Raw genomic sequence first — 66,037 nt, forward strand, 5'->3', positions numbered from 1 at the left:
TGCCAGGCCCGCGAAGTCGGGGTATATGGGGGCGTATGGAGGTGGCGCAATATCGTCTTCGTACGCCTCCGTCATAGCAAGTATCGGGGCCTTCAGAGGCACCTTTTCGGGCAAACCCTGAACTTTCCCTCGGGTTTCCTTCGGGGGTTTCATTCTAGGAAGTGTGTTGGTAGTACGGGGCGTGGTCTCTGTCCTAGCAATAGTAGCACGGGGCGTGGTCTCTGTGGCTTCAATGCTAGGGGCTGTCGGCCTTATGGGGGCGGTCCCTGCAGCCTTCTGAACGGCAGCGGTTGCCGGGGTTTGGAGAGTGAAGGCATGGGTCTGCAGGGCTTTAAGTTTAGTTTTCCGGCCCTTTCTCTGGTTCACCACCATAAGGGCAGCTTTTTCTACTTTACGTTGGGCCCAGTCCGGCGGGTTCCGGACTACATTCACCACGCTTCTATATACGGTATGTCCTCAGGACAGCCTGGGTTCCCCTCAACTATAACGATGTCCATAACCGCTGCCACCTTCTCATACTCAAATGACCCATCCGGAGGCCATTCCGCAATCCCCAACCCTGGCCACATAAATTGACATCGCTGTATCATCCCGGCCCTACTACATTTATCTCGGTCGAACATTTCGCTAAAGTGTTCCGTCATTAAGTCTAGAGGTGTGGAACCACCCCCGCCCATCCTAACCTGAGTGCCAAAGGAGAGACCACAGACAAAGGGGGAAAGGGATGGTGGAGGAGTAAGGGGTCTCTTTCCACCGGACACAGAAGGGTCAACACTCGGCCTGACCGGAACACGGTCGCCCGGTCCGGAAATGCAAGCCCACTCACACACTTTCATACGCCACAAGAAACCCTCCCGTTCGGTTTCTTCGCCCAAGCCTAGTGAGTTTCGGGACCTAGTCCGTATTAGTCACTGGCTAAAAGAGGGTGATCACGCCTCTTCTTCGGTCCTTACTGGGCCGGTCACTACGCTGAGTATACTCGCCTGTCCGTCGTCGTCGTTGCAGGCTGCGCCGTCGGTGCGCTTCTCTCCGGAGTCAGAAAAGGTGCCTTGCCGGAACCACACAACCCCTTTCCAGTCAGGCGGAATTGATCGGCCCTCCTCCGGGAGATGGACGCTGAAATCAGCGGTGGCCACTCACCACCTTCTCGGGAGGGGATCGATGACCCGACCTGACCGCAATGGGGGAGGGGAAAGAATATAATCCGATTTCCCTTTTGTAAACACTCCTGGCTGGCTCGCCAATGAAACAGGCTAAGTGAATCAGAAGACAAAAGGCAAGTTGGTTCCAAAAACAATGCAACTTTATTGCTAGCAATGAACAGCACTGAGTTGTCTCAGGATACTGTGTGTCATAAATCATCTGACACTTACATTTATACTTCCCTGTTGGGCATGCGCACTAGGCCCCTTATACATCACAGTGGACATGCGCAGTGAACATTTGTAGTTCTTACAGTATACACTTGTAGTTCACAGTACACACACGTCATAATACTGAAATGATACTGGACTTATACTTATGCATACTACCTCTGCTTTTGCCTTTTTGGGCATACTTTATGAATGTACTGGACATTGTATTGTGCCTTACCCAGTTTGCTGTTTACTAATGTAAGACAGAATGCAGGGCCATTAGATATACAGCTTGTAACAGTAGTGGCAAGGCTTACACAAGACCAGCTTGCACGTAGGCGTCATATGAATAGATGACCTTGGAGGGTGTAGACACCCCCACCCTGCATCTCTGAGCCTAACGAATCTTATCTCCTGTGCTAGAAAGGAGAGCATTGTGTGTGTAGAAGAAGATGCTAAGTTTCGTTTTCCTTGCCAGTATCATTTCAGTATTATGACGTGTGTGTACTGTGAACTACAAGTGTATACTGTAAGAACTACAAATGTTCACTGCGCATGTCCACTGTGATGTATAAGGGGCCTAGTGCGCAGGCCCAACAGGGAAGTATAAATGTAAGTGTCAGATGATTTATGACACACAGAGGCATATTTTCAAAGCACTTAGCCTCCCAAAGTTCCATAGAAACCTATGGAACTTAGCCTCCCAAAGTGCTTTGAAAATATGGCGAACAGTATCCTGAGACAACTCAGTGCTGTTCATTGCTAGCATTGTTGCATTGTTTTTGGAACCAACTTGCCTTTTGTCTTCTGATTCACTTAGCCTGTTTCAATTTAATCTGCACTTGCTACGGTCCACACAGTTCCTTTTAGTGGTGACACTAGTTGAGCCTGACGGAAGAAGAATTTTAAACAGTTGGTCTCCTGGTGGTGTTACAGATTTTTTTTTTAAAGTCCTACTGCAATGGCTTCAGAAGCTCAGTGTTTCTCTTTTTTTAAACAAAATAGCTAACTAAGGGATCCTTTTACTAAGCCGCATAAGCGTCTACACTCACCCAACGCGTGCCAAAATGGAATTACCACATGGCTACTGCATGGCCCTTGCGGTAATTTCATTTTTGGCGCACGTCCGCTATGTGCACCAAGTGACATTTGGCGCGCATAGGTCATTACCTCCCGGTTACCGCGTGAGACTTTGCCGCTAGGTCAATGGCTGGCGGTAAGGTCTCAGACCCAAAATGGACACACGGCAATTTTTTTATTTTGCTGCACGTCCATTTTCGTCAAAAATTTTTAAAAGGCATTTTTTTTTGCAGGTGCGCTGAAAAATGATTCTGCGTGTGCCCAAAACATGCGTCTACACTACCGCAGGTCATTTTTCAGAGCACCTTAGTAAAAGGACCCCTAAAGAACTACATCGTGCATTACACCAATGGTCTCTAATTGTTCTCATACCTCACACTAACATTATTGGCTTTTGTCTCACCTAGAATGTAAACAGCACTGAACCCTGGAAAGGGGATATTAGCGGTATACAAGAATTGATTTGATTTGATCCAGTTCTCTTAGCTATGGGAGACCTAAGTGGTCAAGAGAACAAATCAGAAATATCTTAGAAGCTGTACAGATAAAACACAGAATGGAGGAAGGCTGGGTGTAATGGCTCTTAATGAGATCTAGAAGGAAGAGGGGAAGGCAACACAGCAAGGAAGGAGAAGTTATGATACTCACCGACTTTCCCTGTAATGGTGGCACAGACCTCACCAGGGTTACAGGTAATTGTGGTCTCGAGACACGGCATCCCCTGAAAGGTGCCTTCACAATGTACGCACCTCCTCTGCTGTCCTTCTCCTGCAAGAGGCAGAAACACAGTGGAGGATCAGGACAGGATGCTCAAAGAAATTCTAAAATATTCCTTGGTCCTGCCCTCTGTAATGGAGTTAAAAGCCGGGAGTCACCGAGTCAATCCTGCCAGGTCAGAGGCTCCTTCCTATGACTACAGGCAGCAAACTGACAGGGGGCCAACAAGAGGGGCATAATCGAAAGGGGCGCCCAAGTTTTCCTGAGGATGTCCTCGCAGGACGTCCCGGCGAAGGGGCGGGGAAACCTGTATTATCGAAACTAGATGGGTGTCCATCTTTCGTTTCGATAATTTTTTTTGTATTTGTTGCATTTGTATCTCACATTTTTCCACCTCTTTGCAGGCTCAATGTGGCTTACAATACATCATGAATTGTGGAAATATATAAGAAAATATACATTTAATATAACAGAAGGATTTTGGGTAACATGATAATGATAAAACATGATAGTAGTTTAACAAACACATATTGTAAGGCAGTTCTGGATATATGTATACCCTTCTCCACCACCGCCAACTCCAGGCTCCGCCCTTTCTGCCTCGCCTCTCCCTATGCTTGGAATAAACTCCCTGAGCCCATATGCCAAGCCCCCTCCCTACCCATCTTCAAATCCCTACTCAAAACCCACCTCTTCAATGTCGCATTCGGCACCTAACCATTATACCTCTATACAAGTAATCTAGACTGCCCCAACTTGACATTTCGTCCTTTAGATTGTAAGCTCCTTTGAGCAGGGACTATCCTTATTTGTAAAACTGTACAGCGCTGCGTAACCCGAGTAGCGCTTTAGAAATGTTAAGTAGTAGTAGTAATTCATATTTGTTGATCTTTGTTGTATGCCTTGTTAAAGAGATGGGTCTTCAGTAGTTTGCGGAAGTTAGTTAGATCATGGATCGTTCTTAAGTTGCGCGATAGCGCATTCCAGAATTGTGTGCTCAGGTAGGAAAAGGTTGAAGCATGTGTTAGTTTGTATTTTAGACCTTTACAGTTGGGGAAGTGAAGATTGAGGAATGTGCGGGATGATTTTTTAGCATTCCTGGGTGGTAAGTCTATCAGGTCTGACATGTAGGCTGGAGTGTCTCCATGAATGATTTTGTGAACTAGGGTGCATATTTTGAATGTGATACGTTCTTTAAGTGGGAGCCAGTGTAGCTTTTCTCGCAGGGGTTTAGCACTTTCATATTTTGTTTTACCGAATATGAGTCTTGCTGCTGTGTTCTGAGCTGTCTGAAGTTTTTTAATTATTTGCTCTTTGCAGCCAGCGTAGAGTGCATTGCAGTAATCTAGATGACTGAGTACCAATGATTGTACCAGGTTGCGGAAGACGGTCCTTGGGAAGAAAGATCTTACTCTTTTTAATTTCCACATTGATTGGAACATCTTCTTGGTTGTGTTTTTCGCATGACTCTCCAGTGTTAGGTGTCGATCAGTGGTTACTCCAAGAATTTTTAGGGTGTCCCAAATTGGAAGATTCAGTTTTGATGTGTTAATGGTGGTGAATTTGTTCATGTTATGTTGCGAGGTGAGTTAGGCATTGGGTTTTTTCTGCATTGAGTTTCAGCTGGAATGCGTCCGCCCATGTGAGCATGATATGTAGGCTTTGGTTGATGTCATTGGAAATTTCCTTTAAATCTTGTTTAAATGGGATGTAGATCGTTACGTCGTCTGCATATATGTATGGGTTAAGGTTTTGGTTTGATAGTAGTTTCGCCAAGGGTATCATCATTAAATTGAATAAGGTCGGCGATAGGAGGGATCCCTGTGGAACTCCGCATTCAGGTATCCATGTAGCTGATGTAGTCAAATTGGATGTCACTTGGTATGATCGTGTGGTTAGGAACCCCTTGAACCAATTGAGAACGTTGCCTCCAACTCCGAAGTACTCAAGGATATGTAGTAGTATTCCATGATCAACCATGTTGAAGGCGCTAGACATATCAAATTGTAGTAGTAGTATGTTCTTGCCAGTTGCAATCATTTGTTTAAATTTATTCATGAGAGTGACTAGTACCGTTTCTGTGCTGTGGTTAGACTGGAATCCTGACTGATAGTCGTGTAGTATTGAGAATTTGTTTAAATAGTTTGTGAGTTGTTTGGTTACCATTCCTTCCGTTAGTTTGGTTATTAAGGGAATGGATGCTACTGGCCTGTAGTTGGTGTTTAAATGCCCCCTCTTGTAGACCTCCTTCTGACTCTTTCCCACGGGGGACTAAAGGTACTTATTTCATATAACAGGTTCTGTATAGTTTCTCTGACCTCCATTGTCACCCAATCACAAGGGGGTCTGTTCTGGGGTGGCATTAGGAGCCGTAATTGAAAACTAATTCCCATAACTACTGCTTTCTGTCTTTCTGGATCTAGGTATACTCTGGGCCATTTATGTTCCCATATAAGACCTATTAAAAATCTGTCTAAGTTTCTCCAAAGACTGAGTGTCACTTGTATGTGATCTGCCTTGTAGGCTAAATAAATGTAAGGTAAAGAGAAGATAGAATCAATAAAATAGAGGCAGAGATAAGTTTAGATAGATAGGTACATTTTATTTCTTACCCAAAGACAAGTCTTCAAGTTGGTACAAATACAGACATCAAACAGATTCTGGGTTCATCTGCACAGGGCCCTGCCGTCTGAGAGAAGACTCCGACACTAAGGCAAAATCTCCCCTCTTTTATACACAAACCTCTCCATAGAAGTAAATGGTGAGATACCTTGCTCTCAATTTCTGAGATGATACTTTCCCACGCGGTCTTATCAGCATGTTTTGGGAACAAGTTCTTTTTCTCATCTCACGGTCGAGATGCCAGTTTCACATCTCCCTGTCGCAATACTTTTCACACCATCTTATGAACTCTGTATGACCTCTGTATTATTTTATACAAAAATTATAAGCTCCATTTTATTCATCTGATCCATCATTCTTTCATTACAAGTGCTGTATTTGATTTAAAAATTGTACCAATTTGTGGCAGGACTCATTGTTCAGACCTGCTTTTTTTCAGATTCTCAAATATTAAATCATTTACTTGTTGTTTGGCCTAGTCAGTACTTTTTCAGTTGTTTTAGGCTGCATAGCTTTGGCCATCACTATTCCAGTGGTAGCCTTAAAGCCAGGCCATATATTAACATTCCCCTCTTCACCCTATCCCATAGGGTGACACCAGGGTTAACGTACCTTGGTACCATCCGTTCCAGAAGGTGGCAAGCTATCAAACGAGAGGGGAAGTTTTGCTAGCAGATATTATGCCAGACGGAAAACTTCATTCGTAGGTGGTATATTTCTGGGCATATGGAATTCCCTTTATATTACCCAACCCCTTGGGCTTAACCCTCATGTCATCTCTCTTGAGACTTACTCAAACCTGTAGTGAGAAATGTTTTTATGAATGGGACTAATCCATGAGTTCATTTACAAAATCCCATGAAGTATAGGTATACGGGTAATAGCAATTTCAGGTGGATCATACTAATACTTTCAGGTTTTGCTATGACTTCTATTATATCTGTTGCATAGTACATGGGGAGATAATCCAATGTATCTATCTCAGTGGTCCTCGGAAGGAATAGTGGTTTTGATCAAGCATTGTTATGGTGGCTCAACAAATATATAGTTAGTACTCAGATTGCAGGCTGTTTTAGGTTGGAATGCCTGGACCTTACTATTACTCATCATTAGCATCCAATCATGAGCACTAAAAAGAGGATAGCAGGTATGAGGTTGTCTTATACAGCAAAAAGGGTCAATCCCAGAAAAATTCATATCACCAAAGGTCATGCATGGATCTTGACATATGCATAATGATCTGGAAGTATGGGAAGCAATTTATATATCCATTACCCCACTTGGAGCTTAGTCAAACCTACAGAAAGACATGCAACGTAAGTAAGCCTACACCAGAGTTAAACAATTGCATAGCTGGTTGATACTAACAGAGTTTATATCTACATTATGATATCTTAGCCAGTATTAGGGTTTGATGTTACCCTTGTATCTGAGCAATATCAACTTCAATTTTAAATTACCTAAACCGAAATAACAGGGAAACTCTTAGAAAAACAATTAGAACAATAAAGAACAATAAAGGAAATAATAGGAAAATAAAAATAAAACCTTTTCAATATCTAGACAGGATTACTGCTAAACTGAAAATAAAACAAAATATGAATCTATAATGTCCATAAACAGCAACAGTAATTCTCAAATTAAGTATCAGTTTTAAATTCTCTTTCATCGATCATGGTTGAGGCGGTGGAAGCGCAGAAGAATCTGGACGGGTTGGGTTTTCAGGCTGGCCTGCTGAAGGAAGTGGTCGGTCTTGAGATGGTTAGGCTGGTAACATCTGGTTCTGCGGCTGAGTATCTTTCACATGGACCCAAGACTTGTGGTCCAGCAGTTTGCAAGGTGTAAAGATTATTGCCTTGGGGGATCTAACATCATTTGGGCCTGGATAGATCTTGAAGACATACTTATGGTGTACAAACTTGGATCTTTCCATGTCTTTATTCTGGGCATGCAGCATCATAAACAGTTCATCAAGAGCCAGAGGCTGGCAAAGGAATAAGCAAAATAACTGTATGCCTGAATGACACATAGCTATATCTTAGTGGGCATAATCAGTGTGAATTGAATAGGCATGAAAGACAAGGTAAACATGGAGAAAACAGTGCTAATTAAGTGCAAAAGCAAAAAGGGAAACCAGAAGGGTTCAATAATGAAAAGCCAATTTACATAAACAACAATAGTATATATGAAATTATATCTCCTGATTGGTAGGGGTCAGAGCTTTAACTTCAACCCTCTTAATACTAGGAATTGGGATTTGCATAATATATCTACACTTCTGGCTTGCATAATGTGCAAGACAGATTGGTAATTATTACAAAGACATGATCAAATAACAATGGTAAAGTATATGGAACAAAAGAGAAGATTACAAAAAAAAAAACAATTAAAAATTTAGAGATGATGGTAAATGTTCAATTATTGATGTATGGAGGGCAATGCGTTGCAATCTATTGCCAATAGATATGGAATCTTCACCTACGATGACTACCATTCACCAAGGGTTGAGCCCTCAGCTGCAGGAGGCCAGCAGGACTTATGAGCTAGATGATTCAGAAGGAAGGGTAGAGCTCAAAGCTTTTTGTAACTCCAGTAAGTGGAGAGCCTATCTCTTTTGCTCATGGACCAATTGATGCATCTGTCGAAACTCACGCTGAATAAGGTCTCGTTTCTCACACCAGGTAATGTTGGGGTCTGTGCATCTGTCTTTTAATTTAGCGATTCTTTGCTGCAACATAGCCTTCAGATCAGATACATTATCGGGTAGCTCTTCTTTGCTAGCAGTCGTCTCCTCGGTGAGGGACGTCAACGGAATTCCTGTATCCATCTGGGGAAAGGCAAAACTTAAACAGACCAGTAGTGCAATTTATGTGGTTAATTTATTGAATGAAGTCATAATGCTAGGAGGTGGGTTGTGGGTATAAATGGGGGCCAGGAAAGAGGCTTGGTAAAAAAAACAAAGCATCGAGAATGAAAAAAATTAAAAAAATTAAAAAAAATTGAACAAATTAAAAAAGCACCCTGAAGGGTGTAAGATAGGCTTAATAAAAAATAAAAATAAAAATAAAAATAAAGATAAAACCAAATATGATACATCTGAATTGCATCAAGGCGTATTCAGACGGCAATGCAAGAAAAAGGTTCCTCGAAAAAGACAAATGGAAGAAAAAACATTAAAAAGTGCAGCCACTTGATTGACCTTCACATAGAGTTTAAGTAACCCTTTTCAATCAGTCAAAGAAGTAGGGAGAAGCATATCGCTTTAAGACAAAGCCACCACGTGGTAAGAGTTAGTTGAAGCCAGGTGTTAGTTAAATACACAAAGCATAAATTCCAGGACCGCTGCACACAAATAATGTACACCAGTTCTTCTCATAATCACTCACAGTGAAAGACAGAGAGATAAAAAGAGTAATAGTTGCTGTTTTGAATAGAAAGGAATCAGAAAGTGGAGTGTATAATTTTCCTAATTTATGTCTGAAAGCTTCACCAATTCCCAGTCCAAGAATACTATAAAATCTATGATCAGCGCAAAATGCTCCCCCAAATGGCCAGTTCAAGGGAACATTTCTCGCATTTATTCCATAGAATGGATAATGGCTATTAAATATTTCTTCTTTCTTAGACAAGGAAATAATGAAAAGCTCTCAGATGTCACACATATCATAGAGAGATTTCAAAAATGAAGGCTTTATATTCATGAAAAAACTAAAGAAGTGAATGTCACATCAATTTAAACAGCGTAACAGTTAAAGCAGAAAACATTTTAAAAATGTGCAATACACAGCTTTTATAAAGTAAAATGGCATAAATAAGTCAGTTAAGGTTTATATAAAAAAACATAAAATGAACATCCTCTGGGGATCGCTCATCCCTGCAGTTGATAAGAACTCCCCAGGGAAGGTATGTTTCGAAACAAATAATTACCTTGCTGACTCAGTTAGGTCATTTGTATGGTACCATAAATATACACATGCAATTAAACCAGGAGACATATAAAATAAAAACATGTTACCTGTAATAGAAACAGAAACATCACACCAATATATATACAGAGAAATGGTTTCTGGATACTAAAGGAGGAGCTGAGTATAATGTAGAGGGCAACAAAATCAAATCGGGTTCGGATTACGTCAGTCAGTATGGACGGGTGGGGTGGGCGATTTTGATTCCTGGGCTAGCGTTGAACGGGTAGTAGACACTGTGATGCAGAATGGTCGATGTGATTGGTGAATCTGTGTTTTTTTTTCTGTGTTTTCTAGGTACGTTTAGTCGTGGTCGTGGACAGACGGCTGCGTAACAGCCGCATTGCCCGAACTTGAGCTCGGGGCAGATGCCGTCGTGGTTGAGAACACTGAACGGCATAATGGCCATATTGCTGGCAGCGATAACACTGGACATTGGCATAGCAATCAGGACTAGGGCCAGAATGGTCTAGGTTGTCTATTAGCGATGGGTGGGCCTTTTTCAGGTTGAGATCGGCGGCCACGATGTGGGTTATCTAACGAGGGGAGGTTACTCGGTCGCCTGCGGTCTCTCTGTGGCTGTCGTATCTGTAACCGCGAGACATGTAGCGATGGGGAGTCTGAAGGAGGTTGACGGTTTTGACTATAAGCAAAGTGCCAGCATGGACATTCCATGGCGCAATGTCCCAATTGGAAACAAAGGTTGCACTGTACTTTAGCTCGGTAGCTGGGAGTAGGCTGAGAGCGACAGTCCCGGCACTGATTGTTAGCTCTAGGAGCATTGAATTTATGTGGAATGGGTGAATCGCCTCTTGCAGGGGGCCGTCTACTAGGTCGTGGATTAAGATTCACCTCACCAGGTATCAATAACGATGTCAGATCGACAGTGTCTGGGATCACGTAATCAGTAATAGTCGATAGCCATCTACTGAGGATCTGATAGTGGAGATGACGGGTGGAATCGGGTGTGTATGTGTAAATAAAGTTTAATAACCTTTGCAGAGTTTTGGTATTAAAGGTGCCCTTACGGGGCCACGAGAGTCCAGGCTGAAACTTATTCCAGGAATGCCATATTTGGCAAAACTTTATAAGATTTATGTGGTCTCCTGGGAAGTGATTTATCACTCTGTCAAGAGGCAGCATAATGAATTGGGTACCAGAACTTTGGTATGGTAGAACACTGATATCTGGGTTGTGTCAAATAATATTGGCAAATCTAGTCTTATAAAACACTTATATCACTACTATCTGTTACTATTATCTCCACAAAAAAAAATCCGAATATACAATTGCCAATAGAAATCCGACTATGAATACAACTAAAAATCACCAAATCCGTAGATTCTCACAACTAACGTGACAATGAACTACAGATGCACGGAGGAAATCCGAAAGGTCACTCCTACGTCTCGTTGGGTGATACCTTAACGGCACACCCCCACTACTGTGTTACCCTTGCGCTGGGTAGACAGATAGATATAAGGCGGGGGACACCGCACCGCGCAAAATCTATGCTAAAGGACTCAAATGTCTGTTTCGTCATTCCCTAACTACTCTAACCATGCTCGCTAAATTTCCTACATTATCTATGACGAAATCTGGGTTAGTACCTAAGCTATATCCAAGTTTACATGTCCCTAAAACTATGTTTGTGTTAGTACCCTAACTGTATCTAAACCTCAAATAATCCCTAACTAGGCACTGTCACCTACCAAACGGACAACACAAGAATTTGCCCCTCAGCAAGTGGAAGCCTCGCAGAGCATCAGTCCCTGAACTCAATCTAACTATTTCTACACTATATCAAACATCTTATGTATCTTCTGTAATAACTCCAAAAAAAAAAACCTCTTATGTATCTTCAGTAATAAATCCAGTAACTCTTACGTATCTTTCATAACTCAAATAACTTTTAATGTCTAGACCTTATGTAGTCTGTCCAAAGAGATAAGAACTCACTCCACCATCAAAGTACTTGTACAAGATTTAACTACTCACAAAAATGGATGGCAAAGGAATCCCCATAATTTGGAGAGACAGAGAACTAACATTTGCTCACAACCCAATATAAGCGTTGAAATTAATGAAAGTATTAAAGAAAAAAAGTCAGAAAAATAGGGATTATACATAGTCAAGAGCCCCATAAACGCATCATTGACCTATACACACCCCCAGTTAACGTTCCTAAGTGTCCTAGACTCAGAAATCCAGGATATACCCTGCCGGATTTAGGACAGGCACCCTCCCGACTAAACTCTAGATCAGTAATTAAACCCAAGCAACTGATCGACACCAGCTATAAGTATATCCAAGGGGGCCAAATATGCCAGTTACGCAAAATCAAACACCTCACTAGAGGACACCTTAAAACAGGTGTATATTCCAAAATCTATAATTTTAGTTACTGTCACCCCAACCAAGGTTAACCTGCTTATGGCAGATATTAGTCCCAATATGGGGTGTTTTACCGAAATCCCAGCCAGTACCAGTAATTGTCTAACTTATTGCAAGATAAAGATGTAGAAAGAGAAAAGGGATAGAGTATAGGGAATTGGAGTAAAAATTTCCCAATTTTAAATTACAAAATGTAAACAAGGACCTGGCAATAATCTCCAGCCTGGAACAGCCGAGCTTGGCATCAAGTCTGTATATTTACGTATATGAGGGACGAACTGCAGGGCACCTTAAGGGCGGCGTCTTTGGGTACAGGGGTGAGTAGAATGTTTCCTTTCTCCTTCGGGAAGAGTCCAATTTGTAACATAATATGGTCGGGGACGCCCAAATCGTGAAATTTAGGTCGACCTTAGTGATTGTCGTCCCAGATTTTCGGCGATATTGGAAACCGAGGACACCCATCTCAGAAACGACCAAATCCAAGCCCTTTGGTCATGGGAGGAGCCAGAATTCGTAGTGCACTGGTCCCCCGACATACCAGGACACCAACCGGGCACCCTACGGGGCACTGCAGTGGACTTCAGAAATTGCTCCCAGGTGTATAGCTCCCTTACCTTGTGTGCTGAGCCCCCCAAAACCTACTCCCCACAACTGTACACCACTACCATAGCCCTTAGGGGTGAAGGGGCCACTATCAGGATTGTGAGTTCTTGTACCAAGTGGAGCATAGATGGATGCGATGATACGTCTCCGGCCTCTGCTTGGCGGCCGAGCAACCCCGAGGTTCATCTGCGGTGACCGCCATTCCCTGGGGGTTGAGCCCCCAGGTGCAGACGGCCGACAGGACTTAAGTGGAAGGCCAATGAGAGGGGCGATGAGGAGACCCACTGGAGGAGAGCAGAAAGAAGTGGTCCAGGTGCAGGCAATGTCCAACAGACCGGCAACAGGCAGACAGGTAATTTAGGTACAAGCCAGGTCTTCAGGCAGGCAGCAGACGAGAGAGTAACTCAGGTACAAGCAAGGTCTTCAGGCAGGCAGCAGACAAGAGAGTAATCCAGGTACAGGCAAGGTCTTCAGGCAGGCAGCAGACGAGAGACAAGCAAAACACAGTGGTCAACTAGAAATCGAAGCAATGCAGCAGAGGAAGAGCTTCCCAGAAATAGTGCTGGCGTCTGATGTCAGCAGGGACCAGCTGGAGAGGAGAGCATGAGCCCGCCAGCGGGGGAAGGCCAATCCCTGCGGAGCAAGGAGGCGGGGCCACGGCCCGAGCAGTCCACGAGACAGGGCTCTGGAGACCTACAGCATGGGTGGAAACGGCGGACAGCGCCAGAGAGGGAGTGTCGGGCCAACTACGGAGGTGAGGAACGTCGACCCAGCACAATGCCGCCGAAGGAGTGTCGGCCCCGCTACAGAGGTGAGGGATGTGACAGGCACCTACTTGTGGGTATAGTGGGTTTCTGGTGGGTTTTGAAGGGCTCACATTTGCCACCACAAGTGTAACAGGTAGGGGGGTGGGCGGGCCTGGGTCCGCCTGCCTGAAGTGCACTACACCCACTAAAACTGCTCCAGGGACCTGCATACTGCTGCGATGGGCCTGAGTATGACATTTGAGGCTGGCATAGAGGCTGAAAAAAATATTTTTTTACAGTTTTTTTTAGGTTGGGAGGGGGTTAGTGACCACTGGGGTTGTAAGGGGAGGTCATCCCCGATTCCCTCCGGTGGTCATCTGGTCATTTAGGGCACATTTTTGTGGCTTGGTCATAAGAAAAAAAGGACCAGGTAAAGTCGTCCAAGTGTTCGTCAGGGACGCCCTTCTTTTTTCCATTATCGGTCGAGGACGCCCATGTGTTAGGCACACCCCAGTCCTACCTTTGCTATGCCTCCGACACTCCCCCGTGAGCTTCGGTCGTCCCCGCGATGGAAAGCAGCCGAGGACGCCCAAAATCGGCTTTCAATTATACCGATTTGGGCGACCCTGGGAGACGGACGCCCATCTCCCGATTTGTGTTGAAAGATAGGCGCCCTTCTCTTTCGAAAATGAGCCCAATAGCCACATTACCCTTCCCTGTCACCAAAGGCCAAGTCAGGAACAGGTAAAAGTGTTTGATTTTGTGCAGCCAATCCATTCTGTGACCATGTTTTAGAGGAGCTGCTGAATATGGATGGAGGATAGGGACACTGAGAGGGCAGATGTTGAACATGGGGGGAGGATAGGGACAGGGACACACACGGGATACACTGGACAGGATACATAAGGAGCACAGAGGGAAGATGGATGGTGGACATTGAGAGAGAAGAAATGTCAAAAGGACAGGAGACCCTGGAAAAAGAGTTAAGAAAAAACAGAGAAAAGCAGAACAGGGACACTGAGACCAAAGCAATGCTCAGACAACAAAGGTAGAAAAATGTAATTTTTTTTCAGAATTTATTAATTGTAATATCTAAGCTTTGGGAAATGTGCATCTCTGATATCTTGCATTTCAATTTCTATTTGTATTACTGTGACAGATTATATATATATATATATATATATATATATATATATATATATATATATATATATATATATATATATATATATATATATATATATATATGTCTGTAATGTGTTTTGGAGCTCTGAAGGGTTTCCTCTTCTCCCCCTCCCTCTCCATCTCCACTACCTTGGGAGAGATGATGTTACATGGTGCCCTATCTTAATTTGTTCTTCCGAGGCCCATTCACTCCTAGTTTTGCCACTTCATAGCAGCCTTTGGATAAGGTTGTAGTGAACGACCCCAAAGATTTTTGCAAAATAAACAGAGAAATCTTGAAAACAGGAATTTTCAGCCCAGTCAGATATGAGGAGAAAGAGTAGGAGGTTGACCACAGAAACCAAAGACTGGAACAGTGTACTTGGAAAAAAGGTTTATTCTCCTCATGTCTTTGTGGTTTCTCGTGGGACGTTCGAATTCTCTGTTCTGGCGGATTCTCCTGTTTTCATCCCAGTCTTCAGGACACACCAAGCCAGTCTGGGTTTCAGGATATCCATAATGGATATCCTGTACTGGAAGGCCCCGTGCCAACACAGAGCATCTTTGACTTGGCGCTGGAGGAGGTAGGCTACCAGCGGCTGCATGGGGAAGGGAAGGGGAAGATGATGGGGTTTGCGTTAAAAGACGCATGAGAAGACCTGAATACATATACCCTACAGGTTTCTTGGTCAGTTCCCAACTGGACAGTTCCCACCCACCAATTCCCACCTAGGACAATTCCCACCCATAACCCAAAAAATACAAAACGCACAAGGCAAGTAATTTCCCTCCCTTTTCTCTCCCAGATCGTCTGGGGGGGGGGGGGGGGGGCAATGCCCCCCCAAACCCCCCAAACTAGGTTTGAACTTAATTCAGTCCCTCAAAATGACGCACTGATTATGATTTATAACAAATTAGTACGCTACCTATGAAAAGTTATTTTGTTATTATATGTCTTCTGTGTACATCCGTCTGCTGCTCTAACTTCCTTGTTCTAGATGCCATTAAAAAAAAAAAAAAGCACTGCCAGGACTTATGGGACCCCATACAAGAAAGAAGCTACGGTTGGTTAAAAAAATAAATAAATAAAAGGCTAGGGAGGGTGGGAAGCGTCTCCCTTAAGTGTGAATTGTTCCAGGGGGAATTGGGACTTGATATACTGCCTTTCTGAGGTTTTTGCAACTACATTCAAAGCGGTTTACATATATTCAGGTACTTATTTTGTACTAGGGGCAATGGAGGGTTAAGTGACTTGCCCAGAGTCACAAGGAGCTGTAGTGGGAATTGAACTTAGTTTCCCAGGATTAAAGTCCACTGCACTAACCACTAGGCTGCTCCTCCACTCAAAATCTGCCCAGCACTGTTCTTGTACTAAAGGTTCTGAAGGTTCCGGAATCCCAATTAGTAGCAACATTCCATGTAGAACCCCAAAGAGTAACATAGTAAATGACGGCAGATAAAGACCCATACAGTCCATCCAGTCTGCCCAACAAGATGACAGCAGATAAAGACCTGTACAGTCCATCCAGTCTGCCCAACAAGATAAACTCCTTTTACATGGTATGTGATACTTTATATGTATACCTGAGTTTGATTTGATCTTTTTCAGGGCACAGACCCTAGAAAGGGAATGGGACTTGATATACCACCTTTCTGAGGTTTTTGCAACTACATTCAAAGCGGTTTACATATATTCAGGTACTTATTTTGTACCAGGGCCAATGGAGGGTTAAGTGACTTGCCCAGAGTCACAAGGAGCTGCAGTGGGAATTAAACTCAGTTCCCCGGGATCAAAATTCACTGCACTAACCACTAAGCTACTCCTCCACTAGCAACATTCTATGTAGAAGCCTGCCCTTGCAGATCAGCAATGCGGCCGCGCAGGCTTCTGTTTCTGTGAGGACAGACTCACAGAAACAGAAGCCTGTGCGGCTGCGTTGCTGATCTGCAAGGGCAGGCTTCTACATGGAATGTTGCTAGTGGAATAGCAACATTCCATGTAGAATCTCAAACAGTAGCAACAGAATCTCAAATAGTAGCAACATTCCATCTAAAATCTCCAATAGTAGCAACATTCCATGTAGAATCTCAAATAGGGAAAGGGAAATGGGACTTGATATACCGCCTTTCTGAGGTTTTTGCATCTACATTCAAAGCGGTTTACATATATCCAGGTACTTATTTTGTACCAGGGGCAATGGAGGGTTAAGTGACTTGCCCAGAGTCACAAGGAGCTGCAGTGGGAATTGAACTTAGTTCCCCAGGATCAAAGTCCACTGCACTAACCACTAGGCTACTCCTCCACTCCACAATTGGTGGGTGGGAGCTTGTCTGATACCCCCAAAATGAAAGAAGAGACAGGGGAGATATGATACAGACATTTAAATACTTGAAAGGTATTAATATAGAAACAAATCTTTTCTAGAGAAAAGGAAATGGTAAAACTAGAAGACATGAGTTGGGGTTGCAGGGTGGTAGACTTAGGAGTAATGTCAGGAAATTCTTTTTCACAGTGGGTGATCAAAGCCTGGGATGCCCTCCGGAGAGAGGTGATAGATACAAAAATGGTGATGGAATTCAAAACGGTGTGAGATGAACACAGAGGATCTTTAATTAGAAAATGGATGGTATTTAAAAAAAAAAACCCTTAAATGGCTACATGTGTTTGGATGCTTAGATGGTGACTCCGGCTGTGATGAAATAGGGCTGGTGCTGGGCAGACTTGTATGGTCTGTGTCCTGCAAATGACAAGATGGCTAGGCTGGAGTGGGCTTCCACAGCATATCCAGTAGTTGGAATGTAAGGAAAGAAAGAACATGATCATGTATTTTACACTAGTAAAAGAAGCCCATTTCAGAGCAAATGAAACGGGCGCTAGCAAGGTTTTCGTCCCACAGTGGTCACTAACCCACTTCCACCACCCAAAAATGTGATGAAAAACATTACTTGCCAGCCTTAGATGTTATACTCAGGTCCATTAGAACAGCATGCAGGTCCCTGGAGTAGTCTAGTGGTGGGTGCAGTGCACTGCAGACAGGTGGACCCAGGCTCCTACCTCCCCCTACTTGTAGACAAAACTATGAGCCCTCCAAAACTCACCAGAAACCCACTGTACCCACATATAGGTGCCCACTTCATACAACATAAGGGGGTAACGGTGAGATGTGTACTTGGGAACTCTTATGTTGTCCAATGCAGCACCCCCTAGGGTGCCCCACTGCTCTGCTGGGATGTCTGTGTGGCCAGTCTACTAAGGGGGGGTCTTTCACTAAGGCACGCTGGCTTTTTTAGTGCACGTTAAAAATAGGCGTGTGTTAAACACTAAAGAAAATGGTCACAAAAGAAAAATGCACTGAGCACAAAACATCTATGAAATGACCATGTTCGAAACCAAAAGACTGACGTTTTTCTGGATCAAAGATTGCTACGGGGTTCTTTTACTAAGGTGCGCTGAAAATGGGCTGCGGTAGGCACGTGTTGTGGACACGCGCAGAGTTTTTCAGCGCACCTGTAAAAAAGGCCTTTACTACTACTACTACTATTTAGCATTTCTATAGCACTACAAGGCGTACGCAGCGCTGCACAAACATAGAAGAAAGACAGTCCCTGCTCAAAGAGCTTACAATCTAATAGACAAAAAATAAATAAAGTAAGCAAATCAAATCAATTAATGCGAACGGGAAGGAAGAGAGGAGGGTAGGTGGAGGCGAGTGGTTACAAGTGGTTACGAGTCAAAAGCAATGTTAAAGAGGTGGGCTTTCAGTCTAGATTTAAAGGTGGCCAAGGATGGGGCAAGACGTAGGGGCTCAGGAAGTTTATTCCAGGCGTAGGGTGCAGCGAGACAGAAGGCGCGAAGTCTGGAGTTGGCAGTAGTGGAGAAGGGAACAGATAAGAAGGATTTATCCATGGAGCGGAGTGCACGGGAAGGGTGTAGGGAAGGATGAGTGTGGAGAGATATTGGGAGCAGCAGAGTGAGTACATTTATAGGTTAGTAGAAGAAGTTTGAACAGGATGCGAAAACGGATAGGGAGCCAGTGAAGGGTCTTGAGGAGAGGGGTAGTATGAGTAAAGCGACCCTGGCGGAAGACAAGACGGGCAGCAGAGTTTTGAACCGACTGGAGAGGGGAGAGGTGACTAAGTGGGAGGCCAGCAAGAAGCAGATTGCAGTAGTCTAAACGAGAGGTGACAAGGGTGTGGATGAGGGTTTTGGTAGAGTGCTCGGAAAGAATGGGGCGGATTTGACGGATGTTGTAAAGAAAGAAACGACAAGTCTTGGCAATCTGCTGGATATGAGCAGAGAAGGAGAGAGAAGAGTCAAAGATGACCCCAAGGTTTCGAGCTGAGGAGACAGGGAGAATGAGAGAGCCATCAACAGAAATAGAAAACGGGGGGAGCAGGGAGGTGGGTTTGGGGGGGAAAATGAGAAGCTCGGTTTTGGTCATATTTAATTTCAGGTGGCGTTGAGACATCCAGACAGCAATGTCAGACAAGCACACTGAAACTTTGGTTTGGATGCAAGGTGAGATATCAGGGGTAGAAAGGTAGATTTGGGAGTCATCAGCATAGAGATGGTAGGAAAAGCCATGGGATGAGATTAATGAACCAAGGGAAGAGGTGTAGATAGAAAAGAGGAGGGGACCAAGAACAGAACCCTGAGGTACGCCGACAGGCAGAGGGATAGAAGTAGAGGAGGATCCACCAGAGTGAACACTAAAGGTGCGGAGGGTGAGGTAGGAAGAGAACCAGGAAAGGACAGAGCCCTGGAATCCAAGTGAGGACAGGGTATCGAGAAGTATGCTGTGATCGACAGTGTCAAAAGCAGCAGAAAGATCAAGAAGAATGAGGATGGAATATTGACCTCTGGATTTAGCCAGTAATAGGTCATTGGAGACTTTAGTAAGCGCAGTTTCGGTTGAGTGGAGAGGGTGAAAACCAGATTGTAGTGGGTCAAGAATAGCATGTGAGGAGAGAAAATCAAGGCAGCGGCGGTGAACAGCACGCTCAAGTAATTTGGAGAGAAAAGGAAGGAGGGAGATGGGTCGGTAATTAGAGGGACAAGTAGGGTCGAGTGAAGGCTTCTTAAGGAGAGGTGTGACCACAGCATGTTTAAAGGCAGCAGGGACAGTCGCAGTGGAAAGTGAGAGGTTGAGAATGTGACAGATAAAAGGAATAAGAGCAGGTGAGATGGCATTAAGAAGGTGGGTGGGAATGGGATCAGAGGAACAGGTGGTACATTTTGAGGAAGAAATGAGAAGTGTAGTTTCCTCAATAGTAACTTCAGGAAAGGAGGAAAGGGAATGAGGGGAAGGAGAGAGAGGGGAATGGACTAGTGGAGGGAGAGGTGGTGAGGTAGAGAAAGCAAGGTTTATCTTTTGAACCTTGTTGTGAAAGGCCTTTAAAAAAATTGTGTCAAAAATGGACAACAGAAAAAGACCTGCACGGTCCATCCAGTCTGCCCAACAAGATAAACTCATATGGCTACTTTATATGTATACCTGACCTTGATTTGTATCTACCATTTTCAGGGCACAGACCGTAGAAGTCTGCCCAGTACTAGCCCTGCCTCCCAACCACCAGCCCCGCCTCCCACCACGGGCTCTGCCTCCCAAACTCTGCTAAGCTTCTGAGGATCCATTCCTTCTGAACAGGATTCCTTTATGTTTATCCCATGCATTTTTGAACTCCGTTACCTTTTTCATCTCCACCACCTCCCGCGGGAGGGCATTCCAAGTATCCACCACTCTCTCCGTGAAAAAATACTTCCTGACATTTTTCTTTAGTCTGCCCCCCTTCAACCTCATTTCATGTCCTCTACTTCTACCGCCTTCCCATCTCTGGAGCAGGCTCGTTTGCGGATTAATACCTTTCAAATATTTGAACGTCTGTATCATATCACCCCTGTTTCTCCTTTCCTCCAGGGTATACATGTTCAGGTCAGCAAGTCTCTCCTCATATGTCTTGTAACGCAAATCCCATACCATTTTTGTAGCTTTTCTTTGCACTGCTTCAATTCTTTTTACATCCTTAGCAAGATACGGCCTCCAAAACTGAACACAATACTCCAGGTGGGGCCTCACCAACGACTTGTAGGGGCATCAACACCTCCTATGCATGTCAAGTCGGAGTTACTGCCCGATTTTCACCACACGCCAGAAAAGAAAATATATTTTCTGGCATGCAGAGCAGACATGCATCAAAAATGAATTTGCCATATGGTAGCTGGGTGGTAACTCCAAATTGATGCACGTTGGGTGCACGTAGGCACCTACACGGCTTAGTAAAAGGGCTCCCAAGTTTGCCATTTGATTTTTGGCAAAACGTCCAAAATTAGATTTAGACATATCGACCGTTCCCTTTCACACATGTCTCCTACTTCTCGAGTCATTGTTAAGAACAAATGATCTCCCTATTTTAAATTGGTATGTGGAGCGCGGCAGGGATTCCCATGGTCACCTCTGCTTTTTAATTTGGCTTTGGATCCAGTCCTGTTGCACTAAGACAAAATGACTTTATTCATGAAATAAGTCTAAAACCTTATTATGCTCCAGTCGTACCATAAAAAACAAACAAAAGAAAGGAAGAACAGGCCTTTGCACATAAAAACAGCAAAGGTGGCACAAAAGTCCAGCAAACATTGGGGTCCTTTCACTAAGCCACATAAGCGTGTACGCACGCCCAACACACGCCAAAATTATTTTCTGGCACGTCTCAATGAAATTACCGCCTGGCGCACACGGTAGCCAGGCAGTAACTCAGAATTGGCTAACGCAGCTTATTAAAAGGACCCCTTAGGCCATTTTTACTGCATGGACAAAATGGCTGAATATCTGAGTTTTTCTATTAATGGCCATGCTCTAATCTCCCTCTTTGCATGTGAACTCCCTACAGCTACCCATTATATAGGCAGTAAGGGCTCACATCAATGTTTCTTCTCAGGGCCGGTCCAAGGCAAGATGCTTCCTGAGGCGGAGCTTGCATGCTGCCCCCCCTCCCCTCCACCGGGCATTTTACCTGGTCACGGTGACTTTCCAAACCCAGCAGTGGCAGCGATTCCCATACGCTGCCGCTGCCACTGTCGGCACCCGCCTGTTCCCTTTACTGCGGCTGCCTGAGCGAAACAGGAAGTTACTTCAGATGGCCGCAGTAAAGGGAAGAAGTGGGTGCCGCTGGCGGCAAGGCAGTGTATGGGAATTGCTGCCGCTACCGGGTTTGGAAAGGCACTGTGACCAGATAAAACGCCACAAAACCGCCACCCGAGATGCTGCCCCTAAAGAGTGCTGCCTCAGGCCGCCGTCTCAGGTGGGCTAATGGTCGAACCGCCCCTGTTACCTCTAAGGAGTGACCTGGTGTATGTAAATGTTTTTTTCGTGTGAGCAACAGGTGTTTTAAAAAACAACCATTTTTACGCCAGTATTAGCAACGTATTTCTGTATGCAGCAAAATCTGTGAGCGACACTCCTAAAATGTATGAGCAATCGCTCATGCGCTCTGCTTAAAGGGAACATCGGCTCATATTCTAACCACGCGCTAATCGGTTAGTGTGTAGTGATGTAGCTGCACTAAGGGGCCCTTTTATTAAGACACGGTAGGGCTAACACGCTTTTTCCCACAGCAGCTCAATGGGTGGCGGTAAGGACTCAAGCAGTAAATAGCCACGTGATACTTTTAAGTAGTATACCATGCCATATTTTGTATTATTAGTTGAATATTTTTACTGCTGTAGCTGCCTATTGCTCATGTTTGATCTATTCTTACTGTACACCGCCTTGAGTGAATTCCTTCAAAAAGGCAGTAAATAAATCCTAAAAAATAAATAATAAAATAAATAAATGACTCAAGCTGTCATATTCCAAGAGGGAGATTTGACACAGTTCTGTGTTTTTGATAAACCCATCCTGATGCATTATGGGACTGATTTCAATGGCTAGAATCAGAGACTACAAATCTCACACTGCTTTGGGATATGAGTTCTAAATTAAGTCTGGTTAAAATGTCTCCCTCCTGGAACTAGGTAACCAGGCTGGGGGGGGGGGGGCACCCCCCCCCCCGAAACTCTCCCAGAGCTGCCAAGGGGACCCGATCTTTGAAAGGGAGATGTTAAGCCATGCCCCATCTACACCCTACCTTGTCCAGTCACGCTTCCAGACCCGCCCACTTTCTCTCCAGGCTCCACCCCTGACAGATCTTGGCCATAGCACCAATAAGCCACCTCCTCCTCAGGCAGCAGGAGAGACATCTTAACAAAACATCATCTCCTTCTGCCACGGCCCAGCTGTGAGGTTTTGCAGCTCTAATCACAAGGCTGGTCCTACGGCAGCGGGAAATGTTGTCTTATTAATGCATCTGCTGAAGATGGAGGGGGAAGCAGCTCAGCAGAAGATCTTCACTCCCCAGCAAGAGTGCGGGAAATGAGCCACGAAAGCGGGAGTCTCTCCCACAGATTGAGGGAGACCGTGCGGGTCTGATCTCAAGGAGCTCCCTTGCTGAAGCTCTTCCTGAGTCACAGCCAACCCTCACTGTGAAAGAAGAAAAGAAAAATATTCTCCCCTTGCTTGAGCACAGGTACCTTGAGAGGCCTTTCGTAAAGAGGAAACAGTTTGAAAAGTGATCTTTATTCTGTAAATTCATATGCAATTCCAAGCCAAACAAGGTTGAGAACGTGACTCTGGAAATGTTCCCTGCATGATCACTAGAATTTAAAGCTGTGGATTAATGTTTACAAGTCCCGACCTAGTACATCAGCCAGACCTCACTTGAGTTGCTGAAGTAGACCCAACCAGATGAGAAACAGCTAGCATCTGCTACTACTATTAACTTTTCATTTCTATAGTGCTATTGTATGTACGCAGCTCTGTACAAAACATGTATGAGACAATCCCTTGCTCGACAGAGCTTACAATCTATTCAAGGCAGACAAACAGGACAAATAAGGGATGAGGGAGTTAAATTTATTATGGGGATGATTAAATGATACAGATAAAAATCATAGAGCTTCCTTTTAGCAAAAAGACATTGTCTCAAAACCAGCAACTTAAAAATGCTAAAACTCAGCCTTCCTGATGTCGATGGAAGCCATTTTGTTTAGCGGAACAGGATGTCTACTCCCAACACCCACATCAAGGATTGCCTTATTTTGAAGTAAATGCATAGATGTGTGTGTGTTGGTGGAGGGAGGATGGGTGAGAGGACACTACAGGATCTTTGTCAGAAAGAAACACAGGAGTGCAGTAAGGCCTGCAAGCAAGGAGAACCTGATGACCCCCACTCCCGACTCAGACTGATGGGGTTCCGATTTCGAGTTGCAGAGGTCTTCCTCACAGCAGACGGTGGAGGTGGTATAGGTGAGATGCCCCCAGGATGTAGTGTCATTTACACCGCACCTGCTACGTTCCACACAGTCCTTCTTAGTTATGAAATTTGCCGAGCCTGGTGGAAGAAGAATTTTAAAAGAGTTAGTCTCCCCTTGGTGGTGTTGTAGAGTTTTTTTGAAGTGTTACTGCAGAGTTACAGTGGCTTCAGAAGCTTGGGATGCGGTGGCCAGCGTTTTTTTTTTTTTTATTAATATCAAATTGAAGAACTATATACTGTTCTCTTAGCTACAGGCGACCCCAGTGGTCATGAGAACACCAGAAACATATTAGAAGTTGTACACAGCAGTTCCCAAATAAAAGCCAAGATGGAGGAAAGCCATGTGTGATGGCTCTTAATGAGATCTAGATGGGAGAAGGGAAGGCCATGCAGCGAGGAAGTAGAGGTTATGCTACTCACCAGCTTTCCCTTTAATGGATGCGCAGACCTCACCAGTGTTACATGTCACTGTGCTCTGGATACACGGGATGTCCCCCAAGGTGAATTCGCATTTTATGCACCTTTTCTGTTGTCCTGCTCCTGAAAGAGACAGAAACATGGTGGAGAATCAGATTAGGTCACTGGGAAAGCCCCTCCCCACCAAAAAAATTTCTAGAACATTCCTCGGTCCTGTGCTCTGTAACCGAGTCAGAATCCAAGAGTTGCTCAGGGGCCCTTATACTAAGTTGCGTAGGCACGTAGGCGTGTCCTAGGTGCGTCAATTGTGAACTACCGCTCGGCTTCCGCATGGCCTGCGCAGTAATTTCATTTTTTACTTCCGTCCACTAAGAGGGTGGTAATCAGCCTTGTACGCGCGTGGACCATTACTGCCCGGTTAACGCGTGAGACTTTATTGCTAGGTCAATGGTTGGCGGTAAGGTCTCAGGCCCACAATGGGCGCGGGCCAATTTTTATTTCGCCACAAGTCCATTTTCGCCCCCCTCCTCAAAAGGCCTTTTTTGTAGGTGCGCTGAAAAATGGACCTGCGCGCATCCAATACACATGCCTACACCAGCTCAGGCCATTTTTTGGCGCACCTTAGTAAAAGGATCCCTTAGTCCCTTCCTGCGGCTACAGGCAGCAAGCTGACAGGGGCCACCAAGGGCACCACATGGTAAAATTATGTATCATACCTGATAATTTTCTTTCCGTTAATCATAGCAGATCAATCCATAGACTGGTGGGTTGTGTCCATCTACCAGCAGGTGGAGATAGAGAGCAATCCTTTTGCCTCCCTATATGTGGTCATGTGCTACCGGAAACTCATCAGTATGTCGATATCAAAGCTCCATCCGCAGGACTCAGCACTTAGAGAATTACACCCTCAAAGGGACACTCTGCCCAGCTCACCACCACCGAAGCGGGGGAGGGGAATCAACCCAGCTCACTACCGCCGAAACGGGGGAGCGGAACCCACACCCGCTGACGCGGAGGGGACTGGCTTATCCTGCTACCGCAACCGCGGGAGGAGCTGGCTTACCCTAACACCGCCGAAGCGGGAGGGATACAAAGCTACCTTACTGCCGGACGAAGCGGGAGGGAGCGCCGGCAGAATTTAGTTATCAATCCAGCCACCGTCGAAACGGGGGGAGAGGAATGCAGCAGCTCACTGTAACACAAAATCGTCTCAACTTGAGAAAACTTCAATTGGAGAACTTGAACACGACGTTCTCCAGAACAGGAACTGAAGACTAAACTTGAACCTGAAATACAACCAGAACACAAACAATATAGAGATCTGGGAGGGGCTATGGATTGATCTGCTATGATTAATGGAAAGAAAATTATCAGGTATGATACATAATTTTAACTTCCATATCATCAAGCAGATCAATCCATAGACTGGTGGAATGTACCGAAGCAGTACTCACCCAGGGCGGGACATGGAAATCCCTGAACACAACACTGAAGCTCCAAACTGGGCCTCGGCCCGAGCAGCCACATCCAAGCAGTAATGTCGTGAGAAGATATGGGCAGATGCCCAAGTTGCCGCTCTACAAATCTCTTCCAAGGGGACGGATCTGGACTCTGCCATCGAGGCCGCCTGCGCTCTAGTAGAGTGCGCCTTCAGCTGAATAGGCGGAATCTTCCCTGCGGCCACATAAGCTGCCGCAATCGTCTCCTTGACCCAGCGTGCCACAGTAGGCTTAGATGCCTGCAGACCCCTACGAGGGCCTGCGAACAGCACGAACAGGTGATCTGATTTCCTGAAATCATTGGTCACTTCCAAGTATCCGATGATGACCCATCTAACATCCAGACATTTGAGAGCAGGGTACTCCTCTGGGTAATCCTCCCTAAGAAAGGAGGGTAGACAAAGCTGCTGATTCACATGGAAGCAAGAAACAATCTTGGGCAAGAAGGAAGGCACTGGGCAAATCGACACTCCTGCCTCAGTGAACCGCAGGAATGGCTCTCTGCACGAGAGCGCCTGGAGCTCGGAAACTCTTCTGGCTGAAGTGATAGCCACCAAAAAGACCGCTTTCAACGTCAGCGATGCCCTCAACAAGGGCTCAAAGGGTGGCTTCTGCAAGGCCCGTAGCACCAGATTGAGATTCCACGTAGGCACTATCAAGTGCAGAGGAGGGCGCAGGTGATTAACTCCTTTGAGAAAGTGCACCACATCTGGCTGCAAAGCCAGGGAAGCCCCCTTCAGACGACTCCTGAAGCAAGCTAGAGCTGCCACCTGGACTTTCAGCGAACTGAGCGACAGGCCTTTCTCCAGACCCTCTTGCAGGAACGCCAACACTGAAGAGATTGGAGCAGTGAAGGGCGATAGAGAGCCTGCCTCGCACTACAATGCAAAGGTACGCAAAACCCTGACGTAAGTGGTAGAAGTAGAGCGCTTCCTCGCTCTCAGCATAGTGGCGATGACCTTGTCCGAGAAGCCCTTCTTCCTCAGCCGCTTCCACTCAAGAGCCAGGCCATAAGACCAAAGGGGGAGGGATCCTCCATCACTACGGGACACTGATGCAAGAGGCCCCGCTCCGCTGGCAGCCGCAGAGGGCCATCCACTGAGAGTCTGATTAAGTCCGCATACCAGGGACGTCTGGGCCAATCCGGACCCACCAGGATCACCCGGCCTAGAACTCTGCCCATCATGGGCCAGGGCGGGAACACATAGAGAAGCTCCTGTGCCAACCACTGCTGGAGAAGAGCATCGACTCCCATAGATCGAGGGTCCCGTCCTCTGCTGAAAAAACGCGGCACTTGGCAATCATAATGGCCGAGCCCGCCGAGGCTGAGAGAGGGCCTTCCTCAGGAGAGACAATTTTCAAAATGCTCATGGCCTGCGCTAACAGGTTGGGCAAATCCTCTGAGCGAAAAAGCCGCACTGCAGAGGGGTCATCCGCTCCATCAGAGCGAGGATCAGTCTCCTCCAAAGAATCCCCTAAGGACCTTTGGGAGAACTCGATACACTGCCCTCATCCACATCAGAGGAGACAGAGTCCCCTAGGGTCTGGAGATCCACCGGAGGGCGTTTCATCATAGAAGCCTCGTCACCCTTGTCAGACAGGGGAGCAGGGGCAGCGTCTTGCATAAGAAAAGCCTAATGCAGCAGCAAAATAAACTCAGGGGAAAAAACCCCCAGTCTGTGCACTTCTGCAGCCTGGGCCACAGCCCTAGAGGCACTCTCAACCTGCACTCCCAAGAGCGGGGGAGAGGCACACTGCGCATCCAAAATGGCATCTGTCGTGACACTCCGTGAAGGAGCCGTGCGGGAAGAATGGCGCTTTAATTTCGCCGACTTTTTACTGTCGCCCGAGTCAAGGGCGACCATATCATTAATGTCTCCCACCTCAAGGGCGGCCCAAGAAGAAGCCGTCCGAGCAGTGTGGCCGGCCACAACCGGGAGGGCGGCCAGTGGGAGATGGGTGCCTAAGGCGGGAAAAACCACCGCACCGAAGGAAAACCCGGGGAACTCTCCTGACTCTGAAAAGGCGTTTCTGCCTTTGAGCCCCCCGCTTCCCCGCTAGACGCGCGCACGCGGTCCGGGGAGCGTCTTGTCTCGCCCTTGCCATCCGACGCCATAGCCACGTGGAGACCGTTCGGGAAACCCCCTGCCCGCTAGAAAAAGGTAAAATTACCTGCTTCTTGCTCCGAGCTGCAACGATTTGGAGTCCCAGTGAGCAGCTGCAAACAAAAGACATTTTTCTTTTCCTGTTTTTTGTTTTTTTTTTAAACGGAGCCAGCGGGAGGGGGGAGAAAAGGAGGGACCTGGAATCACCAGGTTTCACTTGCTCAAGAAGAGCCCTCAACCCCAGGTACTCAACAAAACCTAAACAATTGGGCTTGGAGACCTAGCCAGAGCTGCTGCTGTGTGACCACCACCTGCAAGAGAACATACTGGGGAGTTCCGGCAGCACATAACCACATATAGGGAGGCAAATGGATTGCTCTCTATCTTCACCTGCTGGTAGATGGACACAACCCACCAGTTTATGGATTGATCTGCTTGATGATATGGAAATTGTTTTAAACTGAGATTTCGGGGTAGATATTATTAGGCTGGCAGTGGTCAGCTTTATGTCCAGATATTCAATGCAAGGCGCCAGGCAATGTCCAGGCACTGGCACTGGATCTCCGGGCAGATGTGACTGGATAAAACCAGGACTTTTTTGAGGGGGTACTGAGTACTGGTACCTTTTCCATTGTCTGCTAAAATTGACCCACAGACCCCAAATTTTTAATGAAAGAGCTCAGGCTCTACACATCAATTCTGGCTATTGTGGGGTGGGTCCCTCAGTGATCACTCCACCCTTGATGGGTGGCCTAGCATTTGAGTACCAGCACCTTTTTTGCTAGAAAAAATGCACTGGATAGAACTTATGCAGTTAAGTGCAATGTTCATTACTTAACTAAATTGTTTATTGTGTATTACTTTTACTATACCATCTCTCTTGTGAGGCAAATCAGAATGATTTACAATCACCAATGGGCCATTTTACTAAGGTGTGCTGAAAAATGGCCTGGAGACTAGTGTGGACGTGTGTTTTGGATGCACACAGAATCATTTTTCAGCGCACCTGTAAAATATGTCTTTTTTGGGGTTTTTTGACCAAAAATGGACGTGTGACAAAATGAAAATTGACATGCATCCATTTTGGGACTGAGACCTTACTGCCAGCCATTGACTTAGCGGTAAGGTTTCACGCACTAACCAGGCGGTAATCGTCCACAAGCATACTATGACAATTACCACCTGTGCGCTGGAAAATAAAATATATATTTCTAGTGTGTGTAGTGGACGCGCGTAAAAAATAAAATGACCGCATGGGCCATGCCGGAGCCAGGTGATAGTTCAAAATTGACACGTGTTGGATGCACATCGGCGCTTATGCGGTGTGTGGGGCTGCCCGATTACCGCCGGGTAAGCCCCCAGCGCTAAAAAAATAAATAATATTTTGGCGCCGGAAGTGCATTGTGGGAGTCAGCGCTACAGCCAGGCTCCCGCTATAGCCTGGTAGTAGTGCCAAATCGCCATGTGTCAAGCCTGCAGTAGCCCTACCATGGCTTGGTAATCACATAAGTGCCAACTTTGCCTCCCGACCACCCACAAAATAGCTAGTTTTGGCGTGGGTGCTAACCCGGCATTTTCAGAAGCACTATCTAGTTAAGTACCATTTAATATACCTGGTTAGTACTGGACATGCAGTTTAAAGGGCCGGGAGCCTCACCATTAAAAATATTTTTTTGATTTATTTTAAATGATACAAACACTTGTAGACAAAGCTAATAAAATAATAATAATAATAATAATAAAAACAACAACAACAATTTAAAGAAAAAAACGAGGTTAGGACTGTTCAGTTTGGAAAAGAGACAGCTGAGGGGGGGTATGATTGAAATCTGCAAGATCCTGAGTGGTGTAGAACGGGTACAACTGAATCAGTTTTGCACTCTTTCAAAAAGTACAAAGACCAGGGGATACTCAATGAAATTACATGGAAATATTTTTAATGAATAGTTAAGTTCAGCAACTCATTGCTAGAGGATGTGGCATCAGCAGTTAGTATATTTGGGTTTTAAAAAGGTTTGGACAGGTTCCTGTGTAAAGTCTATAGTCTTCTATTGAGATAGACTTTGGAAAAGCCACTGCTTGCCCTGGGATTGGTAGCATGGAATCTTGCTACTCTTTGGGGTTCTACATGGAATCTTGTTACTCTTTGAGATTCTACGTAGAATCTTGCTATTCTTTGGGGATCTACATGGAATTTTGTTACTCTTTGAAAATACAGCACAGCCAACTGATGAGCAGATTCTCAGTAGTGCCCCCTGCAGGTATCACTCTGTTACAGCTGGAAAGAGAACTTAGGGTGGATTTATAGACTTGGGTGTGGCTATAAACACTGAAGGATCCATAATCCAAAGTCTTGAAGATAAATATGTTTTTTAAAAAAGTAAGAAAACTACAGAAGAAGACTAATAGTGCCTAGATTAGAATTAGGAACAGGGCAAGCTGATAGTTTTGAAACTAACTTTAATACAAGCAGCTGTCTAGGGTACTGCTTTAGAATGATGACATATATAAGAGAGTTAATTAATTGGCGATATTCTGGAGCAAAGAAAAATCTGAAAACAGTTTTTCATACTCTTTAAATCCAGAGCCCAGAGAGATCACGTGATGGAGTGAGAGGAGAGGACGTGTTTCTCTGTCTCTCGAGGAACCCTACCCCAGCAGCTTTAAAATAGCAGCAAAACAAGCCAGGAAGTGGAGATTTTCAACTCTAAATGCATAGGTATATGGACCAATACCTACTCCGAGTGGAAAAAGATATGCCCGGAAAGGCGGTAAAGGAAAGAAGCAGAGAAGCAGTGCGGGGCCGGCGAATCCAACATGGCGGCCAGCCCGGTGCTGACGCCTTCGTCGCTGTTCACCCCTTCGCAACTTACCCAGCTGACGGAAGCAGTAAAGTCGGCCATGGCCCCGCAGCTCAACCAGCTCTCAGAACAACTCGCCGCGATGGAAACTTTGCTGAAAGACACGACGGACGGGGGACCTGGAAGGGCGGATAGTGGAGGGTGGAGGACGTGGAACGCTCCCTACAAGCGCAAGTGCAGAAACTACAGAAGCTGGTAACAACGCAGTCCCAACAACTAGATGACCTCGAAAATCGTTCGAGGAGATCAAACCTACGCCTTGTAGGGATCCGTGAATTGGTCCCTGACAGCCTGCTTCAGACGCAGTTGGAGAAGTGGTTTAAAGAAGAATTTACGCTGTCCGACAGTGTCGGACCCCTGTGTCTGGAGCGGGCACACAGACTGGGCCAAAATGTAGAAGGCGGAGGGCGGCCACATGTTGTCATTGTAAAGGTTCACAAGTTTATACACAAGACGGAGATACTGCGGGGATCGCGGCAGAAATGGGACTCACTTGCCTTTGATGGAACTAAGATAAAAATTTTCCAGGACTATTCAATCGCGCTACAAGAGCGCCAACGTGCCTTTGGACCGATTTGCAAAAACCTTGCGGCGCAAAAATGATGATTTATGCTTAATTACCCAGTGCAACTAAAGGTCCTACAAAATGGAGCTTGGCAACTTTTTCACTCGCCACAAGAAGCACAAGATGGCCTCAAAGACTTCTTAGAAGCAGCTGACAAAGTCCCCTAAGCCCACACCACCGAATGTAAGAGACATAGACTGTATGAACAAGGGAGAGAGGTATGCATGTGACTAATAGGCACCCACTGAAATGCTAAGAATAACCGGGTTAAAGGGGGAGCACATGGGGGCTATTTAATACAGATGGGTAAGGACACACTGAGTACAGGCTAACTAGGCCAAGCTGGGGGGGGGGGGGACCCGACATCCACGATCTCACACCACAGGGTAGATGGGGTTTGTAAGGGGATGAGGACGAAGGGGTAGAGGGTGGAAGGGGGGGTGGGAGAGGCGAGGGTAGGGGGGGCGGGAAGGAGAGGAGGAAGAGCCTTAGGCCTGAAGGGTACGAATGGGGAGAGGGACAGGTAGAGACAGCAGGAAGGCACATCTCAGATTAATGTGGGATTATACACACAGTAAACCCCAGCAGGTGCTGAAGGCTAGCAGTCACTGGAGAGGGGAGCAGTGGTTGATCTACATTGCAAACAGAAGGCTAACAGGGGATCGGGCAAGCCTGGGCGGCTGATCCCCAGAGGTGGAAGCGAGAATGATATGCAAGTTATCACAGGAACCTTGCACGGATGGTTAAGGTGACCCGTATTGTTTCTTGGAATGTGGGTGGCATAGCATCGCCAGTGAAAAGGTCGAAAATCTTGCAGGCTTTGCAGAGGCATAAGGCAGACGTGGCCTGTCTTCAGGAGACACGTCTTACAGAGGAGGAACATAACAAATTGAAAAGAGCATGGGTAGGGGAAGTATTTTCCTCTTCGGCAGAAGGCAGAAAGCAGGGGGTAGCCATACTAATAAGAAAAGGGTTAGCAGCAAAGGCAGAGCTCCTTAAAACAGACGCCCAAGGGAGATACGTCATAATACGACTCTGGCTTCAGAATAGGGAATCCCTGGTAGTCTCTCTGTATGGACCGAACACCTACACACCATCTTTCTTTCAGTCCATAATAAAGCAATGCTCCCCTCCCCAGCGGTGAAATTGCTGGTCTGTGGAGATTTCAACCTAATAGCAGACCCAGGGATGGATACCATGAATCCCAGAGAAGCACCACAGGGAGTGAGGAAACAGAGGGCGCTCCCAACATTTATAAGTACCTTGAATCTAGTAGATGCATGGTGGGCCCTACATCCAGAAACAAAAGATTACACACATTTATCAAAGGCGCATGGCACCAGCACGAGAATAGATTATATACTAATAGACAGACGAGCTTTCCCATGAGTGTGTGCCACTGGAATCGGCCCCACAGAGATCTCGGATCATGCACTTATATGGATGGAGATTGAGGCCCCAGAACATTACCAATCCCAAGGGGGATGGAGGTACCCAGGGTACCTACATGAAGACAGGGAATTCACGCAATACTTACATGCTAAATGGGGGGAATATGAGAGGTTTAACAGACAACACGAGATTAACCCCAAGCTATATTGGATGGCGTCCAAAGCGGTATTACGGGGCGACATTATAGCATTTGTACAAGCGGGTAAGAAACGGCAGGCAAGGGTGATTTTACACTTAGAAACTCAACTCCGGAAGGCCAAACGAAAATACGTGAACTCCCCGAATGCAATTACTAAAGAGCAGTATTTAGTGGCCCAGGTAATACTTAACACCTTAATTCATAAGCAAACTGTGCGATCTCTGACCTATTATAAGTGCAGACTACAGAGGTTTGGGAATAAGGCGGGTACCTTACTGGCGAGGTTGGTGGCAGTGGGAAGCTCAAGGAAAGTAATAACGGCAATCCAAGATTGTAGTGGGGCGACAAAGCACAAAAGTGAAGACATAGGGAAGATCTTTCACAGTTACTTTAGCACGCTCTATGAAGGCATACCAACCAAGGACATGGGACGATTAGCAAATTATTTAGAACAGGTAGGACTTCCCAAATTCTAGCCACAGCACATAGACCTGTTAAACAACCCCATAACAGGGCGGGAACTACAGGAAGCCATAAAAGCTCTGGCCTTGAGCTTGGCTCCAGGACCTGATGGCTTCATGGGAGAATACTATAAGACTTTGCCAAAGCCAGGGCTGGAAGCGTTGGGGAAATATTTGGAACACTCTATTGAGGACAGGGAATTCCCCCCGTACGCGAATGAAGCCCTGATAACGCTGACACTTAAGCCTGGGAAAGATGGGATGAAGCCGGGCTCTTATAGGCCCATTTCCCTGATTAACGTTGATGTAAAATTCCTGGCCCGAATTCTCGCAACACGCCTAGGACACTTACTCCCTGACCTCCTAGGAGAGAAGCAAGTGGGCTTTGTGAGGAATAGACAAGCGGGAAGTAATGTTAGGCGGTTGTTGCTAGCGATGGCAAAATGCCAGCAGGAACAGGAATCCGCATTAATACTCAGCCTGGATGCTGAACAGGCGTTTGATAGAGTGGATTGGGGATACCTGTTCGGATTATTAACATACATGGGAGTCCAGGGGTGGTTTGGAGACGCTCTGAAGGCATTGTACACTCACCCCCAGGCAGCAGTCTTGATAAACGGAGTGAAAGGAACATCATTTGAAATCAGGCAGGGGACGCGACAGGGTTGTCCGCTCTCGCCCCTCCTCTTTGTCCTGGCAATAGAACCTTTGCTTTGCGCCTTAAGGGCAGATGGAGGGGTGAGGGGGGTGACACTAGCAGGAGGTACAATCAAAGCTCTGGCATTCGCCGATGACCTATTGGTGATCACCCAAGACCCCGAACAGTCAATATCCAGGATTTTACGGGTGATCCAGGAATATGGGACCTTCTCAGGTTACAAACTGAACATACAAAAGTCTAAGGCCTTAGAAGTGCTACAGAGCGATATTGTAAGACAAAGATTGACCTTGCCCATAGAGTGGGAGGAGGAAGCAATAAAGTACCTGGGAGTAAGAATACCTCGAGACCTCCCACTAGTGTATGTCTGGAACGTAAGAAAGTTGATGATGATACAAGAGTAAGCCTGCAACTGTGGCAGGGACTTCCCTTGTCACTTCTAGGATGGATAGCCTTGTATAACATGGTGATAGTACCCCGATGGCTGTACGTATTCCAGACATTGCCCTTATACTTGACCAGGGCGGACGAAATGAGGCTTAATAAGGTTCTAAAGGCATTTTTGTGGACCAAGAAGTTATCAATAGAAATCAAACAAAATAAAACATGGAAAAGAAAATAAGATGATACCTTTTTTATTGGACATAACTTAATGCATTTCTTGATTAGCTTTCGAAGGTTGCCCTTCTTCGTCAGATTGGAAATAAGCAAATGTGTTAGCAGATAGTATATATAAGAGAAACATCAAAGCATTACTTTGACAGTCTGACAGAGTGGGAGGGTGGGGGTATGCATGGGGACATCAAAGCATTCATTGATATTCTAACAGGATGGGTGTTGGTAGGTGAGAGGAGGGTAATAAACAGAGAAATAAACAGAGAAATACAACTTTATGGTTTATAATGGGTTAGAAAACCCAGATCCTTATTAAGTCCTGTCTGTTGGGTGTTAAAATATTCAATCATTCTTATTTCAAAGGTCTTACATTCCTGTATTGTTTTAAAATTACCTTTCAGTATTCTTACTGTGAAATCACTGGTGTAGTGTTCTGGTCTTGTAAAGTGTTGGTCCACAGGGGTGGGGGCTTGACTGTGGACCAAGAAAAAAACCAAGAATACCGCTGGCTACACTCCACTTGCCAGTGGAATATGGAGGCATGGGACTGTTAAACTTACGTTACATGACAGTTGCGAGCGGGATGAGACATTTGAATGATTGGCTAAGGCAAACACAATACTTCACGCCCACGCACCTGGAATTGCAAGAGACTGGGCAGAGGCATATCAGCTACCTGTTACACAGGGGAAGCAGGGGAGAGTCAAGTCTGTTGGTTGGGGCGCAGCTTTTGCTGGCTGCGCAGGTGGCATGGGCGTTAGCTGTGTCGACACCACGGATTTGCGTACCGTGTAACTCCCTACCTCCCAATATGCGGCAACCCGGATTTCTTGCCTGGCCAGCTTCATACAGCTTTTGTGCGATGGAGGACCAAAGGCCTTTAGTATCTATCACAGGTGATAGATGCAGAAGGACAGATTAGACCCTGGGCAGCACTCCAGACCCAGTTCTCTTTAAGCCCAGTGGATTGGTTTCACTATATCTCTAGTCTTCCACAGGAGGCACTGGCAGAGGATGTACAGGAAGAGCTGGGATCAGCACTCTCGTTGGGGGCCCAACAGAAAGTCCCACTGACGTATCACCACCGGCACTTAAAAGGACATGACAAAGGAGCCAGATTTTGAGACTTTATCGAACCGGTGGAGTGCAGAACTAGGGACTGAGATCTCGGCAGCAATGGTGCGGGAACATCTACTTGGCTACCGTAAGAATACAGACCAAACATACTATTGGGAACTACAATTTAAGTTCATATTGAGAGCTCAGATCCCCCCAAGATGAGCATTTCATATGGGACTATCGCCGGACGGAGCATGCCCTAAGTGCAAAGCGGCAGGGGGCATCCTTGGGCCATATGTTTTGGGGCTGCCCCCCAAGTCAGCAAGTTTTGGAGAGCGTTGACACAGCAGATTGCTGCTACCTGGGATATACATATGGAAAGTTGAGGCAAAACTGCTGTTTGGCCACCCACAGTTAATGGGCTGCCTGCCCAGAGGGTGTCGCTCATTTCGTTTCCAGAGCTATAATGGTGGCAAAGAAGACAATTTTGTTGGCCTGGCTGTCGACGGAAGGCCCCACAACATCTCAATGGAGAGGGCAGATGATCCAACTGCTAAGAACTGAGAGAACGCGTATAAGAGATCGAAAGCCACTGACCACTGATTACTAACACATTTTGGAACTGCTGGACACCATTTTGGCTGACACTGACACCCCATGCGAGGGGACAAATAATGAACATGTGATATGGGCGTTAAAACCAGTTAGAAGGTGCTCATGCACTACGGAATGTACCTGTGATAGAGAGAGAGGGGAGGGGTGGCCTGGGGGGGGGGGGGGGGTAAGAGGAAGAGGCGGGAAGGAGGGGGAGAAAATGTAAAAAGTTACAGGAGCCATTATCATTTGCTGTGACATATGTTTATGGATCCAGTCAGTTGAATGTGTTGATACCATGCTTGATGGAAATGTTATTGTGAAACGTCTCTTTAATAAAAATCATTGAACATAAATCCAGAGCCCCATGTTGTGGGTATGAGGATCACCTCCAGACCCCTCAAATGTCTGCAGTTGTCGTTCATTCCTTCAGGAACCAACTCCAACCACAGGAGAGTGACCAGAATCAATAGAAGAAGCTTGTTCATGGTTTTTCTTTCAGCTGATCTCTTCCCAAACAGAAAAGCTTAAAGTCCCCAAATTGGACAATCCAGTACTTTCCAGCTGTGCTTTCAGCGCCTCAATGCCTCTTAATCCAAAGGATGCTTTGAGGTCTTCTCTAAAATAACCGCAGCCCTTTCCTCAAACCTTACACAGCAATTTACCTCGGATCCTGGGAGGCTTGTCTGTTCTCTACTGGCTTTCTAAAGAGCCTTCCAAAATCAACTCCACCTTGGTTTTGGAGAAAATCATGAGGGTGGGTGCTGGTCATATACCTGCTGAACCAGTGCTAGGCAGACTTCTTAACTGAATAGATATGGATGGGCTGGAGTGTAAATTTAAGGGGCTTCGATGTTAGAACGTTTAGTACAAGAAGAGTGCTGGGCAGACTTCTACGGTCTGTGCCTTGAGAATGGCAAGGACAAATTAAACTCGGGTATAAAGTATCACATCCCATGTAAATGGGTTTATCTTGCTGGGCAGACTGGATGGACCGTACAGGTCTTTATCTGCTGTCATTTACTATGTTACTATGAACCAGAGAATAAGCCCCTCACTTCTATTCATTTCTCTGATGCAAACACTAGAAGAAAATTAAAGCAAGCTTAAGATATCAATTGGTCTCTTTTTGCTCTGCAATAAAAGGCAGAGAGGAGCCCAGGGTGCACAAAAAACAGGTTTTTGTAAAGGGGTTTTGTCTTCTGAAAACACTGGATCAGTTTTCTGCTCCAGCTAGTGTGTGTGAGGTGGGGGGTGCATATAAGAGAGGGAGAACAGGTGAAGGATGGGGGGAAAAAAGAAAGAAAGAAAGAAAGAAAGAAAGAAAGAAAGAAAGAAAGAAAGAAAGAAAGAAAGAAAGATAAAAAGAGAGATAAAGAAAGAAAGACTGGATGGGGGGGGGGGAAGAAAGAGAGAGAGAGAGCGAGGGACAGGCTAATAGTGAATAGGAGATGGGGGAGAGAGACAGGCAATGATGAATGGGCTGGAGAGACAGCAGGGAGTGGAAATACTACATAGGAGGAGGGAGAGAAAGAGAGAAATGGGGGCAATGCTGCATGGGAGGGGGGGGGGGGGGAAGAGAAAAAAAACATGGTCATGGCAAACGGTGCGGGAGGGGGGGAAAAGAGAGAGAGAGAGAGAGAGAGAGACAGGGCTAACCACAATTAGGAAAAATTAATTGGCCAAATGTAGAAAAAATAATTTTATTTTTAATTTAGAATAAAGTAATGTAGAAAGCTATGTTATCCATGAATAAAAGATAAAATGGAAAATAGGTGACAACTTTTTTTGCACAATACAGTTTTTGATGAGCTGTCGGAGGCCAAAACCACCTCCTTCAGGTCTGGACAGTATAGTGTTGTTATCGTATGCTTGACCTGACTTAAGGAAGGAGGTTTTTTTTTTGTTTTGTTACATTTGTACCTCGCGCTTTCCCACTCATGGCAGGCTCAATGAGGCTTACATGGGGCAATGGAGGGTTAAGTGACTTGCCCAGAGTCACAAGGAGCTGCCTGTGCCTGAAGTGGCCTCTGAAAACTAGTTAAAAATGTAGCAAGTAAGTCCAATTAAAAGGCATCACCTTATTTTCCATTTTATTTGTTAACTAGTAAAAAAGGCCCGTTTCTGAAAGCAATGAAACGGGCGCTAGCAAGGTTGTCCTCTAATGGTAATTATGTTTTTAAGGGAACTCTTGGGAGAGAGTATGTGTGAGAGAGTGAGAGAGAGAGAGAGAGAGAGTGTGTGTGATTGAGAGACAGAATGTGTGTCTGTGTGAGTGAGAGGAATGTAGTGTGTGTCCCCGTGTGCACCAATTATGCTCCCTCCCCTGCATTCATTCATATGCAGCAAAGGTCCTCTGTGCTGCATCTCTCCCCTGCCCCCTCCATCCATCCTGGTGCAGTGGCATAAAGCAGCATGTGGACGTTTTTACTACTACTACTACTACTACTATTAGCATTTTTATAGCGATACAAAGCTTACGCAGCGCTGCACAAACATAGAAGAAAGACAATCCCTGCTCAAAGAGCTTACAATCTAATAGACAAAAATAAAACAAGCAAATCAATTAATGTGTAGAGGAAAGAGGCGAGGAGGGTAGGTGGAAGCGAGTGGTTACAAGAGGTTACAAGTCAAAAGCAATGTTAAAGAGGTGGGCTTTCAATCTAGATTAAAGATGGTCAAGGATGGGGCAAGACGTAGGGGCTCAGAAAGTCTTTTCCAGGTGTAGGGTGCAGCGAGACAGAAGGCGCAAAGTCTGGAGTTGGCAGTAGTGGAGAAGGGAACAGATAAGAAGGATTTATCCATGGAGCGGAGTGCACGGGAAGGGGTGTAGGGAAGGACGAGTGTGGAGAGATACTGGGGAGCAGCAGAGTGAGTACATTTATAGGTTAGTAGAAGAAGTTTGAACAGGATGCGAAAACGGATAGGGAGCCAGTGAAGCGACCTGAGAGGGGTAGTATGAGTAAAGCGACTCTGGCGGAAGACGAGACGGGCAGCAGAGTTTTGAACCGACTGGAGAAGGGAGAGGTGACTAAGTGGGAGGCCAGCAAGAAGCAGATTGCAGTAGTCTAAACGAGAGGTGACAAGGGTGTGGATGAGGGTTCTGGTAGAGTGCTCGGAAAGAAAAGGGCGGATTTACGGATGTTGTAAAGAAAGAAACGACAGGTCTTGGCGATCTGCTGGATATGAGTAGAGAAAGAGAGAGAGGAGTCAAAGATGACCCCAAGTTTATGAGCTGAAGAGACAGGGAGAATGAGAGAGCCATCAACAGAAATAGAAAACGGGGGGAGCAGGAGGTGGGTTTGGGGTGAAAAATGAGAAGCTCGGTTTGGTCATGTTTAATTTCAGGTTTAATTTTCACACAAAAACATCCAAATCCGTATTTTCAAAACCTATTTTTAGACGTTTTTCTATGAAGTCCGTCAGAAGTGTGTCTAAATCTCAAGGGGGTGTGTCACGGGCGTGTTCAGACCGGGACTTGGGCGTTCCTAAGACTTAGATGTTTTTCAGCCATAATGGAACAAAACAAAAAACGCCCAGGACTAAAACTTAGACGTTTTGAGCTAGACCTGTTTTTATAACGAATAAGGCACAAAAGGTACCCTGAATACCCAGATGACCACTGGATGACCTCCCCTTATTCCCACAGTGGTCACTAACCCACTTCCACCACCCAAAAATGTGATGAAAAACATTACTTGCCAGCCTTAGATGTTATACTCAGGTCCATTGGAACAGCATGCAGGTCCCTGGAGTAGTCTAGTGGTGGGTGCAGTGCACTGCAGACAGGTGGACCCAGGCTCCCACCTCCCCCTACTTGTAGACAAAACTGTGAGCCCTCCAACACTCACCAGAAACCCATTGTACCCACATTTAGGTGCCCCCTTCACCTGTAAGGGCTATGATAGTGGTGTACAGTTGGGGTACTACTACTACTACTACTACTTGACATTTCTAAGCGCTACTAGGGTTACGCAGCGCTGTACAATTTAACATAGAAGGACAGTCCCTGCTCAAAGGAGCTTACAATCTAAAGGACAAATGTACAGTCAGTCAAATAGGGGGCTGTCTAGATTTCCTGAAATGTATAAAGGTTGGTGCCGAAAGCAACATTGAAGAGGTGGGCTTTGAGCAAGGATTTGAAGATGGGTAGGGAGGGGGCTTGGCCTAAGGGCTTCAGGAAGTTTATTCCAAGCATAGGTTGAGGCGAGGCAGAATGAGCGGAGCCTGGAGTTGGCCGTGGTGGAGAAGGGTACTGAAAGGAGGGATTTGTCCTGTGAGCGGAGGTTACGAGCGGGAACGTAAGGGGAATGAGGGTAGAGAGGTAATGAGGGGCTGCAGACTGAGTGCATTTATAGGTAAAAAGGAGAAGCTTGAACTGTATGCGGTATCTGATTGGAAGCCAGTGAAGTGACCTGAGAAGAGGGGTGATATGAGTATATTGGTTCAGGCGGAATATAAGACGTGCAGCAGAGTTCTGAACAGATTGAAGGGGGGGATAGATGGCTAAATGGGAGGCCAGTAAGGAGTAGGTTGCAGTAGTCAAGGTGAGAGGTAATGAGAGAGTGGACGAGAGTTCGGGTGGTGTGCTCATAGAGGAAAGGGCGAATTTGCTGATGTTACAAGAGAAAGAAGCGACAGGTCTTGGCTATTCTGCTGGATATGTGCAGAGAAGGAGAGGGAGGAGTCGAAGATGACTCCGAGGTTGCGGGCAGATGAAACGGGGAGGATGAGGGTGCCATCAACTGAAATAGAGAGTGGAGGAAGAGGAGAAGTGGGTTTTGGTGGAAAACAATAAGCTCGGTCTTGGACATGTTCAGTAGTGGATTTTGGGGGCTCAGCAGATAAGATAAGGGAGCAACAGTGAGATGTGTACCTGGGAGTATTTTATGAAGTCCACTGCAGCACCCCCTAGGGTGACCTATTGCTTTCCTGGGATGTCAGGGGGACCAGTCTACTAAAAATTCTGGCTCCTTCTACATCCCAATGGCTTGATTTTGTGCGTTTTGCACTTGGATGTTTTTTTTCTCAAAAATGGACCAAGAAAAACAAAATGTCCAAATGAGAAAACATTGTTTTTTCGAAAACAAAAAATACACGTTTTTCTTTTTTGAAAATGACATCTTTCCTATTCAGATTTTGGATGTTTTTTTGCAAAACGTCCAAAGTCGGACTTAGACGTCATATCGAAAATGTCCCTCTATGATGATAGCCGCAGGACCAGAGAAGCAAAATGGAGATGAGGCGCTGGACCCCGTGGAGGGGGGGGGGGGGGAAATAGGGAGGGGAAGAGGAGATGCTGGGCCATGTGACCGGGGGATGGAAAAGGAAAGAGATGCTCTCCTGCCAAGCCACCACCCTTGAATCCAACTTCTACAGGTCATCACGTTTTCTCACTACTTAAGGGTGAAAGTTAGGAGTGCGAGTATCTATGGGAAATCGCACACTGTTATTGATTTTCTGAAAGAGACTTGATAAGAGTAAACAGTTGGTTTAGAACAACAGCCTTTAAGTTGACTGGCTTATTGAGATACATTTCGTATAAATATTTGCTCTGAAGTATATATCCCATTTTGCCTGATACCCAAATTAAGTAAACCTTTTTTGGTTCAGAACATACATTTTGGCCTGGACTGTTTTATTGGCTAAGAGAAGTATGCTGAGTAGGTGGACTGAAGTACTAACCAGCCTCCCGGCTTTTGCTACTCCCAGTCCTGACCTCAGAAAACCAGTCCATCCTATACTTACAAAACTTGCCTGATACTCACCAGGCAACAAAGGGTTACAGACAGTGGTGTGCTGGTAAATGTTTAACAACAGGCTCTCTCCCGGTCCACCTCTGCACACCCCTGTCCACCTATGCGCCCCTCATCTACCTCTGCGCCCCCCCCCCCCAAATTGCAGAGCTGGCTATAGCTGGGGAGAGAGCCTGGGGGGGGGGGGGGGCAATGCATTACTCTCTCCAGGAAAAAAAATTAAATGATCCCAGGTTCCAATCGAACTCACGAAGGGAAGTCTAGAGATGGGCAGGGCTTTCAATGACGCAGCCGCTTCGACGGATGTAATAAAAAAATTTAAAACCCCCGGGGTGGCGCAGGCCGGGCGCAGGCAAACGAGGGCTGTGGGAGGTGAGGTAAGCGGGGTAAGCATGGCTTGTGGCGCCCTCCTGCCATGCTTACCTCGTTTACTGGAGCCAGCTCACTGTGCAGAACAACCGTCTCGCAAGATCTTAAAAAATTTAACAACCGGCTCCAGCACACCACTGGTTTACACCCCAACACAACAAAAATCTTGATATACAGATTCAGCCACACAAATCCTGATACCATGCTCCATCCTCAACCACTCAACCCCTTGCATCCTTGTCCAATACAGACACCCCAATTCTGTCACCCCAAAATGGAACAGCTCCTGATACACCAACTGAGATGTTCCTTTTTGGGGTGAGAGAAACCATAACACGCCTACACAGGTACACATTAATCTCCATCATCTTTTCCTCACAGAATCTGACCAAAATCTGACACTTCAACATAAATGCACAAACCTTGGCACACTTCATGAACACGGGCACCTCTTCTTTTAAAGACTGCTAAATATGCATATATTACATGTGATCAATAAAACATTTGCCAGCTATCTTTAACCACTAGCCCTTCAAACACCTAAAACTTCAACATAGGCATTTTCTTTCTACAGCAGTTCAATCCTGGCCTCACAGATCCTAATATGTAAAATAGACATCAAAAGAAATAGAAGACAGTGAGAGCAGGAAACAACAGGCACTTGTGGGAAGCAAATCGGAAGGGAAATTTTCCACAGAGCCCCAATCCTATTTGGGACAAACTTTCCCTGCACATCTCTCTTGCACCAAGAAAGAGGGAGCCCCACCTGTCTTGCTATTTTCCTATATTGGAGGGAGCCAGACAGATTTCTAGGGCCATAATTTCTGGAGATGGGCTTGCATCATCAGAGTGCCACTGACCAACCCTTCCCCCCCCCCCCCCCCCCCAGGATAGCCATTAGAAATGTTCCCTAATATGCTGGTGCCCGGGCGCCTGAAGAGGCCATCCGGGCTCCTCCCAGGGGCTTTTAAGCCCCTGTCGCTCTTCCCCCTTTTTCAGCGGGGTGCCCATTGGGCGGCGGGAACATGCCCGTCACGCCTCGCGTGCACCCCGCTGGCTCGGTTGGCATGCCCATCGGTGCACGGCGCCATATTATAGGCGGCTCCGTGCACCCATGGGGGGCACTATGCCTTGCTTAACCAGCAGCCCAGCTGGATCTGTAAACAGTAAACACCTTTGCCCTTTCTGCAGTCTGGTAGGACTCCCTGCTGCTCCACTCCCACAGGCTGCCTCCTTTTGCATCAGCTGCTTGCCCTCCCATCCTGGGCTCCATTCAGAGCTGTAAAACCAGACAAGCAAAGGGGAGACACTCCCATGCACTTAAGAGGAACCGCTGCACACACAAAACCCATCATGGGGGGGGGGGGGGGGAAACGAATCAGGGAACTCATGCTGACTTCTTCTCTATCCTTGTCTGATTCTCTCTCTCTTCTTACCTCTCACTTTCTGTTTCCTCCCTTCCTTCCCTCCTGTGGTTTCTCCCAGAGTAAAGCTGCAGATGGAGGTACAACACATCCGGCTCCCTCCATCTGCTCTAACTCTTTCCTTCTACTGGGTCTTTCCGACCTGCAACAGAAGTTGCAGCAGAGGGAAGGACCTGGGGCTGGCTGGAGAGAGTCTGCTGCAATCACTGCAGGCAGAGCTGGGTCCCCGTTTTAACAACTGGGTCGCAAAATTTTGGAAAAGATAACAACGGCTGGTGAGAGCCGGCTCCAGCACACCACTGGCACAGAGCTCTACCTCCAAGGAGGGTGATGGGAACCATGAGGCATTTGGTTTTGCCCTGAGTCCACTACAAATGTCCAGCTAAGCGCTGGACTCTCATACTTTCACTGCCATTGTAATGACAGCGGCTGTGGCCATCTTGCCTGATTCCTTGGTCGGCTTTGTAAGGGATGACTACTTTAAAAAAAGGCCAAATTTGTATCAATTACTGAGTTTCCAGAGAAGTACAGGATGTTTCTGGGTACTGGGCTAATTTATCAGCCTAGAGGGAGGCAGGAGGCATCGTTAGCCCATGGGCAGGAAGGAATCAAACTCATTGGCCTCTGAGGGCCAGAGAGATGGAAGTGGCAGTGGGTGGTTGGAAATGCAATAGCCTACATTTAAACATAGTAACATAGTAGATGATGGCAGGTAAAGACCTGAACGGGCCATCCAGTCTGCCCAACAGCCAAGCTCATTATCAATTCATGATTAAACTGACAATGAATGTAGTATAAAATACTTGATCCTGGTCTTTCTGTGCCCTTTTTGGGACAAAGACCACAGAAGTCTGCCTGGCTTATGTTCTGACTACTGGAGTTGCTGTCGAAGTCCCCTCCAGACCATCCTAATCTATCTTGTCATATGCGGGACACATTTGTAGAAAATAGACGTCAGCGACCCAGCCAGAGATTAGAGTTGAGGCATATCAAGGGACTCACCCAGGATTACTAGATTTACACACATGCCTGAGCTGGGCTTGTTTCATGAGAGTTTCTGCCATGCTAGAAATAACCCCACACCCTTCTGAGCACTCTCTGAATTTTGGGAGGGAACCCTGTCCTCCCACATTTAATTCAGTTTCTTAGGGAGGTTCCTCAGTTTCCTCCATCCAAGGGTGTTTGGACTTGCTCCAAGGTCACCCGGGTTGTACCTTGTATGTTACAATATTAAAAATGCTTAAAAGTCTTGATTGTTTAGCAAAGCTTTTCGAGAATAGATTAGTACTGATAGCATTTACACCTGAATTTTCATAGAAAGATCTGAATATAGACATTCTTGTTTTAATTTATTTTGTATTTTTTAAATTTAATTTTGTATTTTTATAATTTAGAATCTATTTGCGTTTTTATTCTACATTTTCTATTCTTTTAATGTTCTTTATTTTTATTTTATTTATTTGTACCTGACATAACGCTTTTGCTGGCAAACAGATCAAAGCGTTTCACAGTAAAAATAACATTAAAGCAAAGAAGAAAGAATTACAATCGCCACAGGAAAGCTAACATCCACACAGAAAAGAAGAATAATCCCTATGGAACCCATTACCTGCCACCCGGCTCCCCACATAAGAATCTTTTACCATAGGGAGCCGTCATACTCTGATTTCTACTTAAAGACACCTTCCAGTTCTCTGTCTCCCTATAAATTAGTGGATCCCAAACCTGGTGGCACCCCAGCCAGTCAGGTTTTCAGGATATCCACAATGAATATTCATGAGAGAGATTTGCATGCAGTCCGAGTCAGGAGTTACCCTTGCACTGCTGATATTCAGATAGTTATTTTCACAACTTATAGACCACCTATACCTAAGCAGTTCCCCAACCCCAAGCACTAGCCAATGGCTACTCCCTGGGCAATGGAGGGTTAAGTGACTTGCCCAGGGTCACAAGGAGCTGTGGTGGGAATCAGACCCCAGTTTCCCAAAGATTTCAACCCACTGCCCCAATTGTTAGGCAGCAGCAGGAATCAAACCCAGTCCCCCAACCACTGCACCTAACCACCAGGCTACTCCTCCACTCCTTAGGAACTGTTGAATATTGATAGCACCCGGGTGACTCCCAGAAGGCCACCAACTGCCTGAATATTCAATGTCATTACCCGGATAGGAGTTCGGCACTCAAAATTCAGCCACAATCCAGCCAGTGTATCAAAAAATGCTGATTGTCACTGGTTGAATATTACGCCTGTGGACTATAAGTCCTCTGGGAAGAGGGAAATCTGTACTGTACTTGAATGTAACTGCCCTTGAGCTGTTACTAAAAATGTTACTAAATCCGAAATCCCATATTCCATCTCTTCTGATTTCTACATCTTCCTCTAAGGAGGTGTTGTAGTGTTTGGGGAGCTCTTTCTGTTTAGCTGTTCTTGTCCTTATGAAACGGAGTTAACAGGATGGGAAGATCTTCATCAGATCCCCATCAAGGCATTGCATCCATTCATGTAAAGCATGAGTACAGCAAGGATGGCTGAAGAACAGTTCTTCACCAGAGCTGTATGTGGGCATCACACTGATACACATAAAGTATGAATACAGCATGGACAGCTGAAAAGCAGATCCCACCAAAGCCCCATGCAGGCATCACACTGATACATATAAAGCATGAATACAGCATGGACAGCTGAAGAGCAGATCCCTACCAAAGCCCCATGCAGGCATCACACTGATACATATAAAGCATGAATACAGCATGGACAGCTGAAGAGTAAATCCCCACCAAAGCCCCATGCAGGCATCACACTGATACATATAAAGCATGAATACAGCATGGACCGCTGAAGAGCAGAACTCTACCAAAGCCCCATGCAGGTATCAACATGTAAAGAATGAATACAACACAGATCACTGATTATCAGATTCTCAGTAGTGATGCCCTGCCCTCTGCAGGTATCACACCAATATATCCCATCTTTTTAATGCATCACTTAGCTGCTTGTATTAAAATTAGCTGATTCTAATCTAGGTACTATCCCACCCTGGATTCTATATAGTGCACTAGAGATATGTGATGAAATTGGATTCTACAACAATGTATTTATATTTTGCTCACACCTTTTTCACTAGTAGCTCAAGGTGAGTCCAAGGAGGACTCACAATCTAAGTTTGTACCTAAGGCAATGGAGGGTTAAGTGACTTGCCCAAGATCACAAGGAGCAGCAGTGGGATTTGAACCGGCAACCTGTGGACTGCAAGACCTGTGCTCTAACCACTAGGCCACTCCTGTTAACAAGCAAATGAACACTGATAACAGTACTTAACAAGCAATAATAAGCTCTAATTAGCACTGATTAGAATTTAGGCGCACAACTCGCTAAGCATATTCTGTAACGATGTGCACCGAACTTCTAATGTGCGTAGGTAAAAAGTAACATGGTTATGGGCGAGGAAATGGGTGTTTTATGGGCGTTCTGAAATGTATGTGCCTAGTTATACAATATGGCCCAGTGCGCCTAAATCTACACACTGGGATTTATGCCACATTTTCATTGGTGTAAATGGTGCATAGATTTAGGCGCTGAAATACCAACTAAGTGCTTTCTATAATTGGCGCCTAAATCTAGGCACCGCTTAGAGAATACGCTTAGTCGGCAACAATTTTGGCACTGATTTTATAGGCACCTGTATATTATGGGCACTGCCATGAACCATGGTTTAGGCCTGAGAGGCCTAAGAACTGAAAGAGCACAGAACCAGAGACAATAGAAAAGCTGACAGATTAAAAGTCTGCTGGGACTCTTGTTTGACTTCTGTGTGATTCAAAGCCTCATGATCTGTTGCTGATCTAAGCAGACACCCCTTATGCAGACAAGAAATGAGGAAGGGGCGAGGGTGCTAATAAGCTTTGCAGACAAGTTTTGCAAGATAAAGGAAACAGATGTTCAATATGGAGAACGAAGTAGTTCCTTTGGAAAACAACTGTGCAGGATAAGGCCTTCTGAGAATAGCTAAACTCGCTAATTACTTCAATGAAAAAATTAACAACCTACGTAAAACGCTACCTCAGAACAATGCTAACACCAAAAACTTCATCAGTAATCTGGACCCAAATCCTGGAGAATACCCAGCCAACCGAACCTGGTCAAACTTCACGCTCACCGTCGAAACAGTAACCCAGGCAATCAAAAGGTTCTCCAGCACCCATTGCAAACTGGATACCTGCCCCAGCTACCTACTAAAATCCGCCCCTGACCGCTTCACAACAGAGCTCACATCCCACCTTAACTATATGCTCCAACAAGGTCTTTTCCCTGAGGAACACAGCAACATCCTACTCACCCCAATCCCAAAAGATACCAAGAAAACAGCAACCGAAATTACCAACTACCACCCAGTTGCATCTATACCACTAGCAATTAAATTGATGAAGAGCATGGTGACCAAACAGATTACCGACTACTTGGACAAGTTCTCAATACTCCACGAATCACAATTGGGTTTCCGCCCCCTTCATAGCACCGAAGCTGTGCTAGTCACTCTCCTGGCCAAATTCAAGCAGGAAATAGCCATAGGTAAAAGTATATTTCACCTACAATTTGACATGTCGAGCGCATTCTACATGGTACCACAAAACACTACTGAGACTCCTAGACTATTTCGGAATTGGAGGAAACATACTCAACTGGATCAAAGGTTTCCTAACCACCAGAACATACCAAGTAAAATCAAAATCAAACATATCACCACCTTTGAAAGCAGACTGCTGAGTACCTCAAGGATCACCACTATCACCAATACTCTTCAACATAATGATGATCCCACTAGCCAGGGCATTATCAAAGCAAGGCCTCAACCCGTTCATCTACGCAGATGATGTCACAATTTACATTCCCTTCAGACATGATCTAACAGAAATCAACAACGAAATTAAACTCGGCTTGAATACTATGGATTCATGGGCAAACTACTTTCAATTGAAACTGAGTACTGAAAAAAACACATTGTCTCATCCTCTCATCTGAACACAATGCCTACAAACCAACAACCTTAATCACCCCAGAACACACCCTCCCTATTTCAAACAGCTTGAAAATACTCGGCGTGACAATCGACCGCACCTCGCTCTTGAAAGCCAAGTGAACCCTACAACAAAGAAAATGTTCCACTCGATGTGGAAACTTAAACGCTTAAAACCTTTCTTCCTGAGGGAAATATTTCGTAGCTTAATACAATCAATGGTGCTAAGTCACGTAGACTATTGCAACGGAAGTTACACTGGATGCAAAGAACAACTTACAAAGAAACTCTAGACCGCTCAGAATACAGCAGCCAGACTAATATTTGGCAAATCACGATTCGACAGTGCCAAGCCCCTCCGTGAAAAACTGCATTGGCTGCCAATCAAAGAACGTATTACTTTCAAAATCTGCACCCTGGTTCACAAAATTATCTATGGCCAAGTACCAGGATATATGACAGAACTAATAGACCTACCACTCAGAAACATAACCAGATCATCGCGAACATACCTAAACCTCCACTATCCAAACTGCAAAAAAATTAAATACAAAACAACCTATGCGTCAAGCTTCTCCTATACAAGCACACAATTATGGAACGCACTGCCAAATGTTGTGAAGACAACCTTCAACCATCTAAACTTCAGGAAATTATTAAAGTCCTACCTGTTCAAAAAGGCATACCCCGCCGACCCAACATAAATGCCTGCACTCTGCAACACAACATAACCAAAGCTTGTACTGGACACTAAATAATCTTTCCTCTCCTTGATTCCCATTGTAATTGAAACACATGTTCCTTACTCAACCATAATACCACCTGTATTTGTTTCTTTACCGGACTGGCGAATGCCTCTGCGGTACTATGTAAGCCACATTGAGCCTGCAAATAGGTGGGAAAATGTGGGACACAAATGTAACAAATAAATAAATAAATAGATAAATAAATAAATAAATAATCTCACTATCAGCATTTTCAGTGAGCACTAACCACATTATTACCCTACTAGTAAAAAAGCCCCGTTTCTGATGCAAATGAAAAGGGGGCTAGCAAGGTTTTCTTCTGTGTGCATGTGGGAGTGTGTGTGTCCCTGCTCTCTGCCCTCTCTCCCTTCCCCTGTGCTGTGTGTCCCCTCTGCTCTCTGTCCCCTCCCCCCTCGGAGTCGAGTCCTTCAGTGTTAAGTTTCCTGCTGTGCTGTGTTTGTGTTACAGAGATAGTGAGGGCTTCTGCCCTCTCTCCCCTCCCCCCTCTGAGTCCTTCACTGTTACAGAGAGAGCGATTTGATTCCGTGCTTTGCTGTGTTTTCCTTCACTGTTTGTGTTACAGAGAGAGCGAGGGCGGAACAGACACTCATGGGGAAACCGGATATCTCTCCCCCTTCACACTTCCGGCTGGAGGCTTCATTTAGAACGTTGGTGGTGCCTTTTATATATAGAGATATCCAATAAGTATTAACCACAGAATTACCATATCCAGTAAGTTCAATTATTGTCATATTACGCGTGCATAACTTGTTACCTTAATGAGAATATATAAGTGATTGTATTTCCTGGAGATGTTGGACGCAGACAGCATTTCTATGCAGCAGTGTCTCTCTCTCCCAAAAGCATTTACTGATTGTATTTGCATTTGGTATGTAGGGGAAATAAAGTAACTGATTGCTTTCACAAGACACAGCCTTGGTGTCTTTTGTCCCTCCAAATTGTGGGTTGGTGGTACACAAAGATTTGGGAGGGAGTATAAAGAACCATATATAGAATCTTCCCCTATATGGTTTTCCTACTTTTTAAAAACATATTTATCTCCAAGACTAGATCCAGTATCCTTCAATGCTTATGGCCCATCCTTTATGTTTATAAATCGACCCTAAGTTCCCTTTCTAGCTGTGTAAGGAAATCAATACATGAAATTCTGGAACAATACGGAAATCCCCAAACTGCTTTTCATAATATTTAAATCCAGGCCACACCTTTTGATGCATGAGGAACACTGAAATGTCTGTATTTGTCACTCATTCCTTCAGGGAGCCACCAGCTTCAGCCACAAGGTGACACAATATAAATAGTTTATAGTTTAAATAAATTGACAAGCTTTCAAGAAAATAATCTACCTTCCCAGAGAGAAACAGAAGACTTTCAGTCCTCAAAAATGGACGAATCTATCTCCCATTAAAATAACCCCCAAAAAAACCTTCCATAACCTTCCTTTAAACGAGATTCAGAAGTTTTTTTGTTGTTTGGGGAGATGGCATTTTTTTTTCTTTACCAATCTCATAAGAAAACAAAATATGTTTTTCCTTTTAACCTAAAAGTGGTATAAATTTTGGAAACAGGTTTGTTGGTTTTTCTTACCAAAATGAATGCACAGGAGAGCGACCAAACCCCACAGGATAAGCTTGTTCATGCTTTTTATTTCAAGCTGATCTCTTCCCAGAAAAAATCCCCTAGATGGTCAGTCTGGTACTTTCAAGCTCTGCTTCCACACTGCCTCTTCGTCCGTCCGAGGGATGCTGTGAGGTCTTCTGCAAAGAAACTTCTTCTCTCCTTTCCAGGTAATTATATATACACCCAGCCATTACCTCGGATCCTGGGAAGCTTGTCTGGATTTCTAAAGAGCCTCCCCAAAACTACTCCACCTCATTTTTTGGGATAATCATGAGGGAGGGTGATGGGGAGAGACAGGACAGCAAACCCTAAGTGTTTATAATAAGAAAATCTGACCAATAGGGGGGGGGGGTCTTTTACTAAGGTGCACTCATGTTTTTAGTGCGTGCTAAAAATAGGAGCGCGCTAAATGTTAGAGACGCCAATGCATTCCTATGGGCGTCTAACGTTTAGCGAGCGCCCAATTTCAGTGCGTGCAAGAAATGTGAGCGCGTTTTAGTAAAAGACCCCCCCCCCCCCAAATAACTTCATTGTCCAAAAATACTAAATATTGGGAAGAACTGTTGCATTGACCCACCTCTTCTCTGACCTCCTATCAAAAGATTAAACTTGTATAACGCACCTGTTTCCAATCCTCTATTTAGGAGTGACAGCACGCTTTTCTGCCCTGGGGTTTGCCTTTCAAAAATGATTGCGAGGAGGGGCAGGATTGGATGGTAATCAGAAGAGAGGCCTGAAGGGTTAATGAGTAAAGACCCCTCTGACTGATACATGTAAAGCATGAATACAGCATGGACAGCTGAAGAACAGATCTTCACCGGAGCTGTATGCAGGCAATTGGGATAAACTGACGGGGGTGGGGGGGGGGGTGGGGGGGTGGTGGTAAACTGAAGGCAAGTTCTTTGTACAATTAAACAAGATATAATGAATTGGTCTAAGTTACAGTGTGTGTAGCAAGCTAGTCCAGGTGCAGAATGAGTGTATAGTCACTCACCTTATGTATTAAAGGCTTGGGAGAAGAGCCAGGCTTTCACCTGCTTCCTGAAGTAGAGGTCGTCTGGAGTTATACGTAGCCCCTCTGGGAATAAATTCCAGAGTGTGGGGGCTACTCTTGAGAAGACTCGCTGGCGGGTATCACATCGTGCCTCTGTATCACTCCATGGTGCACCTGCACCTTGAGTATTGTATGCAGTTCTGATCACTATCCCTCATAATTCTATAAAAGTTGCCACAATTTGCGCGCAAATTAATTTGAATAATGAGTCAATGAGTGCCAATAATTGACTTTTGAAATCAACTAACATGGAAAAAGGAGCACAGAAGTGTGAGGGCCATGGGCATTTTGGGGTGGAGCATAGGCATGGATTTAGTTGCATACACAATTATAGAAAAAGGGAGTTCCACACATATATTTAGGCAGGGTATTTGCACTATGTTTTCACTGGTGCAAATGGAGTGCCTAAATTTGCATGTGACCCCTTTGTTTAAACACTGTTCTTTAAACCATGCCTAACTTTAGGCCTGGCTTATAGAATAGTGCTTAAGCGGGGGGGGGGGAGGGGGGGGGGGGGGTTCTGTGCTGATTTTATAGGTGCAATTTATAGAATTCATCTCTATCTAAAAAAGGATATAGTGGAATTAGAAAAGATACAAAGAAAGGCAACCAAAATGATAAAAAAAAGATGGAAGGACTCTCATGGAACAGCTAAAGAGGTTAAGGCTCTTCAGCTTGGAGAAGAGACAGCTGAGGGGAGATAGGATAAAAGTCTAACAGGCACTTGTGAGCTGGATTGGCCACTGTTGGAAACAGGATACCGGGCTTGATGGTTCTTTGGTCTGACCCAGTATGGCTAGTCTTATTTTTTGAATGTTACAATAAAAATGTAGCGTCTTTAGGTTACAGAAATATGGAGTAGCTTAGTGGTTAGTGCAGCAGACTTTGATCCTGGGAGCTGGGTTCAGTTCCCACTGCAGCTCCTTGTGACTCTGGGCAAGTCACTTAACCCTCCATTGCCTCAGGTACAAAATAAGTACCTGTATATAATATGTATACTGCTTTGAATGTAGTTGCAAAAAAAAAAAAAACACAGAAAGGCAGTATATCATGTCCCATTCCTTTTCCCTTTAAAAGTACACAGACTTTGAACGGCCATGTTTTACATTTTGAAGCACTGAGAAGGCTGGTGGCCGCTTCATGCCACATCTAAGAATAACATCCCCCTGAAACTGGTGGTCCACAATTGAAAGATAAACCAGTTTTAGTTAATAGAGATAGAAAACCCTGACCTCTATGTCCCATCAATCTTTGGGACATCAACCAGGTCTGTGTGTCAGGATACCTATGCAAATGTTCATGAAGGATGTCTCCAGAGCTTTGGACTATGAATCACGTTGATCTACACACCTTCCAAATCTTGAAAATCAGGTTTGATTGAGAGTCCCTAGCGTCAGCTTTGGAACACCCTGCTATAGGGCTGTGGCTCTCATATAAGTCTTCAGAAGAACCATGTGATTGGTGGAGTTTTCATGAGATCCACAGGGAATACACAGGAAATAGACCTGTGTCCAGTACCGATGTTGAACACTAAGGTATCTCATGGACATTAATTTTCTATGTCCCAGATACCCAACTGGAAGGTCTCAGAGGACCACGCTGAGATCCAATCACTGTTCTACAGTGACCAGATATTTATGTTTATTTTAATTAAACTTAAAATCAAAGCAGTTTATAATTTAAAACAAGAGAAGAAAAGAAAACATAGTAGATGATGGCAGATAAAGACCAGTACAGTCCATCCAGTCTGCCCAACAAGATAAACTCATTGTGTGAGCTACTTTATATATATTTTTTGTTACATTTATACCCCACGCTTTCCCACTCATGGCAGGATCAATGTGGCAGGCAATTCCCACTCATGGCAGGCTATGGAGGGTTAAGTGACTTGCCCAGAGTCACAAGGAGCTGCCTGTGCCAGGAATCAAACTCAGTTCCTCAAGACCAAAGTCCACCACCCTAACCACTAGGCCACTCCTCCACACATATACATATACTTTATATGTATATCTGACCTTGATTTGTCCTTGCTATTTCAGAGCACAGACTGTAGAAGTCTGCCCAGCACTAACTTTGCTTCCCAATCACCAGTGTTTGTTACCACCCAATTTCCGCTAAGCTTCTGTGGATCCATTCCTTCTGTGTTTATCCCACACATTTTTGAATTCCGTTACCGTTTTCATCTCCATCACCTCCCGCGGGAGGGCATTCCAATCATCCACCACCCTCTCTGTGAAAAAAGACTTCCTGACATTTTTCCTGAGTCTGCCCCCCTTCAACCTCAATTCATGTCCTCTAGTTCTACCGCCTTCCCGTCTCCGGAAAAAGGTTTGTTTGAGGATTAATACCTTTCAAATAAATAGGACAGATGACTCCATTTCTGTTGCTCAGGCTAACCCACGCCTGGTTTATCCTCTACCATTGCATGTTAGATTTGCAGTTCTCATGGCCCTGTTTTATGAATTTTGGGCTGTGGGCTCCATCCATATATTCCAGCATGCACTGGGAGAAAGATAAATCCAGGACTGGATCTATCTCACCAGCAGAATGGAACTAGATGGTTAGTATCATACCCCAGCCCCCCCCCCCCCAAGTTATATATTCAAGCCTTCCTGGGATCCAGCATGGAATCAGAAAAGGATAGTCTGTTTTATCTGTGAAACAACAGTGACACATTCCAGCAATCGGTTTCCTAGACTTTGTTAAATGTCTCCAGCTGTGAGCAGGCAGGTGAAAAGGGATCACGGAAGTCACGAGGAAAGGGGGTGCAGAGAGCAGGGGAACCCCAGCAGGGCAGATTTCATAAGCACCACTCCGGCATTCAGAAAGCCAGACTACCGGAGGCTGAAAGACTAGCAGGGTTAAGGAAGAAGGGGAGGAACTACCATTCCCAGAATCCCTCTCTTCCCCACCCGGCTGTGCAGGAGCTAGGGGAGGAGATAGAAGATTGGGAAATGGTTTCTGAGGAAGGTAATGAGGGCCAGCTGGAGAGGTTGGGGGCAGACGTTACCATATGGCTCCAGAAAAAGGAGGACAGATTGAGCCAGTCTGGGTTTTACTTCCATAATTCCATTGCTTTCAATGGAAACAAAACCTGGACTGGATCAATGTGTCCTCCTTTTTCTGGAGCCAAATGGTAACCCTAGAAGCTGGGGATGAGGATAAAATGGAGGTTGCTGAAGGACTGGAGAAGGAGCAGATGGAGATTGGGGCTTTGGCCCAAACGAGGAAAGGTATTGTGAGGGGGTGGCTGGCAGCTCCTTGGAGACAGTGGTGGAAGACCGGAGGAGAGAGGCTGAGGCACTGGGGGAGGTCTCTGCTAAAGAGGGGACAGGTGCTGGCCTCAGGAAAGAGACAGGAGCGGAGTACAATTCAAACCCCAGCATGACCAAGGGGGGAAAAGTGCTGTTTATCTGGGCTGTAAGATGAAGCAGGAAAAGCTATATAAACTGTTTTGATACTGGAAAATGCTGGGGCTACAAAATACAAAGCTGCTGGGTTTCCTTGCTGGATATGCTCTGTTCCAAAGAGAAGTAATTTTGGTTAAAAGGAGTGAAGTTACATGGACTGTTTAAACCCTGAATGAGACTTTGGCAGCAAACCTTAACAACCTGGGATTAAGGTGTTTCCCTTTGTGTTTATGCTGAATGGAAGCAAGAAAATAACGTTTTTTTTCTTATAAACGTTTTGCCTTGATTGAGCCTCTGTGGAAACAGTAGAGGGAGGAGGAAGTCCTGCGAGCTCTCAGGGGATCTGGCGCTGAGTCCCAGAACAGGCCAAGGTGGTGTGGAGTGAGGCAACAGTCCTGGAAGGGGGACCCAGCTACACAGCCCTTTAAGAACGTTAGATGCAGATTTTCTGATCTGTCATCTTTGCCCCCTGTGTTCCATGATAAACTGGTAGAGTGAATTATCATTTATAATTACCTATAAGAGGCAGCCAAACTCAGCAAAATCAAACCAAGAATATCCAGTTATGGGAGTAGCCAAAACTGAGGTGATCTGCTGTTAACTCCCTGTTCTGAGCTCCTGTCCCTACCTCACCTTCATGAAGATCCCCAGGGGCTGCTGCATCTCCTGTATTAATCTGGGATCTTGGAATTAAGTCCAACAGGTTTGGCCAGTAGCCCTGTAACCTTCAGGGCCAACATGCATGGACAATTGTCAGTGTCCCTCTGGAAAATCTTGTTTAATCCTTGTCTGGGAGACTGGTCTGGGTCGAATTGCCAATGTAGTGGACCAGTTCAAGATACAGTTAAAAATATGTTCTTATGTTCTGCAATTAGCATGAGGTTCAACGCTGATAACAAAATCTAAGATACCAGACAATCTCTGGGAAATACAGCTTTTTGCATGCAAACATATTAATACTAACATACTAGGTACTTATTGTGAAAAAAAACCAGAGCATAATTATTATGAATTCTGATCTGAATCCATAGAGAATTCCAAATTTGGGCCAATACATATGCCATACCTGAAGAAAATATCTTCCTAGAACAAAGACCTTTTGGATCAGGAAATTGTAATAAAAAAGGATTATGTAATCTCTCCAATTTAGCTAATCATGAAAAACCTATTAGGTTTAACATACATATTGAGGGGCTTTACCATGGATTATATTAAAAATCATCATGTAGCCCTAACTGGTTAGGGCTGATGAGACCCCTTATGGGTTTGGCAGAGCTCCACGGGGTGGGGGTGGGGTGTCCCCAAATGCACAGCTGTCAGTCTTTGATCTCTGTGTTGGAAATGATTCTTAAGCAAAAAGGTCAGACTGTCACTTTAGTATTGGTTTCGCAGTGTTGGTTTATTCCCGAGAGCAAATTGGATGACAGTATTCAATCCACAGGCAATCAAATGAAAATACACATACAGTTCTAGCAGCCTTTATTTTTGGCTAAAGCTAGCCCATGGTTTTCTAAGTTCCAGGGAGCTGGCTAGGATGGCACAGCAGTGGGGCCGATGTCCCTGTCTCCCTGAGCTGATGTGATGCCAGGCTCCTGAATTCTACCTCCTGGGAGCTGGCTAGGATGTCGCAGCAGTGGGGCTGATGTCCCTGTCTCCCTGAGCTGATGTGATGCCAGGCTCCTGAATTCTACCTCCTGGGAGCTGGCTAGGATGTCGCAGCAGTGGGGCCGATGTCCCTGTCTCCCTGAGCTGATGTGATGCCAGGCTCCTGAATTCTACCTCCTGGAAGCTGGCTAGGGTGACACAGCAGTGGGGCCGATGTCCCTGTCTCCCTGAGCTGATGTGATGCCAGGCTCCTGAATTCTACCTCCTGGAAGCTGGCTAGGGTGGCACAGCAGTGGGGCCGATGTCCCTGTCTCCCTGAGCTGATGTGATGCCAGGCTCCTGAATTCTACCTCCTGGGAGCTGGCTAGGATGTCGCAGCAGTGGGGCCGATGTCCCTGTCTCTCTGAGCTGATGTGAAGCCAGGCTCCTGAATTCTACCTCCTGGAAGCTGGCTAGGGTGGCACAGCAGTGGGGCCGATGTCCCTGTCTCCCTGAGCTGATGTGATGCCAGGCTCCTGAATTCTACCTCCTGGGAGCTGGCTAGGATGTCACAGCAGTGGGGCCGATGTCCCTGTCTCCCTGAGCTGATGTGATGCCAGGCTCCTGAATTCTACCTCCTGGAAGCTGGCTAGGGTGGCACAGCAGTGGGGCCGATGTCCCTGTCTCCCTGAGCTGATGTGATGCCAGGCTTCTGAATTCTACCTTCTGGGAGCTGGCTAGGATGGTACAGCATTGGGGCCGATATCCCTGTCTCTAGGAGCTGATGTGATGCCAAGATCCTGAATTCTACCCAATGATAATACAACATAGGTCTTAGCAGTTCTCTTGTTCATCAGCGGCCATTCCCAAGAACTGGAAAGGCATCTTGAGTAGTAACACACTTTCTTCCTAGGGGTTAAAGGGAAAAAAAAAAAGTTAGAAGCAGGGTGTGAAGTTGAGTTTCAGAACTCATGCAGTCATGCATCATTCCTTCACCTTCCTCCTGCACACTTCCCCAGATTGCTAAGTTAGGGGCCCTTTTACTAAGCTGCGGTACAGAGGGCTCTGATCTAGCGGTGGGGGCCATTTTTGCCACACATGGACGCCTGCTTTACCGCAGTGGGTTAAAAGGCTGAAAAAAGACATGGCCACGTGGTAAGATTGCTCTTACCACATGACCAAGCTGGGGGGGGGGGGGAGGGCTCTCTTGCTAACCTGGCGGTAACCGGGTAGCGTGTGGTGCTGCCTGATTACCACCGGGTAACCCCCTGCGGAAATATCTTTTCACTATTTCTGCTAGCCCCAGAAATGCCGCATGCTGCGGGTGGAACTACCGCCGGTGCCCACATTGGTCCAGAGGTAGTTCCATTTTGGTGTACGGTAAGCCCGCGGTGGGCTTACCACCGCTTAGTAAAAGGACCCCTTAGGGCTCTCTAATAGTGGAAGAGTAGCCAGAGCAGTGAACTGAGGAATCAGAGTTCAAATCCTCACCCTGGTGCTCCTTGTGACCTTGCTCCATTGCCTCAGATACAAACTTAGGGCTCTCCTTTCTAGGCTGCATTTTGGCAATAATGTAGCTCATTGCCAAGTGCCTAGGGCAGACTGGATGGACCATACAGGTCTTTATCTGCCGTCATCTACTATGTTACTCTGTTACTATGAATGAATAATGCAGCTCGCATGAAACTTTGGAAGCTATGAAACGTTAACAGCATCTCAAGAGATATTAACTGTCTTCTGGGAGCACTGACCAGGGCCGTGCCAACACGGTAAGCGCAGTAAGCACCGCAGGGGGGCGCCGCGCCGTCGCGTTGTATTTTTTTAAAAAACCTTACTCCTCCGCTCCCCTCCATCCCCGATTCCCCAGCAATTAAAATTTACCTCGCTCCGCCTCCGACGACTGCGCAACGTCAGTGAAAGCGCTGCCTGTCTGACGTCTCTCCAACAGCCTTCCCTTCGCTTGTTCGTTCCCTCTGTGTCCTGCCCTCAAGGAAATGACGTCAGAAAAAGGCGGGACACAGAGGGAACGAACAAGCGAAGGGAAGGCTGGTGGAGAGATGTCAGACAGGCAGCGCTTTCACTGACGCTGCGCAGATGTCGGAGGGAGGTAAATTTAAAAGTCTGGGGGGGGGGGCGCGCACGCCCGTGCGCCAACTGATAGTCTGCAGGGGGGGCGCCAGAGACCCTAGGTACCGCCCTGGCACTGACCTGTCTGCATGTGAGCCAGTGCTCCTAGTAATGCATTCAAAGAGGCCAGTGAACGTTTGAAAATAGCCCCTCCCCCCGCATCCACCCATTCTGTGCCCTTTTTTTTTTAAATGGAGGGTCCCCATGAATAATGCAGCTTACAAAGTTTAACACAAGCTGCTTTATTCATTCAGGCTAACAATGAGCTACCTTGCAAATTTTACAAAAGGGATTCCGGGGTTCGGGGATCCAGAGGGAGGCATCGCAATTAAAAAAAAAAAAAAAGATTGGAGGAAAGGGCTATTTGGGGACATTCGTCGACTCTTGCGAGCATAATACTGTGGCATGCAGAAAGGTAACTCTATGCAAATTCTATGCACGCAGAACTTGCGCGCCAGGTGGGGGAGCCCGTTGGACACACGCACACAGAGGTTTTGATTGAGCTTCGTCGCATTTGCCGCGCCAGAATCGCTAGCGCGGCTTTCTAAAAGGGGTCCTTAGTCCACTTTTAAAGGTAATATATAGAAATAAACAGAACAAAACAAAATAATGAGTTACTCCAAAATTCTATATGTTATTGTTTATTTAGATTTTGCTCACAACTTTTTCAGTAGTAGCTCAAGGTGAGTTACATTCAGGTATTCTGGATATTTCTCTGTCCCAGGAGGGCTCACAATCTAAGTTTTGTACCTGAGACAATGGGGGCTTAAGTGACTTGCCCAAGATCACAAGGAGCAGCAGCGGGATTTGAAGCGGCCACCTCTGGACTGCAAAACCAGTGCTCTAACCACTAGGCCACTCCTCCACTCAATTGTGCCTTAATTTCTACGTGGAAGTCGAAGTGTATTCTATAACAATGTGTGCAACTTAATTGGTTAACTACCTAATCTGCACTGTCAATGTTTTAGCGGTGGGGCGGGTCTGGGGCGGAGAGTGGGTGTGCTCTGCGCTAATTGGTTAGTGCAGCCACATTCCCGCGCACTAACCGATTAGCGCAGGTTTAGCCCGTGAGTCCCTATCGCCTACAAAATAGGCACTAATGGCCACGTGCTAATGACCACGTGCTAATGGGAAAGTTAGCGCGTGGCCATTAATACAGAAAATAGAAAAATCAGCCATTTTACTCCTGCGGAAAAATGGCCATAGCGAACGGGGGGGGGGGGGGGGGGCTGGTCTGATGTGGGGTGTGTACACAAAAGATGCACCTACTTTAATACACCACTGCCGTAGCATGTGGGGAAAATTCCACGTAAAAGTGCACCAAGGCCACTTTTTGTCGCAGCTTAGTAAAAGGACCCCTTAGATTATAAGCCCTCTGGGGCAAGGACCTACCAATACGCTAGAAGAGAGGAGGGAGAGAGGAGACATGATAGAAACGTTTAAATATCTCAAGGGCATTTATGTACAGGAAGAGAGCCTTTTTCAAATGAAGGAGAGCTCTGGAATGAGGGGGCATGTGACAAAGTTAAGAGGGAATAGGCTTAGGAGTAACCTAAGGAAGTATTATTTCACAGAAAGGGTGGTGGAGGCATGGAATGGCCTCCCAGTGGAGGTGGTGGAGTCAAGGACTGTTCCAGAATTTAAAAAGGCATGGGATAAGCATGTGACATCACTTAGGAACAGGAAGAATTAGGGGTTACAGAGGATGGGCAGACTGGATGGGTCATATGGCCTTTATCTGCCGTCATGTTTCTATGTTTCTACCTGACTTGTGTAACTGCCCTGGAATTTGACCTTGAAAAGGAGATTATTTATTTATTTATTAGGATTTATTTACTTCCTTTTTGAAGGAATTCACTCAAGGCGGTGTACAGTAAGAATAGATCAAACATGAGCAATAGACAATTACAGCAGGGGCGTAGCCAGACAGCAGATTTTGGCTGGGCCTAGGCAAGAAGTGGGTGGGCACCAAATGTTCTCTCTCCCACCCCCACACCAAAAAAATATCTCAGCTGGTGGGAAAATGCTTCTCTCCAGTCTCCACCTTGGTAGTCTGCAGCAGGCATGTGCTGAAAACTGAGCATGCGAAGGTGCTGCTATTGTGGAGAGCAGCATTTTCATTACCATGTGCTACTGTTGGATGGGCCTGAGCCCTAAGTGGTGGGCCCCGGCCCACCCAGGCCCACCTGTGGCTACGCCACTGAATTACAGCAGTAAAAATATTCAAAAATAATACAAAGTATGGCATGGTATACTATTTACAATGTCAACACAATATGTAATAGAACATTATAATTGATAGTGAAGGGTAAAGCAAAGATGTAACATACAGAAGGCTAAGAAAGTAGGAAGAGTTAGAGTAAGGTGATTGATTTAAAGAAGTTGCACATGAGGTCAGAGAAATGGTTAAATGTTATCTCAGCTAGGGTAGGAGTGGATAAACATGTCCTGCTGCAGTTAGATTAAATCTAACCAAATTGAAATTACTACTACTACTACTTATCATTTCTATGCTACAAGGCATACGCAGCACTGTACACCATACACAAAAAAGACAGTCCCTGCTCAAAGAGCTTACAATCTAGATAAGACAGGTAAACAGACAGAACAATAAGGGTAAGGGAATAAAGAGGTGAGGATAAAAGGACAGGGCAAGTGAGTAGTGGTTAGGAGTCAAAAGCAGTGGTAAAGAGGTGGGCTTTAAGTTTGGACTTGAAAACGGCCAAAGACAGGGCTAGATATAGAGGCTCGGGTAGTGGCCCTCCCTCCCAACCTGAAGCCAGAAGGAATTACAAAGAGATTTTCTTATGAGTTCCTCACATACTCTAGGCACTGGACAGAGGAGTAGTCTAATGGTAAGAGCAGGGGGCTGGGTGCCAAAAGGTTCAGCTTCAAATCCCCTGGCAGCTCCTTGTGGTCTTGGGCAAGCTACTAGTTAACACTCCATTGGCTGGGGACAGTGCTGGCAACCTGTCCCACACAGGGCCTAGCAGGGAAACAGTTACACTTGTGGCAGCCACCATGAGTCATTCACAGCTGGGCACTTGTGTGTACAGGGAGTAACAACAACAAACATGGCACAAAGACACATTTCAGGGAGAGAGTGTGTGAACAGATGGGAGCTTATGAGTAATAGAGAGGGGAAGTTAATGACCACAATTGGAAGTGTGTATGGGGGTGTCGGGGGGAGGGGTTAGAGTCAGCCCTGTTCCCTCTCCCATTTCCTTTACTTCTTGTGCTTGGTCTGATATTTTGGCTGGGTCCAGAGTTAACACAAGTGGGCACTAGGCATACAGTAGTGAAATAGTGAAGGTGTGAATTTATTTTAAAGCCTGTTTCACACAAAAACACTTTGATGACTCAGCGATGCCTTGGAGTGGAGGAGTGGCCTAGTGGTTTGATCCTGGGGAACTGAGTTTGATTCCCACTGCAGCTCCTTGTGACTCTGGGCAAGTCACTTAACCCTCCATTGCCCCTGGTACAAAATAAGTACCTGCATATATGTAAACTGCTTTGAATGTAGTTGCAAAAACCTCAGAAAGGCAGTATATCAAGTCCCATTTCCCTTTCCCCTCTGTGTCACAACAGCCACTTGTTACTTTGCTGTTTCTTGCCCTCTGGTGGCTTCTCACTGATGGCGGAAAGTCTGATAAAGTGTTTCAGGTAAGTGTAATAATTTGGCAATGCCAACTTTTTATTTAGATATTTATATGGATGAGAAAGATGAGAATCAAACGGTACAGTATAGGGGGTGAAGTGCTTCAGTGTGCGAAGGAAGAGCGGGACTTGGGGGTGATTGTGTCTGGCGACCTTAAAGCTTTCAAACAGTTAGAAAAAGTGACGGCCAAAGCCAGAAGGATGCTTGGGTGCATAAAGAGAGACATGATCAGCAGGAAAAAGGAGGTGATAGTGCCGTTGTATAAGTCTCTGGTGAGGCCTCATTTGGAGTACTGCATGCAGCTCTGGAGACCGCACCTATGGAAAGATATAAACAGGATGGAGTTGGTCCAGAGGGCGGCTACGAAATTAGTAAGCGGTCTTGAATGCAAAAATTATAGGGACAGGCTTATGAACCTCAACATGTATACGCTGGCAGAGAGGAGGGAGAGAGGAGACATGATAGAGACGTTTAAATATCTCAAGGGCATTTATGTACAGGAAGAGAGGCTTTTTCAAATGGAGAGCTCTGGAATGAGGGGGCATATAACGGTAAATCCAAATAAAGTTAAGAGGGAATAGGCTTAGGAGTAACCTAAGGAAGTACTATTTCACAGAAAGGGTGGTGGAGGCGTGGAATGGCCTCCCGGTGGAGGTGGTGGAGTCGAGGACTGTTCCAGAATTTAAAAAGGCATGGGATAAGCATGTGGGATCGCTTAGGAACAGGAAGAATTAGGGGTTACAGAGGATGGGCAGACTGGATGGGTCATATGGCCTTTATCCCACTATAAATCATAAAATTATACAACTTTGTCACTCTCTTATCAGCCATTCATCTCTCCCTGTTTCTCGCCCACCCACCCCACCCTCTTCCTGTGAGTCTGCCATTGAAATGCTTTTGTGTTTCATTTATATATTCTGATATTTGTCAACATTTGTTCATTTCTGATCTGAAGAAGCTTTGAAAGCTAATTAAAAAATGTATTGAATTAGTCCAATAAAAAAGGTATCGTCTCATTTTCTTTTTTTATCTTTTGTTTTATTTCTCTTTATTACCTTTAAAAGTGGACTAACATGGCTACCACCATAGGCGCCCGGTAGAAGAGGCTTGGGGAGGCTAAGCCTCCCCAGCTGCAAGCGTCTCTCTCTCTCTTTCATCCCCCCCGATGCACCGTTTATCCCTCGCACTCCCTCCCTGCAGTCCCTATAATTAGCGTCTCTCTCTCTCTATCTCTCTCACTCCCTCCAATGTGCTTTAGATCGCTCATCGCTGCAGGTAGCGGCACACCAACCTTATTACAGCTTGCTTCGGGGCTTCGGCCTGATGCTGATGGCATGACGTGCCCCGCCTCCTCTGACCAGCCTTCCTGCTTCCGCGAGGGCTGGACGCATCATAAGGAAGGCTGGTCAGAGGAGGCGGGGCACGTCATGCCGTCAGCGTCATGCCGAAGGCCCGTAGCAAACTGTAATAAGGTTGGTGTGTCGCTACCGGCAGCGATGGGCGATCTAAAGCACATTGGAGGGAGTGAGAGGGATAGAGAGAGACGCTAATTATAGGGACTGCAGGGAGGGAGTACGAGGGATAAATGGTGCACCGGGGGGGGGGGGGGGGGGGGGGAATGAGAACCTGTCAGTAAAGGGGGGTGGGCTCGTTTAAAGGCAGGGCTACAGAAATTATAGTGGGACTTAGAGGGAGAGACTGGAGGGGGGTGGCAGAAGAGAGCTTGCTTGCTGAATCTTTGGGGGAGAGAGAGATGAGGCCTTCAGCTCTCTCACAAAGGTTCAGCTTGAACCTTTGGGAGAGAAAGAGAGCTGAAAGTGCTGCTCTGATAGTCCTTGGTGGGGTAGGGAAGGAGGGCAGGCAGGCAGGAGGAAGAAAAAAATATGTAAGACCCTGGAGGGGGAGACAAGTTATAGATGTGGACTGGGGGGCGGAGGGGGAAAGAGAGCTTGCTGAACCTGCGGGGGAGAGCTGATATTCAGCCATGGTGGTAATATTTGATTTAAAGAGAGAAAAACTGCACAAGGAGGAAGAAAATAGGCAGAAGCTGGATCCACTGGACAGTCAAGTCTGTGGAGGACCCATCTTTTACTTACGGATGTAGGGCAAGAAATGAAGAAGAAAGGCAGAAAGTAAAGAAAGAAATGGAAAGGAAGCCCTGGAAACGGAGTTAAGAGGAAAGATAGCAGCAGAATCGGATACTGGGCCAGCATGATCAGAAAAACAAAGTCACCAGACAACAAAGGTAGAAAAGATCATTTTATTTTCATTACAGTGTCTGGAATATGTCCACTTTGAGAATTAGGTGCTCAACACTAAAAGTTTATATTTATTTACTTATTTATGGCATTTTATCCCACATTAAACATGAATTAGGGTGTTTTGTGGCTCTACATGTATCATGATATTATGATCCCTTGTTTCATATTGTTGACAGTCTGCATTTTCCGTGTGGGTGGTATATTGGTGTATTAGGTTCTGCCCAGTGTAATATTTATGGTACAGTAAGGTTCTGAGTGTGTTTTTGCACAAAGTTGTGCATAGTGTTTTGCAGATGAGCGATTGTGGTTAGTATATGCTTTGAGCAACCATTTTATTCTTTGACATATGATACATAGGTAATATCTATCTAAATTTAATAAAAGGTATTGTGACTTTTATTTTTATTTTTTTCTGTGTGTTATCAGACAATTATGGATTTAAGCTCCACCCCTAACCCCACCCCCTTTAGCCTCCCCAAACAGTTGGGCCACCGACCGCCTATGGCTACCACAGCACTTTATTCAAGATGAGGAAAGGAAAAGAGAATAAAATGAGAATGTTATAAGGCCTCT

General features: G+C 45.7%; 1 protein-coding gene and 1 long non-coding RNA gene across 3 annotated transcripts; both read right to left on the reverse strand.

Moving 5' to 3' along the window:
• Positions 1–936: 936 nt before the first annotated feature.
• Positions 937–9,801, reverse strand: LOC115464958. Its single transcript, XR_003941296.1, has 3 exons — positions 9,790–9,801; positions 8,051–8,052; positions 937–1,027 (listed from the first exon to the last, which is right to left on the reverse strand). It is a non-coding gene; the product is annotated as an uncharacterized LOC115464958 (long non-coding RNA).
• Positions 9,802–23,237: 13,436 nt separating this feature from the next.
• LOC115466286 (lymphocyte antigen 6D-like) lies at positions 23,238–51,516 on the reverse strand. 2 transcript variants are annotated; one of them, XM_030197449.1, is made up of 4 exons: positions 36,867–37,031; positions 33,975–33,980; positions 24,415–24,539; positions 23,238–24,072 (listed from the first exon to the last, which is right to left on the reverse strand). In XM_030197449.1, exons 1-4 carry the CDS (start codon positions 36,905–36,907, stop codon positions 23,837–23,839), a joined length of 408 nt encoding a protein of 135 aa, XP_030053309.1. In that variant the 5' UTR covers positions 36,908–37,031; the 3' UTR covers positions 23,238–23,836. The 2 variants fall into 2 exon arrangements, with proteins under 2 accessions (XP_030053309.1, XP_030053308.1); XM_030197448.1 differs by lacking the exons at positions 33,975–33,980; positions 36,867–37,031 and adding an exon at positions 51,338–51,516 and having other exon boundaries at positions 24,415–24,534.
• Positions 51,517–66,037: the final 14,521 nt, after the last annotated feature.

The sequence above is a fragment of the Microcaecilia unicolor genome, chromosome 3 (assembly GCF_901765095.1).
Source record: "Microcaecilia unicolor chromosome 3, aMicUni1.1, whole genome shotgun sequence".
NCBI lineage: Eukaryota > Metazoa > Chordata > Amphibia > Gymnophiona > Siphonopidae > Microcaecilia > Microcaecilia unicolor.

Coding starts and splice junctions, on each gene's coding strand:
- LOC115466286 (XM_030197448.1), bottom strand. CDS start 51,389: ATGAACAAGCTTATCCTGTGGGGTTTGGTCGCTCTCCTGTGCATTCAT. Junction 24,535..51,337: donor TCTCCTGTGCATTCATTTTG/GTAAGAAAAACC, acceptor TGTCTCTTTCAG/GAGCAGGACAACAGAAAAGG. Junction 24,073..24,414: donor ATCCATTAAAGGGAAAGCTG/GTGAGTAGCATA, acceptor TTCTTCCACCAG/GCTCGGCAAATTTCATAACT.